We start from the raw sequence: 72,089 nt of genomic DNA, 5'->3' as shown, positions 1-72,089 counted from the left end.
GCACGAGCTATAGGCGCTGCTCCGGGAGCTAGCTCGATTTGGAATTCGACCTGACGGTGGGGAGGGAGTCCAGGTAGTTCCTCAGGAAATACCTCGGGGTAGTCACGTACTACTGGAAAATCTTCAATCCTCTTTTCCTTTTCGTGGGTGTCGGTGACGAGTGCTAAGATAGCAGTGTGCCCTTTTTGTAAACACTTCTGGGCTTTTAGAAGCGAGATAATGCCGGTGACTTCTCCGACTTTGTTACCTTGAACAATGAGGGGTTGGCCAGAACAGCGAGGAATACGAACCGCTTTCTCTTGACAGAGGATCTCAGCGCGATGTTTGGATAACCAATCCATGCCGATGACGACGTCGAAGCTTCCAAGTTTGACAGGGAAAAGGTCGATACTAAACGTTTGACCAGACAATTCTAGCTTGCAGCCGTGGATTACGTGAGAGGCCTCGATGTTTCTACCATTAGCTATCTCGACGATGTGCTTAGAACTTAATAATGCGGGCGGGTGCTTAAGTTTCTTACTAATACGTAGGGATACATAACTAGGATCGGCTCCGGAATCAAATAACACAGAAACATAATGATCGTCAAGTAGGAACTTACCCGCCACAACGTTGGGGTCGTTCCTTGCTTCTCCAGCTCCAATCACAAAAGCTCTTCCCCTAGCACCATTCCCAGCATTGTTGTTTTGTTCATTGTTCCCAGCTCCCTGGTTGTTGTTACGATTCTGATTCAGTTCAGGGCAATCCTTTCGCATGTGCCCTGTTGCCCCACATTTAAAACATCCGCGGTTGTTTCCCTGCTGTTGTTGCTGTTGGGGTTGTTGCTGATTCTGCCTTGCTGGAAACTGACTTCTACAATCTTGGCTTCGTGCCCCATCTTGTTGCATCGCTGACACTGACCTTTGTTACATGCCCCATTGTGGTGCCTGTTACACTTGTTGCACTTAGGGTAGCTTCCCCGGTAGCCACCCTGTTGCTGAGTGCCTTTGTTGTTTTCAGTTTTCCTTTGCTGGGCTGGGGCCTGAGTTGAGTTAGCATCCTTGCCCTGATTTCCATCCCACTTTTGTTTGCCATCACTAGAAGTTCCTTCTGCAGCACTGATCCTTTTGGGCAACCTGCCCTCCTCCACAGCCTGGTTGGTGAGTTTGTGGGCAAGACGAACCACGGGCTGTATGGTAGTGAGGTTGGCCGAGGTCACATGGCTCCTGATCTCTGGGACTAAGCCTTTGATGTACAATTCGATCCTTCGATACATGGGTCGGGACATGTTTGGGCAAAGTGCAGCATAGTCGTTGGACAGCTTGGTGTAGGTCTCAATCTCTGACCCAACCATCTTGAGACCATAGTACTCGTCCTCGAGTTTGTGGATGTCATCCCGGTGACAGTACTCTTCCTTGATCATATCCTTGAAATCTTCCCATGCAGTAGCATTAGCAGTCTCCAAACCAAGCATTTGAATTTGCGCCTTCCACCACGAAAGCGCGCTTCCCTCAAGAGTACCAGTAGCAAACTTCACCCAATTAGCAGGGGGACACTCACAGACAGCAAAGACAGCTTCGACCTTCTCGATCCAGTGCAGAAGACCTATGGCACCCTCAGTGCCATTGAATGGAAGAGGCTTGCAATCCATGAAGGTCTTGAAAGTACAGACACGTGGTTGCACAGGCGCATGCTGACCTGTTGTGGGAGCGATACGAATAGGTTTAGCGGTGAAAAGACGATGTGGCGGTAGGGTCGAAACATCCTAAAACAACGAGCTTACCTCCTGGGTGAGCTGCGAAAGCTGCAGCCACCGTGTTGATCAGGTTAGTGAACTGAGCCTGAGTCATGTTGACGTTTCCCCGTCCGCGTCCACTCATTGTCTTCATAACCAGAAAACATAGTATGAGTGTGATGTCGTAACATAGCGAGAATGAGATAGAAGAGGGTAGGTGTATCTATCTAATTAGGCAAACTAGTACGTATAGTAGAGCAGAAAGCATAAGACAAACAAGCAAGTAAATATGGGTCCAAGCTATGAGGTCAGATAAGTCGAGCCTTGCACTTGGAGTGTAGTGTCGTCACGAGTCACGGGTTATAGTCTGGTTTTTCTCAAAAAGATTTTTCCCCCTTTTTTTTTTAAACCAAGTTCACTATAACCAATGGCTCTGATACCAATCTGTCACACCCCCAAATTCCACCTGCGGAGTAACATCCGCTTGAGGGCGTGACTGACCAGGATCCAGCCACCAATTATACTAAGCATTGGTTAATAGTAAAATAATTGCTATCCAAAGTAGTTAGCAACATCGTAGTTTAAGTTCGATAATTAGTTTAAACAAAAACAGCGGAAGCATAAACCAAAAGGATAGTTCAAAGTTCAAGATAATTAAAACCCAACACACGGGTTTTGACGAACACTACACATTCCCAAGCAGCAGCTCCTCAGTCACTGGTTACCTGCAAAGCATGCAGTAAGGTGTCAACAATAATGCTGAGTGAGTTCACTAGTTGTCCAGTTTTAATTACCAAAAACTTGTTTCACCAGTTAATTTACTCGTTTATACATGCCATGGGGAGCTACCCCAAAAGTTAGCGACTAAACTGTTTTTCCAATACCGAACACTAGGTAACCGTTTGCGTTTCGGCAGGATGCCCCGATGTCAATGTTCTATCATCATTGACGGATGCCTGAGTACATTAGTTCACGACCGATCCCAAACCATGGCACGGTGTGAGGTTGGTAAAACCTAAATAGCGCTATCAACTAATAACCCGTTCGCCTGGCCCCGGCGACTAATCGGTATTATGTAGTAGGGACTTGAGTGATAGAGTTTCGTTTAGTGCCGTTTGTTGCAATCCGTATAAACAGTAATTAACTAAAGGTTCCCAATAACAAGGGAAGAAAGTAAGTTGTATCCCTCATAAGGGGACAGGGTTGTTTGTAGTTCCGTTTCCCAAACCACCGGGAACGCATGCTTTAGGTTGTGAACTCACCTTGGGTTGCTCGGTAGATTATTTACTTGGTCAAACACGTTGGTCACCACGTCCTAGCATGTTACCAAATATAGGTCAAGTTGGGGTACAAGTAATCACGTATAGTAAACACGTAGAGACACACTTAGCATGCATACATTCAACAGTTGGGTTATTGGACCTGCCCTAACATCTTCGCAAACACACAGTAACAGAAACACATGCAGTCCAGTCAACAGATAGTCCAACAAGTCTTGGCCCAATAACACTTAGGCGGCCCAGTCGAGACAAGGGTGGTCTCGACTCGAGAATACTCGATCTCGAGTCGCAACCGGGAGATTTCGAAGAATCATGTTTTGGTCTCGAGTGTGCTGCTTGCGAGTCGCAATCTCAGAAGTCTCGAGCCCAGTCTCGAGTCCCTGAAGCCCGTCTCGGTTCATCATGGTTTGGTCTCGAGTCGCAACCAAGGGTTCCGACTCGCAACCTCAGTTACGTGCACCTGGTTTGGTCTCGAGTCGCAACCAAGGGTTCCGACTCGCAACCTCAGTTACGTGCACCTGAATCCTTCTAGAACCTGTCCTATTGTACTAACCAATAGAATTATGTTTTCATGAAATTTTGTACTAACCAATAAGATGCCATAAACATGTTTTCTTGTCCAAATTACAATCAAAACAGATCAAAACAAGCATATTCAAATAATTTCATGACATTCATGTTGTTCTTCATATGTTCATACCACTTTAAACACAAAATCATAAAGTTCCTCATATGAATTATTAGGACCAAAGAACACACGTTTATCACAATCATCTTAACGTAAACGGACATAATCGGTATCATCATTCTCGGTTCCTAAGTCTAGCATGTTTCATTAGCAACCAAGAACCCATAAGTTCAAACAATCTTGCATATCATTCGGTCAAAACCATCTAACCAAACCTCTAACATTAATCGGATAACAAAGCCATTTAACAACTCATCTTAACAAAACCGGATAACACACCCATTTTCTCATTCAAGACACTCAATCATCATGCTATTCATTCACTCTAGTGACATTAATAAACACTTAAACATCTAGCAAGGTGCTTAAAACACTAACCGGTTGTTGTGTAGCTCAAAAGGTATGCAAGAAAGTGATGAGGTGGAGTCCCCGAGTGACGATTCCAAGCCGATCCGAAGATGTTCTTGTTGCCGGTTGGATCCGAGAAGGAGAGGAGGAGAGGGTGATCTTGATTTGTTAGGGTTTAGGGTTTTAGTGAGAGGTAGAGAGTGTGAGAGTGTGGGAGTGAAATGAATGAGAGTGTAAAGGAGAAAGTGTGAGGGTTTTGGGTTTTTATACCCTTTTACAAGCCGACACACCCCTAGTGGGTTTGGTTCCGAGTGGTTTTGCCCATCCGGCCTAAATGTTCATTGTTCACTCGAGACCGGGAGTGGTCTCGAGTCGGATCATTGGGGTCTCGGTTCACTTGTAACTCACACATATATATATAATATACATACATGCAACACGTAAGAACAGATAATTCATAGATTTCATTTAATAATATACGTACACGAAATGTTACATCAAGAAGGTTGTCCGGGAAAACCCGAAGTGTCACATTATCCCCAAGTTTTAAGAACTTTCGTCCCGAAAGTTAAGGCAGTCACTGTCAAGCTAGTATGAGTGAGAATGTTTCAACGGGGTGTCACAAAACCAATTTTCATAAACATTTTCAAATGAGCTAGTTAATTGTATTTACCAGTGTAAACTGACGTATTTTCAAAAGACTAAGTGACAGGTACTATACGCAAATAGGCTGGGAGCTGCTTGGTGTCAATAAAGGATCTTGCAAATCCTTAGGATGCCCTAAAGTGTAACACCCTGAAAATATAAGTATCATATTGAAAACTAAATATCGGTTATAGTTAAGATAATATAACTAGGAATAAATAAGCTAGTTAGTTTGTGTCTTGACACAATAGAACAAACATGGTTAAAACACCCTTTAAATAACTTGCGTAAAGTGGATGTAACACCCGAAAATACAAATTCTTATAATACAATTATGTGGTGAATAAATAAGAAAAATAAACTAACTATGAATGACATTAACCTAGTTAGATAATGACTTGTGAGTAGTTAAAGAGTTAAAACAAATAAAAACGAAAGTTGAGGGGCCAAAAGTGTTTAAATGGAAACTAATATTAATAAAACAAAAAAATTAAACTCAAAACACACTTGTGTTTTGTTGCTGGAAATCGATCAGAAGCAGGGGGCGATCCCAAGCTCCCCAAAACCCTAGTTCTTCTCAAAACCTCCAATTTGAAGGTTCAAATCAAGTCCAAAATGAAAACCGAGCATAGATTAGTGATCCCCATTGCAAGGAGATCATAAGGTATGTAAAATTTGACAAAAATTCTCTACTTGAAATTCTCATGAATTTAGAGAATTCGAAATCTGATGATGCATGTGTGATTTGTAGATGAAATAGGAACATTAAAATGTCTAGGAGTAAACCCTAGACAAGTACATGTTGAAATCATGTTAAATTCTAGTGAAATCCATGGCCACCATTGTAGGTGATTAGTGGGTTATATAGAACTTGATGAACACTAGGGTTTTGAATGTTATTCTAGTGTAATTTGATTCATAGAAACTGATTTCTGAAAAATTTGATGTTTGATTCTATATATGATAGCTCGATTGATGTTAATTTTGGCTAAGCGATAAGCCATGAACTTGAATATAAAAGATATAAAATCCTGCTCTTTAAGTGTTTGTAGAAATGCCTCAAAGAAAGCTCGAAACTGAAATTTTAAAGTTAAAACGCATAATTGTGATGTTTTGACAAATTATGCGATATGTGATTGAAAAGAGTTCTAAACGCGTCATGATTGAACTCTATAGGAAAAGATACCGGAGCGTCGAGTGGACAAGTCTGTGGCGATTTGCGTTTGAATGGCGTGCACTAAAGGTATGTAACTTTTAGTTTCGTTACATTATGCATAAACATTGTTCTTAGAAATGTTAATGGAAATGTAGTGTAATACACAAGTTTGATATGTCATAGAAGTGACAAAGTTCGCTCGACAACCAAATGGGTAAAAATGAATAATTGGACTATGTTTGGTAAGTCAATGAAGTGACGAAGTTCACTCGAAAATCAAACGGCTCAAACGATGTCGCATAAGCGGTTATCGAAGTGGCTTGAATGTCACATAAAGGTTGAGTATTTTGTAAAGCGTATGCCGTGAAATGGACACGCTAAACTGGTCGTAAACGAGCCCTTGCATATGGGTCAAAACTTAAGTATAATGAAATCGTAAAATTGGTTTAAATGTGTATGCTTGGAAAATTGACAAACCAGCATGATGCTAATGCACGCGCAAACCATGACATGGGAGCGAAACGCTAGTGTTTGAAAAACCTGGGAAAGGGGTAAAATCGTTGGAAACATGTGATGATAATAAAACAAGTTGTATGACTTACAAACAAACGGGTCGAATAATTGAAAAATGGATTTAATATACAAATTGCTTATAAACCAGGTTTTAACGTGAATAATGATGGTAAACAGGTCCGTAATTAAATTTCGGACGTGTAGGAAAAAGAATTGCTTAAAACGGACTTACGAGTCAAAAGTTATGTTGTTTTAAAGTTTAAAACGTTAAAAATTTGGTGCTGAACTGATATACAGCAATCAGCAACAACCTTCTGTCGAAATCAGGCCCTGGCGCTACACCACGGGTGAGAACAAAACCCGTCACGCGACGCGACGGGTGGTGGCGCTACGCGACCACCTTGGGTGGTCCTCGTCGCGCGGCGCGACTGTCCAGGGTGGTTGGATTTTGTTGATTTTGCATATTTTTGAGTTTGGAACATAACCGGACTTATATTTAAGGCGTCAAAACTAATCTTTTGTGTGGTTTTGACCATAGGTGACGATGGACCTAATCCGGATGGCGATCAAGCATCTTTTCAAGAACCGTACACGATATTTTGAAGCTTCCACGATTACTTAATATGTTCAAATCAATGACTATGTAATTAACACTTAAACACTTGTCCTTTTGTCTTGGGATTCTTAAACTAGTAGTACTTATCCTAGATGTTAACTTGGTTAAATTTTCCTTATGTTGATATAAAAACCAAGGTTTTTGGTATATTAAGGCCTTGTTTATAATAAAATATTATGAAAACGAGTAGAGTGTTACAAGTTGGTAATCAGAGCTTAAGGTTGTCAACAAAGTGTTCGGTTCAAGCTTGATTGATTATCCGGTAAGAATTAATTAATTATTTTAGTAGATCTTATCTTATGTAAGAAACAAGATGTGAATTAACGTGCATGGGAAGAGTGTGTTAACACACTCAAACCCGGAAAGTGCACTAAATGTGAACGTTTAAAGCAAGTTACGAACTTGGCTAAACCGAAGCAAATAAAGCTATGTTATAAATGAAATGTTTAATAATTGATGTAAACATTTCAGTTTCAAGATGACAGAGAGAAACGATGATGATCCGGTACCGACAAGCACTGAACAAATGAAAGAGTTAATTGCCAAAGAAGTGGGGAAGGCAATTGAGGGTAGTCTATCCGGTTTCATAGACAAAATTCAAAACACAGTGTTATCATTAGTTGAAGAACGAGTTAAAAGGTTGGAAGATAATGTCAACCTTATGAGAGAAAAATCCGGAGAACGCAAAGGGTGTTCGTATAAGGAGTTTATGGCATGTAAGCCGCCAATTTGCAACGGGGAGGTCGACCCGATAATATGTCAAAGATGGCTAAGTGATGTAGAAGGGGTATTTGAAAGGATCCACTGTGACGTAAGCGATTATGTGGCTTACGGAATGGGTCAATTAAGGGGTCAAGCCAAGGATTGGTGGGATAACAAAAAGAAGGAGATTGGAGCCGAAGCGGCAAGGGTTATAACGTGGGACGAGTTTAAGGTACCATTCCATAAACACCACAGTCCCAAGGCGATCATCAACAAAATCAAGGAAGAATTCATCCAGTTAAGGCAAAAGGGTGAAACGATTGATAAAATCATGAGTATTTTCATGGATAAGCTGAGATTCTGCGATGAGCTAGTAACTACCGAGGAGCAGAAAATATATTACTATTATCATTATTATAATATGTTAAGTGCAGAATATCGGGAGTTTATGACTCCTTCCAAGTATGAGACGCTCACCGAGATCATAAATACGGCTCGGGAAAGAGAAATTGAACTCAAGAAGCAAATTGAACGAGGCGAACGAAGGGCGATGGATGTCAACTCGAGCCCTATAAAGAAGGCTCGAACAACTGAGACGGTAAAGGAGACAGATGCGAAGGGTGGAACACCGAGTTGCAAAGTTTGTGGAAAGGGGCACAAGGGCGAATGTCGCTTTAAAGACAAACCATGCCCCATATGCGGAAAGACAGGGCATACGGCCGCGCTATGTCCCGGGAAAGTTTCGGTGTGCTATAAGTGCTATCAGCCGGGCCACAAAAAGTCGGAGTGCCCGGAATTAGACGGGAAAAGGAATGAGAAGGATGTGCAGATGGAGGCACAAAAGGTAAGGGCCAGATCCTTCCAATTAACCGCAACCGAAGTAAAGATAGAACCTGATGACGTTTCGGGTATGTTTCTTGTGAATTCAATTTTAACACAAATTTTATTCGATACGAGTGCGAAATATTACTAAATCTATGCGATAGGTCGTAAAAGTATATGGGAAGGAAAATGTAAAACCAATGAAACCGAAGTGTTAAAAATATTAAGATAAGGAACGCGGGTAACAAGTTGAAAGGAATTAGGGGCATAAACCAAATAAAGGAACGAGTGGGATAAACCGACGCAAAAACGAAGTAAGAAGTCATAGACTCGGAAAGATAAGCCAAAAGAAAATGAGTGTAGCCTTAGACTACGGTTAAGGTCAAATGAATTTCAAAAGCCAAAAATAAATTATTCTAAACATTAAAGGGTGTGCCTTGACGCTATATGTATATATATATATACACATTTAAATAAAGACACGAGTAGAAGGTGATCTACGGGATCACTATAACCTTCAGGTTATAATCAATATAAAGGTCTACGGGACCAAAATGACCCTCGGGTCACAAATACAAAGAAACAAATTATAGGGCCTCACCTTAGAAAGGTAAAGATCTAATAGAATAGCTTACGAGGCAAAGTGAAGGAATCTACGGGTCATTTGGGGTTAAGCATGGGGACTAGTTACGATTCCCCGTGCAATAATAACGGAAAAGAATAAATCCTTGTTGTCAATTTCCGGATATGAGTAATTGACACAAGTTAAAGAGATAGACGTTAAACTAAAATTTAGTTTTAGTACGAAGTGGCGTTTAACGAATATGAATATTATAGAGAGATTAGAAAATAGTTAATGTTAAAGAATATAGGTCTCAACACCGATAAGTGTGAGACGCTATGTTCGAGAGAAGATTCGTGATAATGAAAAGTTTATAAAAAAAACTTAAACATAATGTGATGTGATGTAATCATAGTCACAAGAGTGATATAGAAATGCAGAAAATAATCATGTCGTAACGTGAGTTACGGGATAAGAGATCATAAACTCACGTAAGTCCGAATATAGCAAAGGGTTAGACCCAAATTAACAGGGCATGAGGTGACGGTGACTAGTCAGTCTGGCTGATAGGATCACCCAAAGTCAAAATAGTGTTGTGAATTATATAAAACACTTGTCAATACAGGGTAGTATGGAATAAACACATTGACGAACTCATACTATTGGGTAGTCAAGTGGCAATCGGGACAAATAGGCGGCAAGATAAGAAATGCAAGATACAAGTTACGGTCCGTGGGGACTTACTAGTGAAAGACGTATGTGTCAAGGCAAAAGATAACTTTTGACTAAAAGAAAGAATGCCTTAAAAACAAAACTAACTTAGTTTGGTCTAAACCAAATAACTATTTAAAGAAGGTTTCGGGAACGAAACCTCTTTAAGGGGGTAGACTTGTAACACCCCGAAAATATAAGTATCATATTGAAAACTAAATATCGGTTATAGTCAAGATAATATAACTAGGAATAAATAACCTAGTTAGTTTGTGTCTTGACACAATAGAACAAACATGATTAAAACACCCTTTAAATAACTTGCGTAAAGTGGATGTAACACCCCGAAAATACAAATTCTTATAATACAATTATGTGGTGAATATATAAGAAAAATTAACTAACTAGGAATGACATTAACCTAGTTAGATAATGACTTGTGAGTAGTTAAAGAGTTAAAACAAATAAAAACGAAAGTTGAGGGGCCAAAAGTGTTTAAATGGAAACTAATATTAATAAAACAAAAAAATTAAACTCAAAACACACTTGTGTCTTGTTGCTGGAAATCGATCAGAAGCAGGGGGCGATCCCAAGCTCCCCAAAACCCTAGTTCTTCTCAAAACCTCCAATTTGAAGGTTCAAATCAAGTCCAAAACAAAAATCGAGCATAGATTAGTGATCCCCATTGCAAGGAGATCATAAGGTATGTAAATTTGACAAAAATTCTCTACTTGAAATTCTCATGAATTTAGAGAATTCGGAATGTGATGATGCATGTGTGATTTGTAGATGAAATAGGAACATTAAAATGTCTAGGAGTAAACCCTAGACAAGTACATGTTGAAATCATGTTAAATTCTAGTGAATCCATGGCCACCATTGTAGGTGATTAGTGGGTTATATAGAACTTGATGAACACTAGGGTTTTGAATGTTATTCTAGTGTAATTTGATTCATAGAAACTGATTTCTGAAAAATTTGATGTTTGATTCTATATGTGATAGCTCGATTGATGTTAATTTTGGATATGCGATAAGCCATGAACTTGAATATAAAAGATATAAAATCCTGCTCTTTAAGTGTTTGTAGAAATGCCTCAAAGAAGGCTCGAAACTGAAATTTTAAAGTTAAAATGCATAATTGTGATGTTTTGGCAAATTATGCGATATGTGATTGAAAAGAGTTCTAAACGCGTCATGATTGAACTCTTTAAGAAAAGATACCGGAGCATCGAGTGGACAAGTCGGTGGCGATTTGCGTTTGAAGGGCGTGCACTAAAGGTATGTAACTTTTAGTTTTGTTACATTATGCATAAACATTGTTCTTAGAAATGTTAATGCAAATGTAGTGTAATACACAAGTTTGATATGTCATAGAAGTGACAAAGTTCGCTCGACAAGAAAATGGGTAAAAATGAATAATTGGACTATGTTTGGTAAGTCAATGAAGTGACGAAGTTCACTCGAAAATCAAACGGGTCAAACGATGTCGCATAAGCGGTTGAAATCGAAGTGGCTTGAATGTCACATAAAGGTTGAGTATTTTGTAATGCGTATGCCGTGAAACGGACACGCTAAACCGGTCGTAAACGAGCCCTTGCATATGGGTCAAAACTTAAGTATAATGAAATCGTAAAATTGGTTTAAATGTGTATGCTTGGAAAATTGACAAACCAGCATGATGCTAATGCACGCGCAAACCATGACATGGGAGCGAAACGCTAGTGTTTGATAAACCCGGGAAATGGGTAAAATCGTTGGAAACATGTGATGATAATAAAACAAGTTGTATGACTTACAAACAAATGGGTCGAATAATTGAAAAATGGATTTAATATCAAATTGCTTATAAACCAGGTTTTAACGCGAATAATGATGGTGAACAAGTCCGTAATTAAATTTCGGACGTGTAGGAAAAAGAATCGCTTAAAACGGACTTACGAGTCAAAAGTTATGTTGTTTTAAAGTTTAAAACGTTAAAAATTTGGTGCTGAACTGATATACAGTAATCAGCAACAACCTTCTGTCGAAATCAGGCCCTGGCGCTACGCCACGTGTGAGAACAAAACCCGTCGCGCGACGCGACGCGAAGGGTGGTGGCGCTATGCGACCACCTTGGGTGGTCCTCGTCGCGCGGCGCGACCGTCCAGGGTGGTTGGATTTTGTTGATTTTGCATATTTTTTAGTTTGGAACATAACCGGACTTATATTTAAGGCGTCAAAACTAATCTTTTGTGTGGTTTTGACCATAGGTGACGATGGACCTAATCCGGATGGCGATCAAGCATCTTTTCAAGAACCGAACACGATATTTTGAAGCTTCCGCGATTACTTAATATGTTCAAATCAATGACTATGTAATTAACACTTAAACACTTGTCCTTTTGTCTTGGGATTCTTAAACTAGTAGTACTTATCCTAGATGTTAACTTGGTTAAATTTTCCTTATGTTGATATAAAAACCAAGGTTTTTGGTATATTAAGGCCTTGTTTATAATAAAATGTTATGAAAACGAGTAGAGTGTTACATAAAGTTTGCTAAACTTCATTTTGTATCTTTTATAATGATCCGCCTGTGGATTTAATATTACAAGCTCGTATGTAATTATCATTTCGGTATTTTCAGACAATTCGGTTTGTAATAATATTTTATATTCCAAGACTTCCGCTGTGCTATTCTGTGTATGTTTGACCATGACGATACCAATCTTACGTCACGTTACTCCCCACCGGCCTAACCGGCTGAGCTGTAAATATCGGGGTGTGACACACCAACAGGCAGCAACAATGATGCCTTGTAAAGCATCCCTCTCCTCGGCTTTAAGGTTACCAGAGCTGTGGATCTCTAACAAGTCTTTGATCGAAAACGCGAAAATGGGCGGAATACGACACCATTGACTGATTTTCTGCCACAAGACGACAGCCGTGACACATGAAGTGAGAAGATGATCAGCTGACTCCTCCTCGGATCTGCACAAGGGACATAGCCCATCACCGACATCTATACCCCTCCTCCGCAACGCGTCCGATGTTGGGATACAACACATTTCCGCTCTCTAGACAAATACATTGCATTTAATAGGGACCCACTTACACCATTACAACAAGAATCTACTTTTGTTTAAAAAAAAGTTAGTTGTTTTTAAAAAATACGTATTTACTCATTCGCTTTTAGACTATTGTATAAGTGAGGGCAGACCCAAGCTATTTTTTCACCAGGGTCACTTTTGTTTGCTCGAGTGTTTATCAAGTCGATTAAAACTCGTCGGACCCGGTCATATTTTTTGGATGCTCAAATGTCTTTCAGCTAAACTTAAGCCAGTATGAGCTGAATCATAAAGTTTAATTTGAGTTTTTCTCTACAATAAATGGCATTTTCCCTAAACTTGTGCAGCAAACTTTAAATTTGTATATTCATACATAGGTTAGACATTTTGCACGTGTAAAGATTTTAACTCAAGTAATAGGGTATAAATTTATAACATCAGCGGTCTTTGACATTGATAGAGTGCAGATCCAGTACAAGAGAATACATGTGTGCGAAAGATAGGAGACACTCAGAACCATTGATCTCCCAAGATCAATGGCTACAAATAAAGTAGTGGTATTTTTGTAAATATGAGGTTCAAACAATTGAAGAAACAAACAGAGAAAGGTATTCTGGTCTTTTCTCACTTGAACTTCTTCCCCCTGATTTTCAAATGACTATAACTTTTTCATACATTAATTTTTTTTTAAATTTATACCATATTAGCGAGTATTTCATTCTCTTTAATTCGAAAGCCTATTCCTATAGTTTTCTTAAAAGATAACAAGACTTTGAATACTCATACGTGATTACGTGATTTTGAATACCCACTACGTGACTACGTGATTTTGAATACCCATTACGTGATTACATGATTTCATTATAGTATTTTATGTGAAACCCAACTAAGTGATTACGTAATTACGTAACAATAGTTGATTATGTATTGTTACGTGACTACGTGATTTTAAATATCCATTTCGTGATTACGTGATTTCTTTATAATATTTATGTGAAACCCTATTGAGTGATTACGTAATTACGCAAAACAAAACACGTAATACATAATATTTCATATGAAATACCTAATATTTCATGTCTAATCACGTATTAAGAATAAATTATATACAGAACATTAGCCAAATCAACCTATAATAACCACATAATGTCATATATTAGATATTTAATCATGTAATAAAGCATAAAACAATCAAGTTCTTATTACTAACATGTAATCACGTAATAAGCATAATCGTAATAACATTAGTTATAACAAATCATATTGAATGTATAATCACATATTGAATTTATATTGAATGTGTAATTATGTAATAATTTTTGTTGAATGTCGAATGGGTATTCAAATTACGTAGTCATGTACTGGTTATTCAAAAACGCGTAATCACGTAATGTGTATTCAAAATCCTGTAATATTTTAAAGAAAACTATAGCGAAATCCTGTAATTGTTTTTTTAATAATATATATCAATAGATTGCTCGAATACGGCGTAATTTAAAAAAAATATTAACGTATTAAAAAGTTATAGCCATTTGAAAATCAAGGGGGAAACTAATTCATTAAGAAAAGACTAAATTACGTTTCCTACTAATGACACTTGTCAATAACTCCTTCTCACGTATGCTTCGTATGTGAATTGTGTCTTGTACATGATCCAAGCATTAAATTTATAACTTTGAGTTTCATTTTAAATGAGTTTAGGTCTGTCTCAAGTGAAACTTGCATTCACATTTAGCTAACTAGTAAAATTTTTAACAATTATGTTAAGGTTGCATATTAATGTCAATATATTGATAATTCTTGTGTGTTTACAATACAAAGAATGTGTACAATATATAGGGAGATGTGCACAGCTAGACTTCCTATAATTTGGCCTAGATTGAATCAATTATAATCACTTCCTAATATACAGAATGTCGGTTACTAATACTCCCCCTTAGTTTGGACGGGAGCTAGAGCAGACGGTCAAACTAGAGCGGAAGCTGTCAAATAATTGTCTCGAAAGACCCTTTGTGAAGATATCTGCATATTGATAGGAGGAAGGCACATGGAGAACTCGAACCTGTCCCAAGCGGACCTTTTCACGAACAAAATGAATGTCTAATTCAACATGTTTTGTGCGTTGATGTTGCACGGGATTTCCGGATAAGTAGACTGCCGAAACATTGTCGCAATAAACAATGGTAGCATGGTTGACTGGTACATGAAGTTCTAATAGTAAATTGCGAAGCCAACTTGTTTCTGCCACTGCGTTTGCGACGCCGCGATACTCAGCTTCGGCGCTTGAACGTGAAACTGTCGCTTGTCGTTTGGAGGACCAGGAAATCAAATTATTACCCATGTAAACACAATAGCCCGACGTGGATCGTCTTGAATCCGGACAACCGGCCCAATCGGCATCAGAGTACGCTGTGAGAGTACAACCGGTTGTCGTAGTGAGTCGTAGCCCGTAATCGAGTGTGCCTTTGATATACCGTAGGATCCGTTTCATAAAAGCAAAGTGTGGTTCCCGAGGAGCGTGCATGAACAAACAAACTTGTTGTACGGCATATGAAATATCGGGCCTTGTAAATGTGAGATATTGGAGTGCACCTGCCAAGCTACGGTAAAGAGATTCGTCAGCAAGAGGAGTGCCATGGTTGGCACTAAGTTTTGCTGCAGTGTCGACGGGTGTAGCACACGGTTTACATGTCGCCATGTTTGCTCTATGTAGGATGTCTTTGGCATATTGTGACTGTGATAAAAACACACCATGATTGTCCCTCTTAACCGAAATGCCCAAAAAATGATGTAATTCCCCAAGATCGGTCATGGCAAACTCACGAGAAAGAAGCTGTATGATGTGAGTAAGCAAAGATGGTGAGGAGGCGGTCAAGATGATGTCGTCGACGTATAAAAGTAAGTATGCCATTTGCTCTCCTTTGCAAAAAACAAAGAGTGAACTGTCCGAAATACTTGCTTTGAACCCGTGTGTAGTTATAAAGGAGGAGAAGCAATGGAACCATGCTCGTGGAGCCTGCTTTAGGCCGTATAAAGATTTCCGAAGGCGGCATACATGATTTGGTTTTGAGACGTCGACAAAACCGGGTGGTTGATGCATAAAGACGGTTTCTTTAAGATCCCCGTGTAAGAATGCGTTTTTGACGTCCAATTGATGAATGGGCCATTTCTTGGAGATAGCAATGGACAACACGGTTCGAATAGTAGCCGGCTTTACGACCGGACTAAAAGTGTCGGCACAGTCAATACCAACGGTTTGAGACTTCCCGTTTACTACAAGGCGAGCCTTGTATCGATCAAGGGTACCATCCGGCTTGAACTTATGGCGAAAGAGCCACATACACCGGATAATCGGATGAGCCGGTGGTCGAGGTACCAATTCCCAAGTTCCATTATCAAGTAATGCTTTAAACTCGCTAAGCATAGCCCTTTGCCAATTTTGATCGGTTAAAGCCTTAAGGTGAGAGGTGGGTAGTGGTGAAATGGTATCGGTGTACAAGTTGTATTTCGGGTTTGGTTTTGTGATGCCTTGTTTCCCTCTTGTTGTCATGGGGTGTGTGTTAAGGTTGGTATTGGTAGGTTGTGGGATCGGTTCAGGAGGGGGGGAAGGGGAAGGTTCTGTAGGGGGTGGTGTTGTATGGTGTGTAGGTTGAGGGGATGTAGGGGGAAGTTCATGGTTAGCGATTGGTTGTTGTTGTGTGGGTGTGGAGGATGGGAATTGGTAGGGTGTATGTGAAGGTGGGTCATCATCAAGGAATTGATAAGTTGAGTGTGGTAAAGGTGTGGAGAAAGGGAAGGAGGTCTCATCAAATTCTACGTTGCGGGAAATATGTACTTTACCTGTAGAAGGATCAAGGCACCGGTAACCCCGAAAATTTGGCGGATAGCCAAGGAAGATGCACCGAGTAGACCTTATGTTTAATTTGTTGGATTCGGTGGCGGAGAAGTTTGGGTAACATGCGGATCCAAAAACCCGAAGATGTTCATAAGTGGGGTGGCAGAGGTATAAAGCAAAGGTGGGAGTGTTGTAGTTTAGCCTTGTGGTGGGAAGAATATTATGTAAATATGCGGCGGTGTGAAGGGCCTCGACCCAATATGTGGGAGGGATATGTGCATGAGCAAGAAGGGCGCGAATGATGTCATTGAGATGCCTAATCATTCGCTCGGACCGGCCGTTTTGAGGTGAGGACTGAGGGCACGAGAAGCGAAAGACAAGGCCGTGGGAGGTGGCGAAGTTGTGAAAAGCATGGTTATCAAATTCTCCCCCTAAGTCGCATTGGAAGGCTTTGATATGTTTGTGAAATTGAGTTTGAATGTATTTATGAAATTTTACAAAAGTGGGAAAAACTTCGGATTTGAATTTTAACGGGTATACCCAAACATAATGAGAATAATTATCAACCAGAACCATATAATACTTATACGAAGAATTACTAAGAACCGGTGAGGTCCAAATATCACAGTGAATAATATCGAAAGGTGCATAAGTAAACGAAACAGAATTAATAAAAGGATGTCTTTTGCTATTTGATAAATGACACGAATGGCAAAAATCAAATGAATCCGCATTACATAAAAGGTTAAAACGACTAGAAAGAAATTTTAAAACTTGTGGTCCGGGATGTCCAAGACGATCATGCCACTTATTAGATGAAGATGCAACAAAAACTTGACTTGGTGGAGTGAATGGATAAAGGTCACCGGTGCTGTCATGGCGCGAAAGATGTTGCCCAGTCTTGAGATCCTTCAAGGTAAAGCCATATGGGTCAAATTCAACAGAGACAAGGTTATCACGGGTAAATTTACGTACAGAAATAAGGTCTTTAACAACAGTGGGTGCATAAAGGATATTGTTAAGGTGAAAGGTGTTATTTGGTGTTTTGTGTAGACCATTACCCGAGCCCAAAATTGGCAAAGATTGACCATTACCCACGAGTATATTAGCATTATTTGTATTGGAATTTAGAGATTGTATTTTACCTTGATCCGCAGTGATGTGAGATGAGGCGCCGGTGTCCATGTTCCATTGGATGTCTGGCGGATTCATAGTTAAAGTGGAAAGTGCAGCACCAAGTTCTGTGGGTTGCAATGGGTCAACAGGAGTTTGAGGAGGTGTGGGATATTGGTAACCGGGTGGTGGTGGGGCAGATAGGCCGTAGCCGTGTGGGTTGGGTGGGTTAGATGGAGGCTGTTGGGCGGGTGCAGGGTGGTTGGGCCGGTTCCAGGTGGGCTGCCATGGGGACTGGGCCGGATGTGGACAAGGCGGTGGTGAGGCCCACCATGGATATGGATTGTATGATGGATTATGATAAGTGTTTGGTTGAGGAGAGTTGTAGGAAGGGTAGTGTTGTTGCTGGGAATTGTAGTTTGAGTAACGACCACGGCCACGACCACCTCTGTAAGTGTTGCGGCCGCGACCACGTCCCCGGGGTTGAGAACGAGGTTGATAGTTGTCAAACTGTTGGGCTGGATTATAAGAGGGTGGGGTGCAGGATGATGAGGGACGGTGTTGGGGTTCGGGTTTGTATCGGGTGTAGTGTTGTTTGTGTTACGTGGTGCGGTAAGAGCGGTATGAGATACTTGTTGACGAGCGGCCTGCCTGCGTTGTTCCCGATCAATCATTTCACGAGCATCATCCCACGACTTGTCAGCTTGAGTAATAAACGATGCGACGGTATCGTACTCTTGCGGGAGTCCCGTAAGCATCTGTAAAACAAGACGCGATTCAGAAACCGAGTGACCCACATCTTTCAACTGTTCGGCCAGATCCTTCATTCGCTGAAAATAATCATTCATGGAAGAACACGAAGCCATTGTTGTGGTTGTGAAGGCGTGTTCTAGGGTGGCTGCACGGGAGTTTTTATTGTTCAGAAAGATATCACGGAGCCGATCCCAAGCCTGTTGAGCAGTGGAATCGGACTCCAGAATACGACCCAGATAGTTGTCGGAAATCGTTCCATATATCCACTGAAGGACGATGGAATCGATTTTGGACCACGTCTCGTAAGACGGATCGGATTTGGGCGGAGGTTCAGTACCGTTGATGTGATTCAAGACATCAAACCCGTGGGCATGAAGCTTGAAGAGTTTCACCCAGCAGGAATAGGTGACTTTGTCACCGTCGAGTGTTCGGATCTTATTCTGGATGTTAGTAACAGAATAAACAGGGTGAAGAGGCTTGGTTTCGGTGGTTTGTGGGGGGTTTTGAGGTTGGTTATTGTCAGCCATGGAGGATGATCGAAATCAACAGGAAGGGAAAAAAAAGGAATATGGCAATGGTAGGTTTTAAAAGATAATGGCTCTGATTACCATGTCAATATATTGATAATTCTTGTGTGTTTACAATACAAAGAATGTGTACAATATATAGGGAGATGTGCACAGCTAGACTTCCTATAATTTGGCCTAGATTGAATCAATTATAATCACTTCCTAATATACAGAATGTCGGTTACTAATAATTAAACCCCTTCAACAATTTAGTTCATAGAGCTTTCTATTCACTTTGTAATCCATTGACCTAATCTAAACACATATATCATTTGGTTTATAGACAAATTTTTATTAAACAGAATTAAAGCAGTATATAAAGCTTTATTAAACAGAATTATATCAATATATAAAGCTAGCCAAGAGTTAGAATTGTCGTTTAGGTACATCTACATCAACACTTAAATTAAATTAATAATAATAAGAAGAATTATGAAAGTGCAAAAGTAAATTAAATTAATAATAATAAGAAGAATTATGAAAGTGCAAAACAACATATGATGACCAAGGGATGATAATGGTTGGGTACAAGTTGTGTATGGCTAATTCCATAATCATATTTTGAAAAAAAATATATACCCAGTCTATTACTCATCAGGTAGGTATCTGACATATCTGCAGGTATCAAATTTCCCCACTAAGATTTTCATGTGCGTGTATATATACATTACTGTCTTTTATAATTTTATGTGTTAAAAACATATACAACAAATAAATTAATATAAAAAATAATCTATAATTTATAGCATATAAATATAAATATAAATAATGTCATCAGAATATATATTCCAAAATAATAGATTATTTTTTTAATAATAAAGCTACTAGAATGAAACATTACTAAACAACAGTTAAAGGAAAATAATTGAAAAACTTAAAAATTTTTGGGTATATTTTTCAGGTAACTATGTCGGGTATCACCTAGTCCCATACCCTGATACCCGTCCCATACCCGTAAAATATTCTTTTTCCAATCCGTAGTCGGTCCCATACCCGTTGATACGGGTATACCCATGCCAAGTGCTTTGGGTTTCAGGTATACTCGTCGGGCTCGGGTTTTTTTTTTTTTTTTTTTTTTTTGCCATCCCTACCTTCTGATGCATAGGCAGCCTTATGATCTTCCAAAGTGGAGGTAATGGGTTCGAGTTTCGCGAAGAGCAAAAGTGTTTTGAGTTGAGCCAGGGGTTTTATCACAGTGGGCCTCCCTCCGTTTCCTCTGAAACCGTGGCAAACCGAGTTACTAGCACCGTCTGCGTTCACGGGCGTGAATAGATTATTTTTTTAATAATAAAGCTACTAGAATGAAACATTACTAAACAACAGTTAAAGGAAAATAATTGAAAAACTTAAAAATTTTTGGGTATATTTTTCAGGTAACTATGTCGGGTATCACCTAGTCCCATACCCTGATACCCGTCCCATACCCGTAAAATATTCTTTTTCCAATCCGTAGTCGGTCCCATACCCGTTGATACGGGTATACCCATGCCAAGTGCTTTGGGTTTCAGGTATACTCGTCGGGCTCGGGTTTTTTTTTTTTTTTTTTTTTTTTTTTTTTGCCATCCCTACCTTCTGATGCATAGGCAGCCTTATGATCTTCCAAAGTGGAGGTAATGGGTTCGAGTTTCGCGAAGAGCAAAAGTGTTTTGAGTTGAGCCAGGGGTTTTATCACAGTGGGCGTCCCTCCGTTTCCTCTGAAACCGTGGCAAACCGAGTTACTAGCACCGTCTGCGTTCACAGGCGTGAATAGCCTTTTGTCATTAGGTTTATCCAGGTAATCAGTCTTTTGTTAATCGTTAAAGGTTCACAGCTTATATTAATCTTTTTTTCCTGGGAAAGTGGGTCTAAAAGGGTAAAAGAAAATAGGATTTAAACATGCCTTTGTCCCCCTAGCGTTTGATACGTTTGGCTCTTTGGCGCTAGAGGCGGTTCGTTTCTTGTCCAGGGTTCAGCGTGTGGTCCACAGCAACTTTTCGACCCCTCAGGGGCGAGGCTTTGTTTTTAGTAGATTAGGGTTTTCTATACAGAAAGGGATGGCGGCGCAGTTAGTTGCTCGTCTACCTGCTATCCTTATGTAATTTGCCCTGATGATTGGAATGAAAATTTAAGTCTTAAAAAAAAAAAAAAAACATGAACCGTTGATAAATACAATATTCTTTCATGTTGGTAATATTGGGACATGGATTAAAGCGGTAATTATTTAGTTAAAGTGGACCTCTTTTTATTTGATAGTTACACATGCTTTTATCGTGTTAAATCCGCTAATAATAGACGTGGACATGTGAATCCACTTATTTTAAAAGGGAGCCACTTTAACTTTTATTTTGGCTTCAATGATTAGATATGTAAGTTTTAAAATGTTAAAATTATTTAAAAAGTATCTAAATATTTAAATCATGTAACTGTGTCATTAACAAAGTATAACTTGTTTTTATCATATATATATATATATATATATATATATATAGGGGAAGGTTCATTGGGGAACACTAAAAAAGTGAGGAACAGCGGGGAACTGACTCAAACGAACTCCGATTGGACTCATTCCAGCGGCGTTGGAACCGGCTCGTCGAACCCTAACTAAGATCTCTTAACCCTAAACCCTAAATCATAACTCCTAAACTCTAAACCCTAAAGCTAAAAAATAAGGCTAAAACCTAAGCTAAACCGTAAAATATAAACTATAAACCCTAAAAGCTAAACCCTAAAGACTAAACCTAAAGCTTAACCCTAAACCCTAAATCTAAACCTTAAAGCTAAACCCTAATGCTAAACCCTAAAAGCCAAACCCTAATATATTTAGGGTTTAGGGGTTATGATTTAGGGTTCAGGGTTAAAAGATCCTAGTTAGGGTTCGACGAGCCGGTTCCAACGCCGCTGGAATGAGTCCAATCGGAGTTCGTTTGAGTCGGTTCCCCATTGTTCCCCACTTTTTTAGTGTTCCCCAATGAACCTCACAATATATATATATATATATATATATATATATATATATATATATATATATATATATATATAGGATACGGATCATGAGTGAACAACATCATTGGTTGTGAACTGAGTGAACTAATCTCAACCATCCATTTGTTTTTTGATGAAAAGGATAGGATGGTAATTTTACATTTATTTTTTTATTAATTCATTATTCTTTTACTCTTAAATAATCAGTTGCACTTCCTATATTTACGAAATTATGAGATTTTCGTTTACTTTATCCCTTGATTCCTTCCTATCTTGAACAATATTTGCGAAATTCTTCATCTCATCTGTTCAATTCTTAGTTATGAACATCTGATGGAAAACTCAAATACTAATGAATCCCTGAATCAAATATCCAAGACGCAAGACGTAATCCAAGACGCAAAATCTGCTCCCACCAAAGAACAAAAATTGACCCTGCTTTGCTGTTCTCTTAAGTAATCAAGGTACACAATAATGCACGTAATGGTTTCATGTTTCTCTGATTTATGTCCGATTGTGTTTAGGTTTCTTGGTTTATCCCTTTTTTTATTCAAGTTGAATCTAGGGTTTGAAGTTTATATTTGGTACAAAGAAACTTGAATTGTTGAATTTTTTTTGTGTATTAGTTGCTGGATATAAGTTAATCATGTCATTTTTGTGTATAATTTTTTTCCGATTAAGTCGATTTCCAGTGTGTCTCTTCTTTCTTCAACCAATAGATGATGTTCTATTTGGTTCCAAAAAATCTTACAGTTGGGGCTTATTTTTGTGTTTAATTTTATGGGATTATGATAGATGATGTTCTGTTTTTTGGTATAAAATGTTTATGTACTGAGTATAGGCGTATTCAAAACAATTTAATACACTTTGTCGACGCACATGAACATTTGTTGCAATATATCTTGTTGCTTTGTTACTGAAAAAAACATTTTTGGTATGGGATTTGCAAACAAAGGTTGCAGCTGTACACATATGCATACAGTTGATGTACACATATGTAAGTTTGTTGTGCACAATTATATTTCGGTGATATTAAAAAATTATGCTGCATATAATGTTGAACACTATTATCATATTTAGGGTTAATAAGGTTGTTACTCAACTGTGTACATATGCTTTTGTAATATATATGCATATGGTTTTGAAGTATATATGCATATGGTTTTTAAGGTTACATTGCTGATGGAGTGAAAATGTAAGTTGATCTTGATAGTAACCGGAAAAGTGTAGAAGACATAAATTTAAAGAAAGGTACAGTATAGTAGCTTTTTTGATATAATAATGATATGTTTTTAAGAACTCTATAACGATTTTGTTATTGTGTATAGGCTTTGGTGGCGATAATAAGAATGATGTAAAAATTGAGAGTCAAACGAAAAAGAATCCAAATGGTAAACCTCAAAGTAAAAAAGGCAAATTAGTGAAATCAGCTATACAAGAATCAGCATGTGCGGTGCGTGTGCTGTTTTCGGATAACTTGGAAGGTAAAAATATCAGTAGCCACTAGGTTTTATATTTTGAAAAATATACATGAAGTTTGTGCAATGTATAAGAGGTTTATATTATTCTATAATGATAGGATATGTCTATCATATGGAGAATGAATATAAAAGCACGAAGAAAAGTACGTCTAAACAGAAAACTGTTGGTAAAGAAAACAAAAGACTCGGTATGAACGTATTTTGGATTTGTACACAATTGAAAAGTTGAGAAAACTAAGGATGATTCATCTACCGAGCAAGAGGATGAGGAAGAAATAGAGTCAGAATCTGAAGAATCGGAAAGCGAAGACAACGGAAGTGAAATATAGAATATCTGCTGAAAACATTCATTATTATACATCAACATTCTTTTTTTTTTTGTTTTTAAAACTCTTACGGTAATTACATAGATTACATCTTTCATTTACTATCAATACATGTACGTCTAACTAATACACCATTATTACCCGGTTATATGATGCATTCATTTAAACTAAGAAAGTATAATCAAGGTTTCATTAATATACGGAAAGTACATAACAATAACGCATGCGTTCATTTAAAATAAGAAATTATAATAAAGGTTTCAATAATATACGGAAAGTACACTTGTGTATACTCATACACATATTTTTGTCTACCACAAAATCTACTATTCAAAAGTTCTATTCGCCTTGTCGTATGCAAGCGCTTCTTTCAGGATTTGATCACGGTGCTTGTTTTCATCTAAACCAAGTCTACTATCCCATATTTTTGTTGTTACCCCGAACCAAGTCTCCATTTGTCGCATAGCAAAAACGCCACAATCAACCGAATTTCAAACAATGACATAGCAATGCTCCATCAAAGTCTCGGCACTTCGGATGATTAAGTGATTTCAAGTACTTTGCGACAATGTATTTCTGCAGAAAAATAAAAAATATAAAGTACGTTACACTGTATGGTGCTTGTATTAGCCTTTGTATGGAACACAATACACAAGTGTACAACTTGAAGATACACATGTCTACACTGGTAATTCTAATGTACACATGTGTATTCTGAACTAGTTCACATAAAAAAACAAATAAAAACAGAGCAAGAAGAACTAATTTGTAAAAACAAAGCAAGAAGAACACATGTGTATTCCGAACCAGTTCAGTATAATTCACAATGGTAAAATCAACTGAGCAAGAAGAACTAATGTACACATGTGTATTCCAAACTAGTTCACATGAAAAACAAATAAAAACAGAGCAAGAAGAACTAATTTGTAAAAACAGAGCAAGAAGAACACATGTGTATTCCGAACCAGTTCAGCATAATTCACAATTGTAAAATCAACTGAGCAAGAAGAACTAATGTATACATGTGTATTCCGAACCAGTTCACATAAAAAACAAATAAAAACAGAGCAAGAAGAACTAATTTGTAAAAACAGAGCAAGAAGAACACATGTGTATTCCGAACCAGTGCATTAACTAAAAAAAAACCCTGTGCATTAACTAAAAAACACCCTGTACATATGTAAAATCAACTGAGCAAGCAGAACTAATGTACACATGTGTATTCCGAACCAGTTCACATAAAAAAACAAATAAAAACAGAGCAACAAGAACTAATTTGTAAAAACAAAGCAAGAAGAACACATGTGTATTCTGAATCAGTGCATTAACTAAAAAAACTCTGTGCATTAACTAAAAAAAAAGTTAAATCGGAACCTTAATACTCCAATAGATCAATAAAACAAAAAAAGTTACGAATCTTGGAGTTTAATCCCTATATTAAAGAATCTAAAATCGACGACAGAAAATCAAATAAAAACGGGGATAACATCGGTGTACCTTGGTCGCTTCTTAATCCTTTCCAGCTTCCGACGAAGATGATGATGACGGCAATACACATGTTCTTTGTCGTCGCTATTTAATCTTCTTTGTCGCCCATAACTTCTCTCTGCCTTCTTATCTTTGATAATAACAAAAAAATGGAAAGATATTGATAGATAATATTTCGGTTACCAGATTCCATAATTGTTAATTGTAAATGTACAATAATACCCTTTTATATTGTACTAATTAATAAATTAAATTAAAATCTAATCTCAAGATCTAACAAATCCAATGGCTAGGATTTGTTCACTTTGTTCACAACTTAACTCTTGTTCACTCTAGAACCCTACCCTCTACATATATATATATATATATATATATATATATATATATATATATATAGAGAGAGAGAGAGAGAGAGAGTAAGGTTAACATACAAAAAGCCTTATCATACATCACGTAGGAGACAATGGTAACCGTTGGATCATGGGTATAATCACGCATGGGACCACATAATCACGCATGGGACTATAATCACGCATGTTCTATGATAATAACGCACGTTATATTTTTTGTCATGTATGTTAATGTAGGTTAAGCCTTGAAGTACATTATAGTTTCTCTCTCTCTCTCTCTCTCTATATATATATATATATATATATATATATATATATATATATATTTAGGGGAAGGTTCATTTGAGAAGAAAATTTAATTGAGAAGAAAAAGAACAAAGGGTAATTTTGTAAAACATTAAATAGTTTTTTCACTTATCTCATTCATTATCATTTTTTACTAATTAATTAGTCATAAAGACTATTATCCTCCACACTAACATTTTTTGCCTACACACATCAAAAGTTATCCTACATATTTCGAAATTCATCCTACACGTTGAAATTTATCCTACACAACTCTTAATTTATCCTACACAACTCGTAATTTATCCTACACTTTAAATTATTCTATTTTATTTTTTTGAAGAAATATATATATTGAAGATAAGTTACAAAAAAATTAATATAGTTAGCTATTAAAGAGGAAGACTACAAATTAATGACCTATGTAGAATTTACCAATGTACCCTTATAGCAACATTAAATATTTATATTAAATGAAGTAAAATAAAACATTCTTATTGGTTGAAATTTCTTCTTTTTTCTTCTTACAAAAAATTTCTTCTCATTTGTAACAGAAACCGTGAGAACGAATTTAAGATCAAGGTTTGTAATCCTTGATTTGAATCCCATATATGGTGAGGTTTCAACATCAGTTTTCCCAAGCAAACTCGTGAAAATCATCCATGAGATATATTCAAACAAGAGGATTTGTAAAATAAGTTAAATAAATGGAAAAAAAGTGCAAGAAAAGGTAAGGAAAATGAAAGGAAAAGATAGAAATATTACTGAAATGGCTTCTGATTGCAAGAGAGGATTTTAGAGCTTGAGAGTGTCTAGGCGACTGGGGGAGTGAAGTGAGTGAGGTTAGACGCTTATTTATAGGTTGGGGAAGTGTGTTGGAACGAGAGGGCTTTGGGCAAAAAGGGCCATTCGCACGAAGGGGAGTCCTTTCATGCGAAGGGCATTGGCCATCCTCTTGAAGGTTCAAGTTTGATTAGTTCGCGAAATGTTGTTTTTGTATATATACTCTATGCGAAATTACAATAGTATGTGAAATGTTGTTTTTGTTTTTACAGGAAAACTATCCACTATTCTACATGCGATTTAACTATAATTAGCATGCAAAATCATTGAATATGCATTTTCTGTTTTAATTTCAAATGCCAAAATGTTTAGAAAAACGTACCATCATTGTGCTAAATAAGAAGAGCCTGTATGGTGATGATTTTCTATCCCTCTTCTTCTCTTCAAGGTTGAGAACATCCACAAATGCATCTATTCTGTTTGATGCTACGTACTGACCCCTGTAGAAGCTTTCAAAGATACCTTTGTATGTGGAAACCCCAGTTTTTTATCGGTAAAATACATCCCTGCCAGGCAAAAATTAAATATCTTGAGTGTATATATTTTAGATGTTTGTTAGTTGATATAATTGTTTTACTTACTCTATATTTGCAAACGTAGAAAATGTGTATCAGATCACACTCAATTCTTGATTCAAGAGTGTTTCGTGCATGTTTACCACTCTGTTGCAGAAAGGGGAACAAAATGCTTCTCCAAGCTCTGCACATCTTTTCTCATTTCGAATTTTGGTGGCTTCTATTTTCTTATAAAGCAGTTCATTTAACCCCTTTGGTATAACTTGTTTTGGCTTTGAGTTTTTTCTCCCCCTAGCTGGTTTTTTTCCCTTATTTTCTTCCAGGCTGGGTCCCAGGCTCAAAAGCGACTCAACTGATTGCAATTCCTCAGCCGTCACCTGAGGGCATTCAACTTCTGGTTCCTTCTCAACTTCAATACCTAAATCAGTTTGTTGAGGGTCCTTTTGTGTAGTTTCTCCTAAAGAAACTGCTTCCACTTCTGGCTCTTTTTCTTGAATGTTTTGTGTAGATTCTGCCAAGTTCACTGTTTCTTCGATAACAGTTTCGTTTTCACCACTTTCTGCAGGCCAGAGTAAGTTAAAAAATATAATACTTTGTTTTTTTTTTTTTGTTTTTTTCTTAATATAAAGAGTTTTTTTTTACCTTTGACAGGTGGTTTGTAAGCGTATACACCCGTTTCGACAGTTTGAATGTTTGCAATAAGGGTGTCTGTCACTCCTCCATCATCTTTATTTGTCAATTCTTCATCATCTGGCTGAAGTACCCCTATAGATAGAAATTTTTGAATTTTAATACATCAGAATCAAAATCGCATGGCATACATGACATTGAGTGCGAAATCAAATGTGAAGTGTATGCATGAAATCACATGTGTTTTTCAAGGTATCGCATGTGTATAGGAAATGGTGATTTTTACATAAAATCGCATGTGTTAATTTGAAATCGCATGTTTTACCTTCTGATGCCAGTTTTTCCAAAACATTGGATATTACTTGTTGAGCTTCTTCATTCTGTCTACTTTCTTCGTTTGTAGTATCTTCATGGTGAACTTCAGAAGCTGCAATTTCAGGCTGTTGATGAACATCAGAGGGTGCAGTTTCAGGCTCTTGAACCGAATCAGGCGGCACACAAATGGGATTATTCCTAAGTGTCTCATCCCACTGCTTACAGGCCTCCATAATCTCAGGATCCCAAAAACACTTGGTTCTTGCTTCTGAAACTAAGTTGTTCATCCCTTGAACATCTTGAACCATTTTAATGTATTTTTTTACATTGGCTTTCATTTTTTTCAACATGTTCTGTAATATTTTTCGAGTTAAGATACTATCAATCCAGATGTTAAAAATAAATGGATTAAGCGAAATTAATATTTTTTGCGCTTAACTTTTTGTTGATTTTCGAAGCCTCTCGATCTCGTTCATAGGCTGAATCGTAGACTACCGATGGTGAAAGTGGAACAGGAGTGTTGCAATAGTCTATCATTTTCTGTGTCTGTGTTCCAACTCCCATCACAAGGTTCAACTGAGACATTTCATGGATTTCAAAACTGAAATCCATCATATCATCAATGTTCTCGTTATCGTTAGGGTCTTCCTCCGTTTCTATGTTTTGTACTACACGTGCAGTCCTTCTTCTGTAGCTTATTGTGGTGTCAACGAGTGGTGGTAGTGTATACTCCTCCATTGAACGACCCTTTTCTTTTTCATTTTCACTCTCATTTGCTGACCACACAAGTCCGTTATCCGAAATATGCTCTTCGACTTTATCAATCTCCGAAGATGTGATATAACGAATAACTGGTATTTCCACGACTTTCTCAAACAGTTTAAGCCTCTTGTTGTACTCATGCGTGTATAGAAGCTGTATAAATCGCAAGATCAAACAAAATTATTTTTTAAAATCGCATGTATCATTTAATTATATAACAAAACAAACTAGTCTTTTAAATATGTTATCAAATGTAGTAATGCATACCGTAAGAAAGGCAACGGGTCCCACGAACTGTATTTTATAGTTCTTCCAGCCCGCTCGTGTACGACGCAAAGTGTCAAGTAGATATGAGCACCAATCTAGATGCGGTATGTCCTCAACTGTCTCTACACGAAGCAAACATCTATCATTTGCAGTTGTTGCCTTTGTAATCTCCGCAAAAAACATCATCCAGTACACCAGGAAATTTAATCTAAAGAGGCTCCCCCCCATCTCTTTGATTATCTATTGCAGTTGCAATCAAGCCATGGGTAATTCTCGCATTTTCCCCCCATTGACTGGTGAATGTATCCATGACAATATTTCCTTGTTCTTTACCCTTTTCAATTTTCTCCACCTTTTTAACTTTTCTCTTATCGACTATTATTTCAATTGGCTTTGGCCCCTTTGGTATTCCAAATACCTCATAAACTGTGTCCGATGTAATTTTTATTTGGTGTCTACCTACGTTTACTGTATCGAACATCTCGTCAAAGTTTCTTGCTAGCCAATATGCCAAACGTGTTGAAATATGGTTGATATTCATATCTAGAATAGCTCCAAATCCCATATTCTTCACCTCATCAACCTGTTTTTTTGAATTTTTTTCACAGTATCCATATACGAGTTAGGTTGACATCTCAATCAGTGGCGGACCCAGGAATTTTTCCATGGGGGTGCGAAACATTTTTAAAAATTTTAGGCTCCTAGGTATATAAGTAAAAAAATCGGTTCGTATCGGTCGGTTCGGGTCGGGTCATGTAAAACAAAAGAAATTGCGCTATAAGATCCCTACTCATGGTTTCTATCACAAACAAATTGATGCATAAGTTTATCGCTCCATAACCTAATGTTTTAATTTTAATTTTCAACCCTAGAAATCGTGTGTAATCACCCTAAAAATCATCTAAACAACATAATCACCTTAAAAATCATCTAAACAACCATAAACAACATCAAAACACCTGAAATTTCAAACCTATTTAAGAATTTTGTTACCCTTTGGTGTCGGACGGTGGTGGTTCGCGGCTGCTGATGACGTGCTGTTGTGTTCGATGATCGCTGGTAGGAGACGACCCAAGAGAGGGAGGGCGGGAGGAATTCTAAGGGACTATTGAGCTTATTTTAATTATTATAGTTTTAACTTAGGTTGAGTTTGGTTAATGGGCTAGTAATTAGTGGCTAATTATGTTTAATGAAATAGTAGGTTAACGTATTGGGTATTTGGGTTAAGTTGGGTAGTATAAGTTTATATAATTTAGGTAGTTTTTTTAATTAGAGTTTACTAAAAAAAAATTAAAATATAAATCGAAAACATTTTTTACCTAAGGTGTGTGGACGAAAAATTCCAAGGGGTGCGGACGAAAAAATTCAAGGGGTGCGGACGAAAAAATCCAAGGGGTGCAGACGGGATTTTCAACGGAAAATAGCACTAAATTTTTTTTTCCCGGGGGTGCGCCCGCCCACCTTGGCCTACATGTAAGTCCGCCCCTGATCTCAATAGTATTGCTTCGTTGTTGTATTCGAAGAAATCTCTATGTTCTGTTCTAGGTCGTTCCACCTTTTTTGAAGGTTTTTTTGTTTGTATCTTAGATTTCCTGTCATCTTTCTTCTTTTTCGGCAGTGGCTTAACAAAGTCATCCTCCTTAGAACTTTCTTCAACAATCATTCTTTTTCTATTTTTGTTAACTTTTTTCAATGTTGATATTGGGTCTTCAAAGTCATCATCAGAATCTATTCTACAAAATCGCATGCTATCAGTCAAAAACATTACGAAATCGCATGTATCAGTTAATTATGTACAAAAACTCATTAAGTTGATAAAATCGCATGTATTAGTTAAGCATTACCAAAACTAGCTAATCTTATAAATCACATGCTTTAGATAAAAAACATTTATAAAATCGCATGTATAATTTAAGCATATACCAAAACTAATCATATAAAATCGCATGGAGTATTTATAAATTCGCATGCACAAGCTAACCTAAGACAAAAACCTTCAACAAACAAAACTTAACATATAAAATCGCATTTGTAATACAAAACCCTCACAAAACCCTCTATAATATCGCACATATATCAGCTAACCATTAACAAAACTGCATAATCATACAAAACCTAATAAAAAACCATACCAGACATAAACCCTAACCAAATCGTAGTTATGAACAATAAGTAATCTTATAAAACTATAGGTTTCAGTCAAATACCTTAATAAACAAACAAAATCGCATATGTCATTAAGTCCCTGTATATCCCATTATAAAATCGCAAATGTCAATCGATACTTGGATTCATCTTCTTCGCCTGTGGTCTGTCGTTGTTGGCTTTGCTTCGTTTCTCAAAACTCATCTTCTTCGTTGAATAGCAACGGTAAGTAGTAGGGAACTTGGGGGAAGGAGAATGCAATGTTGATTTTGGGTTTACGGTATGATTGTGAGTTATTGTTTACTGATTATCAGGGGTTTTGATTTCGCAATGGACGATTTTAACCTTGGCGGTTTCATTTATTTATTTTAATTTGATTAATTTAATAGGTAAACACGCGGTTTAAATGAGATGATCTGACGGTTGTGGTTATAGTGTACATAATGTACGATTAGGGGATTTGTATGATAACCGGCCTATATATATATATATATATATATATATATATATATATATATATATAGTGGAGGGTTCAAATGAGAAGAAATTCTTTGTAAGAAGAAAAAAGAAGAAACTTCAACCAATAGGAATGCTTCATTAGACTTCATTTAATATTTGTACTTAATGTAACTATAAGGGTATATTAGTAAATTTACATACATCATTAATTGGTAGTTTCATCTTTAATAACTAACTATATTAAATTTGTAACTTATTTTTAAAATATATATTTTTCACAAAAAATAAAAATAAAAAAAACATTTATAGTGTAGGATAAATACGAGGCGTGTAGGATAAATTACGAGTTGTGTAGGATAAATTTCAATATGTGTTGGATAAATTTCGAAATGTGTAGGATAACTTTTGATGTGTGTAGACAAAAATATTTAGTGTGGAGGATTATAGTCTTAATGACTAATTAATTAGTCAAACATAATAATAAATGAGATGAGAAAAAAACTATTTAATGTTTTACAATTGTACCTTTTTATTCTTTTTCTTCTCAATAAAAATTTCTTCTCAAATGAACCTTCCCCTATATATATATATAAAGTGTAATGTACAATTAGGGCTTATCGTACGCTCGTACGATAGTGTGAAATCGTAAGTTATAAAAAAGTATGTTGGAAATCGCATGTTGGTATTTTTGATGAAATCGCATGTTGGTATATAAAGCAATTTCGCATGTTGGTTTTTTAGCACAAATCGCATGTTTAAGAGTGAATTCGCACCAGATCGGACGGCTGAGATGATTGCGTACATATTGTACGATAAGAGCTATTGTACGTTAACTTAACCCTATATATATATATATATATGGCTCGGTTCAAATGAGAAAGTTGTGAGAACCGCGAGAACTCCTTCTTTCCGCGCAAGTTGGGCCAATATTTTTTTTTTTTTTTGCAAAAACGTAGATAAAAATATTATAAACACATCTGTAAAAAAGTAAAAAAATGTTGAGTCGGTAGTTTTGACTGATGCAAGTGTTTTTTACGCGCTTGTGTAAATTTTGTACGAAGATAAATATTTTTTTAAGCCTCATGTAAATGTGTGTATACGGCATTTTTTTAACCTTTTTTTTGCTGAAACAAGTGATTTTTTTATGACTTTTGAGAAAAAAAAATTGAAAAAATCTTTTGGATGGCCTAGTTCTCACAACTCAAGGTGGTTCTCATTTTAACCCATCCCTATATATATAGATATATATTTAAGGGTGGGGTTAGTGTAAAAAGGGGTGGTTTTGTGAGAAGTGTAAGAAGTGTTTTAAGCCCTTAGATCTTGTAGTTAATGGTTGAGATCAAAAAGGGCTTAAAATGTAAATTATGTTTTATTTTTTTTAACTAATTTGGCTAGATTAGGGGTAATAGTGTGTTTTTGTATTGTATTTTTAAATAAAAAACTGCCATCAACTTTAATGCGCATGCAAGTTGCACCCATCTTTTTTGAACGTCAATAACTTTTTATACGTAACGTTTTTTTAAAAATAAATTACACCATAATAACGAGCTTTTGTAATGTTTAATATGAGTACCATATTGTTATATTTATGTAGATAAAAAATTACCTATAGCATGATATGAAGCCTACTGGAATGCAGGTTTAAAACACCATACGAAGAACATACACTGGAGTGCAGGTGTAAAACACCATGAATACAGGTGTAAACGAAGGTTTAAAACACCATGCGAAGAACATAAGAAGAACACATACTGGACTGTAGGTTTAAAGAACCATGAATGCAGGTTTAAAACACCATACAAAGAACATACGAAGTGCCACACCCCAACCGATGGCAGAAACATTAGAGTGAGATGAAAACAAGATTGCTCAAGACATCATAATGCTAGATGTAACATATTTAATTAAATTCCATTTGCATAAATTCTAATGAAATACATTATTCCAAACAATTACAATGAAATTGTAGCAAACATAAACATGAAACAAAATATAGTTTATTGTTAAGGTGTGTATCCAAGTCCACCTAAACTTGTTTCTTCAATCGTCATCTATCAACCTGCAACATGTATTAGAATATGATCAACAAAAATGTTGGCGAGTATACAAGTTTGAATATATAACATAATAGTGAAAATGTTTAATGGTGCTCATATCCAACATGATAAAACGTATATCCTGTTACTAACATACTACACAAGTGTAAGCTATATGTCAAACCAAAGTTTAAAGCAATCGTGATTACCCAACCTCGTCAAAACGAAGAGGGTGTAATGGTGTTTACTTAACAATACCACTAGAATACGGGCTGGGCGTTAGTCCTATAGCGCTATAATTGTTAAGGTATGCTTGCAAAGATAATGAGCATATAGACACGTGTAAACATAGCATGCGAGATTAACAAGTATAACAAGTCTCATGTTTAATAGTGGATAGAGTGTGATATTGTAACAAGTTTAATAGTGTTGCGTGTTTTTGTATAGTTGTACATGTTGCACCCAAAGTGTATAAAATGAAAAAGGGATCGAGTATACTCACAGTTTTGCGTAGATTTCCATGAAACTGAGAGCGGATTAGCTGAGGGTTGGTACACCAAGGTCACCCTGAAAGGGGTAAACTGAGGTGTGAGTATTCTGATTTGATACGAGTTCGGATCAGACTTTAAAATACGAAAAAGTACAAGATAAATCAAGTACAGGACCCTTCGTGCGAAGGGGATGCCATTCGTGCGAATGGGTCTGACTGGTTCTGTTGCGTGCGGTTTTGTGAGTTAAAATTTGATTGTAACAGATAAATCATGGTAATAGTTGTCAATAGAAGGTAAAACAGTTGATAAAACATTCAAAAGTCAAATGAGGTGGTGGAACTAGGTTGGAAAGTCAAAGCTTCCACAGTTCACACTTCGGTCACGACTCAGATTCATCCATATTGAAGATGGGGAATCTGATGTGACTTCAATATTTGAAATACTGATGAATTTGGACTGAACAGAAAGGACACATAACGTAAAACATGTAAAGCAGTCCCTTCGTGCGAAGGGGATGCCCATTCGTATGAAGGGTTCTGCCTTTCGTGCGAAAGGTGCAAGCTTGTCAAAAACGTTTGTTTGATCTATACAAAACAAATCATTTCTTGGTGGAAATTAACCCTAACGCAAACCCACAACTATGAACTTGAGTCGTGAGTCTGGTGGGTACCAGATTTCATCAAGTTTGTAACAGAAACCGTGAGAACGAATTTAAGATCAAGGTTTGTAATCCTTGATTTGAATCCCATATGTGGTGAGGTTTCAACATCAGTTTTCCCAAGCAAACTCGTGAAAATCATCCATGAGATATATTCAAACAAGAGGATTTGTAAAATAAGTTAAATAAATGGAAAAAAAGTGCAAGAAAAGGTAAGGAAAATGAAAGGAAAAGATAGAAATATTACTGAAATGGCTTCTGATTGCAAGAGAGGATTTTAGAGCTTGAGAGTGTCTGGGCGACTGGGGGAGTGAAGTGAGTGAGGTTAGACGCTTATTTATAGGTTGGGGAAGTGTGTTGGAACGAGAGGGCTTTGGGCAAAAAGGGCCATTCGCACGAAGGGGAGTCCTTTCATGCGAAGGGCATTGGCCATCCTCTTGAAGGTTCAAGGTTGATTAGTTCGCGTATTTTAGCCGGTTTTAAGTGTAACGAGCATGATTGTGTATTGTACAAGTATAAAACATGCATAATGGTGTTTGAAACATTGATTGTGAGTATGGACATGTAAACAAGTATATAACATAAATGTGGATAAAATGCTTAAATTTCATTATGATCAATAGTCTCGGATTACAAAGTTGAAACGAAATAGAACACAACACAAGTACAAGTTTCCAAAAATAGAATTACAAAAATACTTTCTAAAAAAGGAAGGTACGGAAATGCGAAGCGTTACACGAAGAACACATACTAGACTGCAGGTTTAAAACACCATGAATGCAGGTTTAAAACATCACACAATAGATTTCGCACATAACAGAAAAGAAACCGTATTACAACGATGATTATAACTTCTTGCGATCTTGAAGATTTATACGAGATGACAAATAAATCATAGATTCTTAAAGGATCTTTAAAAAACAAATCGGAATCCTAAAATAATTCGCAGGCGGTTATGAGAATATTTATCATTTAATTGAATTATTGAGTAAATTACCTTTTTACCCTTTTTAATTAATATAACTCAAGGACACATGTCAGCCCCATAATATTTCTCACACTTCTCACACTCAAGCCCTTTTTTACAGGACCCTCAATCATATATATAATACATTATTAAGGAGGAAGGATAGGCACAAAAGTAATTTACACCCATTTTAAGATGGTGTGTGAAAGGTTTCACACAATTCCTCTTTGCCCTAAATTATTTCCTAAAGTGCCCATCCTCACACAAAAGCCAAGAATTGATAAATATAAATATAAACTAATAATTATAGGTATTGTTAAATGCAATTAAATTGATAAATTAATACAATTACATTGATAAAATAAGTGTACACATAATATCATGAGATAATGAGCTCTATATATTTATTAACTAAACATTTTATTAAATATTGAGTAAATTGCCAAAATTGTCCCTGAGGTTTGGGTGTGTTTGTCAGTTTCATCCAAAACAACTTTTTTGTACCATATTGCCCCTCACTTTTGTGATTTTTTATCATTTTCATCCAAACGTCTAAGTTTTTTGCCAAAATTGTGCTTCAGATTTAGGATTTTATGCCATTTTTATCCAAATATTTGACAGAAAATATAAAGCAAATTAGACATTTGGATGAAAATGATAAAAAAAATCCCAAAAGTGAAGGGCAATATTGTAAAAAAAAGTTGTTTTGCATGAAATTGGCAAACACGCACAAACCTCAAGGACGATTTTGGCAATTTACTCTTAAATATTTAAAACACTCTATTTAATTCATAGGAGAGTAAACTGCCATAATGGTCCCTGAGGTTTTATCACTTTTGGCACTTTAGTCCAAAACTCAAACATTTTAAATCTGGGTCCCTGTGGTTTCAATTTTGTTGTCATTTTTATCCAAAATCAAAATCTGGTCAGATTTATTAGTTAACATCCAACTTTTTGATTTTGTAAAAAGTCGCGATTTACAAAATGATCATGAACATGATACGTTTTTTTATACTCAACGTACCTATCCTGTTGTTACATCTGTCATCACCAGTTATTCTATCTCGCGATTAACATTTAGCTTGGGTGGGTGGGGGTGGGACGTTTAGGTTTTTGGTTGGCTATAGTTTTTTTTTTTTTTTTTTTTTTGGGGGGGGGGGGGGGGGTTAGGTTTTTGAATTGTGGTGTGGGTTGATATTTAGGTTTTTTGGTGGTGATGAGGTGGGTTTATTTTGATTGTGTTCACATTAGTTCTCGTGGTTCTTGCGATATGAGTGGTTCTCGCATAAACTCTACCCATTTATGTTATGTGTGCAAACAATGTCGTTTTGGATTTCTTTGGTTTGCGGTTGACCTAACTTTTTTACAATGGAATTCTGAAAATTGCTTTTTACCGATAAAAGAAATTGGCCATCATGTTCCATACCTCAAGTGTAATTGTTACACACTTATAATTTTGAACTATTGTTACACACTTATAATTTTGAACTATTAACATGTAAAAAGGTAAAGAAAGAAATGGGTTAAACAAGCTGTCTGTCTCAGCTCGTGAATAATTGTGTAGCGCTTAGTTTCATGTGTCTTACACGACTTCCAGCTTTGTATCATGTTCATGTTCGTACACAGGTCCGTGTCGGGTTACACCTGCTAACTAGTGAACACAACCCATCTAACACCCGTAATTATAAAACGTGTCTTGAATTATATGATATAGATAAGCTTCTATTGTTAGTTTACTAGCCAAATCTTTTGGCAATTATTCCTTGTACAGAACCAACAAAGACAAACATGGCTACAAACAAGCAAAGAATGATGAAGACACGAAGAAAACACCACTTAACAGTCCAAGGTACAACCTTTTTATGCACAATGTACATCTCAACCGGGAAGTATACAACCAATGGCCAGAAGGTGACTGAACCAGAAAATGCCACTACTTCATTAAAGTAAGGGAATAGCATGGCTAAGGATGTGGTTAAAACAACATATGATGTTCTAAAACATAACCTCAGAGGATTCATCCTAATCTTCCAAATGTGAAAATCTTTTATGAATTCACTTTCCGGGTACCTTTCGGAACATGATCTTTCCACAATCGCGTATAACGTCTGACTGAATACCTGATAACAAAATGTTAAAGCGGTACTAAGTTTCATCATTCGGGACACACACTTTCATGATATGAGATGTCAGTTACGACTCGTTTACGTGATCATGTTATGTTTTGTAGTCAAATGGAGAAAATTTGAAGAAAAAGTTTAGATTATAAGAAAACGGGTCAAAGGGTGAAGGTGACGAGTGTATTTTTAATGCATAAAACATGTAAATTCATTTTACACAAAAAGTTAAAATTATCATTATAATTATGTAAAGACACATTAGTTATTTATACAAAAAAATAAAATTAACTGTAACCCCTTAGGCGAATCCTACATTGTTTTTTCTGTCCATATATGAGATTTTCCACTGTTAAGCATGCTTGAGTGATAGCAATCCATGACGGGTTTTCACTCAAGCAACATAAAACAAATATGTGGGCTTCTCATAATAGACAAAACGGACAATATCGATTGGTAGGGGGGGCTAATGTTACCAAAGTTGTTAATGGCGAATAGTGTCAAGGTATCTATATGCTATATAGCGAATAGCGATACACTAGAAAAAAAAGATTAAATTTTTTTATATGTATATTATATCAAAATACCCTGGTATAAATGCTATTTTACATGTATATTTAACAAAAACCTAAAATCCAGCTATTGTATAGCTGTGTTTAATTGCTATTTATATTTAAAGAAAAAAACTGAAATCCCGCTATTTATGGCTACATACCCTGTAGCGACCTTCGACCTATACGCTACGCTATTCGCTATAGCGACTGCTATCGACAACTATGGATGTTGCATTTAATAATTCTAGACAGAAGTAGTTTGGGTTAGACCCTAACACGCCCTAACCCATTTCGACACATCCAAAATTAGTGTTTGACCCGTTGCTGAAATGGGTTGACCCGCCCGTTTTTCCACCTCCAGATTTTACACATTTAGATTATTGGTTAATGAAGTAGAAGGTTTTACCTGATATCCACCAACTAAGTGGAGAAAAACACATGCATTAGCAAAATCTATGAGGATATATGGTTCATAAAAACCAAACCCGGTCAAGATATTCCCAGGAGTCGAGTTCCCAAAGGCTGCATAGCCAAATCCACCACAACAAAGGTAAAAAACAGTCGTCGTAAACACTGCAATTCTTGATGCTTTCGTCATGGTGACTTCTGCGGATGGAGGTGATTTCAGAGTACTCTACATGTTTATAAAAGTTGCAATATGCATGGTAAAGGAGTGAGAAGAAAAAAACAGAATAACCGAAATAAACTGAAATAACCAAACAGATCAAGAAACCAATGGTTCACTTATGGTTATATGTGTATAAATAACCGAACCAACATTAAATGGCAATTTTTATATTTTTTCTTTTACAAATAATATGTTATACGTCAAAGAAGTTTTGTCATTCTTGTTTATAAATAGCATGTTACTTATCATTTATTCTCCTTTATATATAAAGATAGCTAATGTTTTATTTGACCATAATAAAAAGAGTTTATTAACTGAAATTAGCAATCCTCGCACGTCCAAAGCTGGCAGTAAACAATTGTTAACCGTATTAACCGAACTATTTTTTTTCCAATAACAGAATTAATAATGAAAATGTACAGACCAAAACATTGATATGTTTCTTATCACCTGTGTTTCTAGAAAGATTAATGGAAAAGGGTACGCAAACGCAATGTCTCCAATAGCTTGAGCAACCAACCATACTTTCTGAATCGGTTTATCAGTTGGAACACCTCCTATACTACCTTTGATCTTCCCATTTCCTGCAGTCTCATTTGATACAAATTATAGCAGAAAATGAAACGGGTCAAAAGTAGCCAAACATGTACTCTTTTGCGTGTTTACAAAATCATACTATTTCAAAGAACTAATAACAATACAGTTCTGTAATAATAACTAATCCATTAAATAATAGTTCTGTAAAGATGGGTGTCCTTACCTATTGCTTGTGCTAACCCGAGTCCGGATCCAATGAAAGAGTACGCGAATGACATAACTGCAGCGATAACCGAGAGCCATTTTGTACTTCGGAAATTGGGTATTTGAGAAGCTATAACATGAATGATTCCAAAGAGAAGCATATAAAACTCTATCCCATATTCACAAGCTGCTTCGTGCCCGTGTTCGTGGTAACAATTTGACTGCAGAATCGCTCTACCACCAACAAAAAACAGCAAACAGTTACAAACTAGACCGAAAACCGTCGTTCATTAGAACGAAAATGAAGCGTACCTAATGCTGCTAGCAGATGTGATTGTATAAACAACTCCCAGTTTAAACAAATTGAAGAACACCAACAATGCACAAACTCGTGCATTCAAATCCCCTGTAACGTCACAAAACATCGTTAAAACAAGTAAACGACTTAAAACAGCCATAAATTCAAACAATACCAACTCGGTTACCTAGAATGTTCCGTACAGCTTCCAAGTAGGAACGGTTGGTTACATTCACGCCATTGCGATGGTCGGAGTAATGATGAAATTTGGTGAGCAGGGACGCATTGAGATAGGTCACGAGTGCGAATAAGACTAGAGAAACTGGACCGGCAATCCATCCGAGCTGTGCAACACTCCAAGATAATGATAGAACCCCTGATCCTACAACTGCTGTTATTATATGGGCTAGAGCTGTCCATATATTCCCTTCATCAATAGCATAAGAAATAACTGTCAATCTAGTTATAATCAAGTTTCAGATATTGTAGACTGATCACAGTTGGATGTGGCATTTTCACAAACACCTCGTGGGTGTCATCTACAAAAATCTTGAGAGATAAATGTTTACATACCCTAATCGGTTAAGAACACCAAAATTGAAAAATAAGTGAATGTTGGTTCAGTACCAGTATCATGGAAAATAATGCGTACGAAAAATTACCAAAAACCAAAAACTAGTGAAATATAAACCAAATGCCGTGTCATTAGAATACCAAAATTGAAGGGTACCAAAACCGAAAACATGAAAAGCTGATACTGGTACTGGTACCGGCTATGTTGTCAAAAGCACCCTAGACGCTGAAGCGCAACCCAACGCAACTTTTGGGTCGCGCCAAGAAAGGCTCCCTTTCAGGCAAGCCAGGCGCAGATTCAGGCCAAATTCCGGCAAAAGATGTCTGAAACTGGAACCCTTAAATAAGCCCAGAATCAACCTAAAATAGCCTAAACAAGTCTAAAACATATTGAAATTTGAAAACCCCTAAAAATGGTATTTTATGATGAGCATCAAGCTTTAAAAAAATATTCTTAGCTACCTATGATGTTCAGTTTTGGTACTGTACCAATGCTCACAATCGGAGGCAATCATCAAACTTAAATAAATAATAATAAATAAATAAAAATAGGATCAAATACAGGATTGACAGATTGAAGACGAACAGTTAAAAAAAACCCTAACAGTACAGCTTTTAGCTCATGTTATCACACATATGTTACAACTACCAATTAAAACAGGATCCACACCAAACAAAACTAACCCGTTTGCTTATAAGTAGCAGCCGGCAGCATCAACGGCGTATCAAGTGCCATACAAACAAACCAGATCTTAGATCACTCTACTCCACAACAATTAACATTATTTGAACAAGAAGTAAAGAACAATTAAGACCACAAAAAATAATAATTTCTGACTGACCATAACGAAAACGTTCAACCACAATTGCCAATAAGAAAAAGGTTAAACTAAAAAATTGGTGGGGGCCGCGCGAACGCAGGCCCCCGCTGCCACAAATTATGACGTAGGCTCGACCACTTGGGCCGACCTTAGGCGGGCACCCCTCCTAAGTGCAATGGAGGTCACCAACCTAGGCCATGGGCCTTCTTGATCACCCATTGACCCCGTCCAGGTAAGTGAGTATTCCAGTCCCCTCATTCCCCTTTTATACTCCCACTCTCAGCTAACTCTTTCACCACTCAACCGATGTGGGATCTCATCAAATTTCAGAAAACAAAACCACTCCATTGTTTTTATGCAAATAATTTTCAAAATTTGTAAACTTGTTTAACTTAACATAGTAAACATTTATGCACATTCGTTGGCAAGATACAAGTTATTAGTTAATGTAAACATCAAAAAAGGTACTCATGATATACACAGTTATCTGGTAAAAAATTGTGTTCGTTCAATTCGTTGGAAAGATTAATCAAGATATTCTAAGTTTATCAGTATCATTCTTATGTTTATGTTTATAATTTAGGAGTCGAATATTAACGGGTCAAAAAGGTAGTTATATAGCCTTCTGCATTTAACAATAGTATAGCGTGTTTTAGTGTGTGTTTCTCTTGTTTTGTCCCTGCACAGAATCTGTGCATACTCATTTGTATCATTCTTATGTTTATGTTTAATATATGAGTCAAATATTAACGGTGTGGACTTTGGTTTCGCGGGTTCAATATACTCCATTGTGGCTAGCCTACACGCGGGTTAAAGTACAAAAGAGGAAAAAGAGATGGGGTATGCAATTGCATACGCCATATTCTGGTTTTTGGGTAAGGCGAGGAACGAGTTAACGTACAACAAGACTAAAAGGCGAATTTCGTCATTGTTGGCAGATATTAAAGTACAAGTTTTTTCATGAGATCGCATCGTAATTCGTTCTGTTGGGATACTTGGAGCAGATCACCAAGTTTGTGTTTCGAAATTGTTCCTGGATAGTTGTATGAGACTGATAAGGATCTTTGTTTTTATCTGTTTTCCCTACAGCACCCTGCTGGTTTGTTTGGCCTTTCAAAAAGAAATATGACTGTGAAGTACTCTCTTACAACGTCGATTCTGGAATTAACCGAACATAGGTGAAGTTTAAGGGCTACATTTATTTATTACATAAAAGGAATTACAAATTACATTACAAAGTATATAATAAGCCAAGAATATGAATAGAATGCCCCTGAAGTTGAATGCTACAATGATGATACATTCATTACATATGAAGAAAAGTAAACATGTGTTTAGTTCAATTTAGCGGTTATGAGTCCTTCTAGTGATCCAATAAATCCCATTGTCGATACAAGAAAGCAAGCAGAGCTGAAAGTCTTGAGTGCGACCCATTTTCTTGACCAGGGTGGGATCTTTCTTTGCACAAAGTACATCTCGACGGGGAAATATACGACTAGTGGCCAAAAGTTTAAGGCCCCTAACACTCCCAATACTTGATTGAAATAAGGAAACGACATTGCTATTACAGTTGTGGATACAACATATGTTGTTCTGAAACATAGTCTGAAGGGATTTAGTTGTAATGTTGTTAGTGACGGCAGCTTTAGCTGGTAAAACTCGTTTACAAAATTACTGTTTGGGTATCTCTCAGAAAACCATGTTTCCACAAGCGCGAATACTGGTTGGCTAAAGACCTGTATAACATTCATGAATATGAGAAGTTAGTGGAAGCTTTTGTTTTGACCCGAAAGTCCAAATTAAAATGTGTAGCACCTGATATCCACCGACAAGATGAAGAATAACACAAACATTGGCCAAGTCAACAAGCCAATAAGGCTCATAGAACCCGAACCCGGTCAAGAGATTTCCGGGGGTGTTGTTTCCGAAGGCTGCATACCCGAAGCTTCCGCAACATAGATAGAATAACGTGGTGATAACTATTGCAGACCTCGAAGCTTTCTTCATCGTTTTGGTTTCGTTTGGTGGTGATTTCAATGTGTCCTTGGTTAAGAATGCAATCAAGATTAGTTATTCGTTAAGTTAAAGATTATGCAACTGAGTGAGTCGAGTTTTAAAAAAAAAAAAAAACAAAAAAAGCACCTGAATTTCTAAGAGGATTATTGAGTATGGATAAGCAAAAGCAATGTCTCCAAGACCTTGAAAAACTAGCCATACTTTATCAGTTGCGGTAGCTGCAGGGACTCCTTCAATACTCCCCATAATCTCCCCGTTTGCTGAAAAGTAAAAGGTAGCAATATTAACCCATTTATATGTATGCTAACAGATCAAACGAGTAAAAAGAGTAGCTAGAAGTGACACAAGTGAAATGGGTCGAACAGGTCGTGTATTTGAAGGCTTACAACGTCCTACATCATTTTATTTAAAATAAATTATATTTTAAAAAATGTCTGGTAAGTCAGCCTGGCCCGAACAGACTTTTTGACCCGCACGTGAAACACAGTTTTACCAGCTTTAATAATAGGAACTTTTAAATCATAATACTTAATCTAATCACAAGTTCAATAAGTGTTGTTGGGTCAGGCCAATACAAACCAATTCTTCTTCCAGTTCTTATTAGAATTTAAGTTATGCAAAAATATATTATACATCACATTGATCCTACACTTACGTTGATTTGCATTAACAATCCATTGCAATTATGATAAGGAAATCAATAAGATGTTTAAGGGAAGACGTACCAACAACACTTGCAAAACCGAGCCCCAAACCAATGATCGAGTAAGCAAACGACATGATGGCAGCAACAACAGACAACCATGCCATGTCATGAAAGTTCGGTATCTGAGACATAACAATTTGCACAACTCCAAACAACAGCATATAGATGCTATCCGGATATGTACAAGCCGCATCATGCCCTTGTTCATGGTAACAATTCGATTTCAATATCGCCCTGCATCAACGCCATAAACTAATAAAGAATCCATCATGTTATCAAACACCTTATAATATCCCAAAATCAATGTTAACAAATGCAATATATACAAAAATTAAAAAATTAAAAAAAAAATCTTTCACTATCGAACAATATCTATATAGTAATTCAAAATTTGAAAACGACAACATCAAATGCATCAAACTATGTATGCTTTCTAACAAATAAGTACAAAACCTTTAAACAGATTCACCTCATACTGGTAGCAGTTGCAATGGTGTAAGCAATATCATTCCCATATAAACTCTCATTTAATAACACTGCACATATCCTCTGCTTTTTCTCCCCTGCATTTCAAAAATATCTCCAAATTCAATTTAAAACCATTAATGCAAATATGCAATTAAACTAGGAATAATGGATTTTAATAACACTAACCATTAGTCATTGGCTTGCAACGGTCCCACTTCAAAAATAACCAGTCGTCGTGGTCTCACATTTTCACATATTGTAAAACCTTAATTTCTTTTTGTCCCATTTTCCTTTTCTGTCAGTAAAGGTCCATTGGTTTACAATATGTGAAAAGGTGGGACCACACTGGTTATTTTGAAGTTGGGACAGTTACCGGCCAACAACTAATAGTTATAATTAAAATTCAATATTCCATTAAACTATCATAAACTTTATGCACTGGACTAATTATCCAATAACCTAACAATCAATCTCCTGAGTCCGAACGAGATATAATCAAATCGCGTAAACGATGACAACAAGACTGACCTAAATAATAAGTAACAGCTTGAAGAAAGGAAGCATTCCTATCAGGACCATGCTCAGAGTGAGGCGACCGATAACAATCGCACAAAATAGACGTTGAAAGTCCGGTAACGGCAGCGAAAACAACGATAGCGGGAGGACCAAACAACCAACCGAGTTGTGCTAAGCTCCATCCAAGAGATAAGACACCAGCGCCCATAACTCCGGTTATTATGTGAGCAATCGCAGTCCATAACGTCCCTGTATTTCACATTCAACATCATGATCGTACAAACACGATCAAATTTATTTAAATAAATAAAACAGTGAAAACAATTACCGGTTCTGTGAGAGAGGATGCCTGATTCTTCGTCGGATGAATGTGAATGTGAATGTGAATGTGAATGTGAGCATTGGAGTAATGGAGAGTGGTGATCTTCTGCCATTGAATACTGAATTGAATTGAAGAAGCCCTATGTGAATGTATGTGATTCTGTGCGAGTGTTAAGAGTGTGGTTTTGGGAAGAAAAAAATGGTGAATGAGGCTGATTTATAGTGGAAGGTTGCATACGTGTCACCTTTTTTGTTCTTGCTTTTACGTGTTTTACTTTCTTTTTTTTTTCTATGACATACTTGTTTTTACTTTTTATACTTTGTAAATTAAAGTTCTGGCGATAAAAACTATAAAGTTTTCAAATTTTAAAACGAGAATATTGTGAACGAGATTGCAATTAGTGACGGAACTAGTCCATTAAATCAGAGGTATCTTAAAAAAAAATATTTTCTACCGTGCAATATATAATATTAAAAAAAGACAATAAATAAATAAGGTAAACAAATACCTAATAGATTTAGACTCTTCTTTTTTTCATAGCTCGAAATCGTTCCATCACATCGTCGTCTTTTACTTTATGAAAAAAAATCCTTTTCGACCGCACAAACATGACATTGTTCAAAAATTCCGGGCCCATTCGATTACGTAAATCCGTCTCGATAATCTTCAATTTCGAAAAACATCTTTCAACGGTTACAGTTGCAACCGGTAAAACCAAAGCTAGCTTCACTACCCGATAAACCAAAGGACAAGAACTGTGTGTTCTCATTTCAACCATAGGACGCGCAAGATCACTTATTCTATTATATGGGCTTTATTAGTTATTACAACTTAGGCTTAATTATAATAAAACTAATTATTTGGGCTTTGTTACTAAACAAGTTTTTGGCTTAATGAATAATATCAAGTTTCATAATTTCTCTTAGGAGTATCCTCGTATATGTTTTTAGATATGTTATGTATAAAACCGAAAAAAAATTACACTGCGAATACGAATACGGGGTTGAGCCGTAGCCCGTGCTACTCATTCTATATTGGTTTCGCCCTTGATTGCAATCATAGTTTGTGTGAGATTCATGATTGTTGATGGTAAGTGAATCCAAATCTCAAAACGTGAATGTTTGTGATGAGTATTCGGGTGTGATGATAGTTTTTTAAAATTTTGTAGGTGGCTGGCTTAGTTTTTTTTTTTTTTTGGAGTCATGAAATATATGATAAAATTGGGGCTTTTTTTAAACCATAAAAAAAAAACAAAAACTTTGTTTTGGATCCACTGATTCTTATATCATTTATGTGATGCATATTTAAAAAAAAATTGCGGCCCTGTGGTGGGCAGGGAGTACTATAGGCTACTATCTGATGTTTTGAATGACACATTATTTAAAAAAAAATTAATATGTGTATGCAAAAATGAAATTCAATAGGGTATACCCAATAAAACAACACTTGCAAAACTATTATTATAGTTTAGATGAGTTATTAGCTCATTACCATTAGGTTTAGATCTTTAGTGAGCCTAATACCCAAATTCGTTAACGCCTAAGGGCACATTTTTTTCGAGCTCGAATATAGTACACAAATTCTCAGGGTCAGCCCGGTCAGCCCTGATAATTATAGACCACTATAACAATATCAAAACCCAAACTAATTCTATATGAAGTGGGGGTCCAAGTAGATATGTAAAAAAAAAAACCGGTTTTTCAACCGAAGTCGGGGAAAAAAACCGAAACCGGTTTTCTGTAATTGGTTCGGTTATTATTCGGTTTGATCGGTTACTGGGCGGTTATTAGTTTGGGCGAAAAACGGTTGGAAAACCGGTTATATAAAAAACCGATAAAAAATCGATTATATATAAAAACCGGTTAAAAAATCGGTTAATTGATAACGGTAATAAAAAACCGGTTTAAAAAAAAACGAAAACGTTGCATTCATTATTAACGGTAATATGACCGTTTGGGGGTCAATGTAGTCGTTTTTCGTTTTATTTTGCCTATAATCCATCTCCAAACAAGTATAAAATGGTGGTGGGTTTTAGATTCAATCACACCACTCTCTAATCTCCAAAAACTCTAAAAAACGCTTACTTTCTTGTTCGATAATTCTCAAAAAAGTTTGGCAACCTCTAGCGCTCATGATTCGGTCAATGTTGGCGAGTCTACAACCGACACAGTGGTTCGTGTTATTCCAACAAAGTGCAACCCCGAAGCTTGGTCACATTTCGATTTGTGCGAGTTGGCCAACGGTAAAAAAAACGTGTTGTCATCATTGTCAAACTTTTACGTCGAAATTGTGCGGTACACCTTGAATTAACACATCGAAAAACCGTTTTGCAAGGCGTTGAAACAAAAACCCGCTAGTGGTCAAGCTTTCATGGTAAGTGAAGGCGCTACTTTGTTCGCCTACAATTTCGATATGTCTAGGGAGGAAATGACGAAGTTTGTAATCCAAGAAAGTTTGTCGTTCAACCATTTCGACAACCAACGCTATACAAAGATGGTTCAAAGAACTCTCCAACCACGATACACCCATGTAAGTCGTGCTACTCTTAGGAGGGATTATTTAAGATTGTGGAAAAGATGGTACAAAGAACTCTCCAATTCCCCCTCGTTTTTTGAATGTTAATGACTATTTCATACGACATTATTTTCTTTTATAAAAATTACACCATAAAAACAAAACGAGTGTTTCTTATCTTTAAAACGAGCATACTATTTCTATACTTAAAAAAAGTCGAAAACCCAAATACGTAAAATACAATGGATAGAACAATTCAAAAACGCAACGAACTCCCAATTTTGTTTTAGCATCCCGGTTGAAAAACACAATGAATTGGGTGTGTTTTAAAGTAAAATGACATGTGAGTTAATAAAATGCAATGAAACACAAAATCAGGTTTTTTGCACTCCAAGTTAAAAAACGTAATGGGATTTCACACGGTCATGTTTCTATTTTAACATGGTCATGCTTCTGTTTCAACATGATCATGCTTCTGTTTTAGCATGATTATGAAATCTAACATAAGTTTGTAATAAGGATCACCCGAGTTTAAGAATTGCAACCACCAGGATCACGTATGTAATTATTGAAGTCTCGGGACCAACTCTGCAAAAATTGCAAACCACAAGGACCAACTAGACATTTAACTCAAAATAATAACTTTATAAAATTTCAGGGTTGTATGTAAATCGATTAAGGTAAAATGAAAAAAATTCAACCAACTAAATTGCAAGGAGTTTAAACAAATATTAAATCAAAGTGCAGTGGGGAAATAAACTAACTAAATTAAAAGGGTGTTTTCCGTAAAGTTAAACTAATGTACAGAGAGTAAAACCAATGATCTCTAGATCAAGTGGTGGAAGACTTGCATTTCTCTTAATAGATTCAAATTCAACTCTCACTTGGTGGAGGGTGAGGCATTGGTGGACAATGATAGGAGACCCAGGGAAACCTGGGTTCGATCTTTGAGCCAAACGAGTTTTACCGGTAATTTCACTGTCGTGCCTACGGGCGGGTAAATTACCGGGTTTTCCCCGGAATTGGTGATGGACTCGGGTTACTTTCAGAGTACTCCATTTTGTGTAATGGATGTCCCGAGAATGTTCGAGATTCATTCTGTTGTCCGATAAAAAAAATATGTAAAGAGAGTAAAGTTAAACTAATGTATAATACTAGTTGATGCCCTGCCCGCGTTGCGGGGCGATGGCCAAATAGTTCTCAATCAATTAAAAAAACAGTACTATAATTTTGCTAGGAAAAAAAAAAACTAAAACGATGATAAGATTGTAATTTTGGGCTCAGGGCAAAACTGCAATTTTTCAGGACTAATGAGCGAGTGTTAGGCAGCTCATTTAGACGAAAAAAAATTTAAATCGAGTCAACCAATTAAAAAAAATTTATAGTTTTGCTAGAAAAATTAAAACGATGGGGGAAAACGTAACTTTGAACTGAGGGGGAAATCATAATGTAAATTAAATGGACCAAAGGGGGTTGAGAGCAAAATCGTAACTTGGTTGTGTGAGGAAAAAATCTAATGGCAAAACTGTAAATTTAAACAGGGCAAAATCGTAATTTTGAACCGAGGGCAAAATTGAAATTTTTAGCTGGGAAAAAAGCGTAAATTTATTTTAATATGGGGGTAAAAACATAATTTTGAACAGATGGCAAAATCGTTATTATAAGAAAAAAAACCTAATGGCAAAGCTGTAAATTTAAACGAGGCAAAATCATAATGTTGAACCGAGGGAAAAATTCAAAATTTTTAGCTGGAAACAAAATCGTAAATTTATTTTTAAGTGAGAGTAAAAGCATAATTTTGAACTGATGGTAAAATCGTAATTTTTAAAACGGGATAAAATCATAAATTTATTGGGACAATAGGGAAGTGGCATGCATGACTATAAATAATAACGGGACAAAATCGTAATTTAGCAAAAAAGAAAAAAAAAATCAAATGGTGGCAGGTGGCCGCCCACCTCCACCAATCTAATGCAAAAACTATTGCCGCAACTTTATTTTGTTATAGTAGATAGTAGACCTGGCAAACGGGTCGGATCGGGTCGGTTCGGGTCATGGGTTAAAACGGGTCCGGGTCAAAACGGGTTCGGGTCAAAACGGGTCAATTATAAAAAAGGGTTGTTTTGGTTCGGGTCGAAATGGGTCCGGGTCAGAACGGGTTCGGGTCGGAACGGGTTTCGGGTCGGGTCCGGGTCTGAACGGGTTTCGGGTCGGATCGGGTCAGTTTTTTTTTTTTTTTTTTTTTACAATACAGCAGCACTACATTGGCAGTTATATAGTAAACTTATAATCTAAACCTTCAGACTCAAAGATACTTTGATACTGCTTGTATAGAAACAGATTCCGTTGATTCCTCTAAATTGTTGACAGACCATTAGTCCAACTCCAATCTTCACAATATAAATGCGAAAAAAAAAAAAAAAAAACACTAGAATCATGAAAATGCCAGAATCATCATCTAAAGTTCGCAGAATTGAATAGAATTGAATAAATTGAATAAATAAAAAAAAAACTCCAATCTTCACGATATAAATTGTTGACCCTAAAAATTCGCTATTATGGCGAACGAAATTCAGTGAATTGAAAAAGGAAATTCAATGAATTGATGCAGGAAATTTGCAGAATTGAATAGCATGATGCGCTGAATTGATGGAGCGAATCGCGAATTGGAACCGTATTATACGCATACGTATTACGTACGGTACGCGTCGAAACGGTTTGATTCGAAACGGTACGGGTCGAAACGGTTCGCGTCAAAACGGTTTCATTCGAAACGGTGCGGGTCGAAACGGTTCGATTCGAAACGGTACTGGTCGAAACGGTTCGCGTCGAAACGGTTCGATTCGAAACAGTACTAAACTCGTCCCGACCCGAAACTCGTGTCGGCACAAAACCCGTTGCGATCCGAAACCCGTCTCGTGCGGAAACCCGTGTCGGCCCAAAACCCGACTGAACCGACCCCGTTCCGATCCAAAACCTGCGTCGTGCCGAAACCCGTCTCGGCCCGAAACTCAATTTGAACTGAACCCGTTCCGATCTAAAACCCGTCTCGTGCAAATACTTCTGCCGGCTCGAAACCCATTCCGACCCGAAACCTTCCCCGTTTCTTTAAGACACTAACCCACATCGACCCATTTATTTAATGTTGTCGACCCGCTTTGACCCGAAAATAACAAGGTGGAATTTCAAGTGACCCATTGTGACCCATTTAGTTAAAATATTTTACCCAAACCAACTCATATAATTTTAAAAGCAACCCAAACTGACCCACTTGGAAGGCTTTGGGTCAAGATTGCCCCTCTAGTAGATAATAGATAAAGATAATTTCCACATGATCCAAAATTCCAAATAGCGTCGTGGGTTTCTTAACTTTACGAGGCCCAAATCAGTGCCTAGCATGATAACTGGGCCAGTGGACGTCTGGAATAATGGCCCATCATCAAACCCATAGAAGAAGTATGACAGACGTTTTAGATCTCCCGCTTTCTCTCAAAACTGGACAATTTTTTGGAACCCTAGTTTCTCCTTCTGCCATTAGCGACAATGAAGCTCGTCAGGTTTGCACTTATTCTTTACCAAATTTCTCTCAGTTTTTCAATCTTCCTCATAGTTTCTTGCTTAATTTCGTTTGCAAAGTTGTAGTAGTGACGTTTATCCCCTTTTGCGTACACATTAGGTTTTTGATGAAGTTGAACAACGAAACAGTCTCGATTGAGCTCAAAAATGGCACTGTTGTACATGGAACCATCACAGGTAACTCGTTTTTAGGATTTTGAATTGTTTTTGGTGGTAGTTTGTGACCAACGGTTTAGGGTTTGAGTTGTTAGGGTTTTGCTAAACCCTCTACTGTACTTCAGCACGTCTATACCTGGTTATGCATAAACTGTTTGGTATTGTTTTTGTTTTTTTTTTGTTATTTTTGTGAGTTTTGGAAATTTGAAGCATGTATGAATGTCATTTGCTTGATCACTAGGCATTTAGTTTGATTGTATTTGTTAACACTGAGATTTGGTGTGAAGAATTACACAAGTCAAACAAACCTTGTGAGTTTGTTGTATTTATATTTGTAAAACAATTTGAAGCCCTTTATAGTTTATACTATGAGAGTTCTCCAGTTTCTAGTCTTTGTAAGTGTAAATGTTGTTGATTCATTTGAATATTCGGCCTTTGGTTTTTGTGAAGATGCAAAAGTAACATTAATGCGATCGTTATAGAGCACTACTTAGCGTATAGGTCTAGTGTCGCTATTAGGGTTGTAGCGATGGATAGCGAGAATAGCGACACTTTATTTTTTTGTTTTTTAAATATAAATAGCAACTAAATATAGCTATAAAATAGCTGGATTGTAGGTTTTTGTTCAATATACATGTAAAATAGCATATTTACCAGGGTGTTTTGATATGATATACATTTAAAATTTTAAAAAAATCTAGTGTATCGCTGTTTATAAAATAGTGCCCGCTATTTATCGCCATTCGCTATGTAGCATATAGGTACTTTATCGCTATTTGTCGCTATTCGCCATTAACTACTATGTATCTATGTTGTCAAGGTGCATCGGCGCATAGGTCTAGCCTAGAGCCTAGGCACCAGGCGATAAAAACAAGGGTTTTTTAGCTAGGGCATAGTATAAAATACCATTTTTAGGGGTTTAAGACGTGTTTCTCGTTTTGTTTAAGGCTAGTTTATGTTGATTTTAGGCTTATTTAGGTTGATATAAGGCTTATTCACGGGTTTCAAACATTTTTGGTCAGAGTTGGCATGTAATTGCGGCTGGTTGTCTGGAATGGCGCTTTTCCAGTTGCAGTGGTTTGCCTGCGTTGGGCTACGTTTTTACGTTTAGGCACGCACCTAGTGTGCTTTCGACAACATAGGCAAATATGACTGGTGTTTTTGTTTTCAACTCTTCGTAACTTATCTAAATTCAACTATTGTTGCATTTTGATTTTCGAGATTCTTTATCATTCCTGTAAGAACAGTGGTTGTCCATAAGGAAAAGCCAGTATTTTGGTTCAAGAAGTTTAAATCTGTGGATGTACGTTCACCTTGACTCTAAAACGCGTTATGTGGGTTACTCTGATTTGTGTTAACTTGGGATGATTTTGGAAACAGTGGTCTTGTTGATTCGACACTTTAAATGATCTGCTTGGCAGTTTTTACATGAGTTTATTCTTGATAATTATCGTTGTTTAGTAAAATCTGCAAGTCGTGCTATTAATTTAAAATGTTTTGTTTGTTTTTTTCGATAAGATGATATATTATTTCTCTTTTCGCACTTTATGATGATACCTTAGGGCGTATGCTCGTGTTTCAAAATAGGCACATTATATATAAATCATTGAATGATGTTTAGTTGTTTATGTGTTGCTGGGCAATTTAGGTGTATATTATTACTCATGTTTATTTATGAAGGGATATGTAAAATTCATGCTTGTGAACTCATTCTTACCTGATTGCTTTTGTATGGTGTAGGTGTTGATATCAGCATGAACACACACTTGAAGACGGTGAAGTTGACACTGAAAGGGAAAAATCCTGTAACCCTTGACCATTTGAGCGTGAGAGGCAATAATATTCGTTACTATATACTTCCCGACAGCTTAAATTTGGAGACACTGCTAGTCGAAGAGACCCCCAGAGTCAAGCCCAAGAAGCCAACTGCAGGTAATTCTCATATATTTCAGTGTTTTTTTCTTCGAACCATTTGGGTTTATTTGGATTATTGTATTTAGATATAATTTGGACTGTTTGGATGGGATTATTCACAATAGTAAAACTTAGGGGTGGTGATATTTTATTCGGTTTCATCTGAATTTGAAGAGCCGGATTCAAGCAACCCGAATAACAATTGAATTGGGCGGGTTATTCAGTTGATCTTTTGTGTTCATGGTTTGACTTTTTCTTACCTGTGGCAGGGAAGCCTGTGGGCCGTGGTCGGGGCAGAGGACGAGGCCGTGGACGTGGTCGTGGGCGTTAGTCATGTTGGTGTCTTTTGTTATATGTTATTATTGTTGGGATATTTGGAAGGTGCGCCTGTGGTTTGTGTATGGACCCTTAAGTATAGGACGGTTTTGAATATCTTTTCTAGACATGATTGGCACCAACCGCTTAGTCGTGCATTTTAATTCATGTCGTATAAATATTTAGTTTTTTGCTGTTTTGTTTTTCTTGAAATCGAGTTGTTTAGCATTTTATATTTGAAGATGTATTCTATATTAATTTTAAGACGTACCAACGGTTCCAAAAAAAAATAGTTCAAACCATCAACACCTAAATAATTTTGTCCAACTGGCACGTCCAACTTGCCCGAATTGAATTGTGAGTAGTTTAGTCGTTTGATTCAATATTTTTTTTTTTTTTGTCAAAACTAGTCTCACACCCCAAAGATGTGACAACTTGCAGAATATTGAAATGACCATCATTTACCTTCACAGTTTTACCAAAAACTTGAGGGCTAGACCTAGAGGTCGTCTATAAACAAGACAAGAACCTAGGATGATCTTACAAAACTTTCATAAAAGGGACCAGCTTGATGAAGGAGAAACAGACATCGAAATTAAGAAACGATGTGGATGAACTCCTAAATCAACATGGCTGAGCCTAGAGCTCTAGACCAAACAAATTGTATACGTTTAGCCAACAAGCTCCATATTAGATCTCCATACGGAATGTTAAAATTGGATAAAAACCATCTCAAAAATCCATAGGTTTGTACTTCGATCACTTTTTACCTGAACTTTGTAAGTCGATTACTTTTCAGCCAAACTTATGCAAGATTAGCCTAACACGGAATAGCTCTCAAACATCCGTGCCACATGATTCATGAACTGCCACAAACATAGCACACCCTGGTCCTAACATATGGCACATAGCAAGGGGAGTTGATGGAGTACTTAGTACCTTGAATCAATAGTAGGCCCGGACAAGAAACTCTACATGGGACTATATCCACAACCATATGAAAGGTCATATTGTACAAGAAGGTTTTTGTGGGCAACATGCCATATGTGACAAAAAAAAGGAAAAAAAAAAAAAATCTTAGCATACAAATGCCTCTCCTGAAGATGAGAAGGTTAGTCATTATACATATGAAGAGAGACTCCCCCTGAACGCCGGCCCTGGTAATTCATTTACTCTGTTCGAGCTTGAAAAAACGTGCTCTTAGGCTTTAAGGAAATTGAGTATTGGGCTCACTAAAGGTTTAAACCTAATGCCAATGGACTAATAACTAATCTAAACTACAAAAATAGTTTTCTAAGTGAGCCTATGTTGGTGTTTGTATGGGTATACCCTATTAATTTATTTATTTTTACATATATATATCGGAGTTTTTTTAAAAATAACGTGTCCTTCGAAATATCGGACCCTGGCCGGTGGTCCTCCCCGCCCACCTTCAGGGTTGGCCATGCCATGAACAGTAGAAACTTATTTATGTTTCATTTTTAAATGCTTTAGCGAGTGAGAAATCATGATATGATATAAAGTGACAGTAAGAATGAGGTAGGGGCATTTTATTTTATTTGTTTTGCTGAGCACATATTTCTATTATTTTATGGTTTCGACTTATCTTGGTTTTTTTTGTAAGTTTTTATAATTGTCTTATTTTCTATTTTCTAGATCGGAATAAAATTGTAACTTTAGATAAGAAAATTATGGGTAATAAGTTTCTTAAAGTTAAACTATATCAAGTAGGTAAAACGGATGGATTGGGTTTTCTTTTTGGTTTTCTATAGAGAGTATATCGAAATACATCGAATTCTCACCACACCCTCTTATGACGTGTCTAGTTTGTATAAACGTTTTGTTTCAAATCGAACAAGTCAAATATAATTGATTTTTCCTTGAAGTTATGGTTTTCGGTACAAATTTCGTTGGAGAATAAGTTTTGTTCAAATTCGAATGAATTAAATATATTTGATTTTTTTAATGCCGAAATTTTATGGTTTCCAGCTGATGTAAAACACGTGTTGATTTCTATACCGAATGCATATCTCATACTGGTGCTGCAACAAACCAAATCAATACCCATCGAATGCCCACGATAACATAGCGCCGTAACTAACGCGCGGGCAAATAACCTAGTTCTCATAGCTTACTCCTCATTTTACTCCGGACTTTTCTCTCATCTTGCTAAATCCTGATACGTACTCTCACACTGAAGTTTGGTCACCAGAAGATCTCCCTTTACATGGTGAGGAGCCTTACGATTGTTACTTGTCAACCTATGAAGTGAAACCCAACATGACGTTTATCTTCTCCGACACTGTTACTGAGCTCTTAATCCAAAGGCCTTTTAGTAACAAATTGCTGGTATAGATGGAAGAAGGGAATAGAAGATAGTAGAATCGAAGACTAACAACGGCCACTGGCCACAAAGCTGGATCCAGGATCTTGTGGACGGTGGCGACAAGTATAAGAAAATCAATTGAGACCTACTGTAAAGTGTAAACTGTATGGCAGTGATGAACATGCAACTTTCTTACTCATATGGAATGTGTCCCGAGTTTGATGTTCAACCCAAAACGCTCACATGAGCAGCAGAATAGCAAAAAGTATCAATCAGTTCATCATTCTAATTTTAACAACAATGTTCTTATTTACCTAAAAAGATAACCGAAAACGGATCATCAATTCCAAAGCAGTCATTATATTTTAAGTTTATCAAATATTTGTAAATAGAAAACATCTAAAATATAAAACAATGTGCTGAGTAATCAATTAATCATTATTAGTTAAATTATCTTTGCAACTGCAGGAAGCGATTTTAGAACCATGGATGATGGTCGGCGTAGCGTGTGATTAAGGAGGAGCATAAAGGTTAACAGAGTCAAGGCCCCAGCTTGGTGAGCTGTGCCAAGTGAAACCGGCACATAAGATAGAAGAGTTGAAATGCCTAAAGTAACCTGCAATAATATTGAGTTTAATTAATCACTTAACATATGTAATTAACCGAGGCAGGATGATGTAAAAAAGGTAAACTATTAGTTGTATGTAAATACCTGGAGAGCAGCAATCCCTACAGTGCTTCCAATCAATGATCGAATAGCAGGATGTAGGTCAAATTTTCTTGTTGACCGCCATAAGCCACATATTGATGCTAGGGTTGCAGTTGCAAGTATACGATGATCAAGCTGTAGCAAAGAAAACACTTTAATATCCATTGTTGAGGTTTAATATTATCCAAGTTTTTTTTTTATTATAAATAGAGTAAAATGCCATTTTTGTCCCTGAGGTTTTTTTGACTAAAGCTACCTGCACAGTTGCTGTGTTCTCAAAGAAATTACGGATAAGTGGCTTCATACTCAAAACATCTTCTGGGATCCACGAGTCACCCATCTTTGGAAATGTATTAAACGCATGTCCCTATAAAAGTTTTAACACAAATTAAGCCAAAAAGGGAGGCGAATGTTCAAGTTGTAATTGGTTTTTTTAGAGACGAAAGAATATTTAGTAACATACTGCATCATTTCCTGCCACAAAGGCTCCCGAGACGGCAGTTATACCAACTAAGATGCCAACAGGAAGAGCAAACCGTTTGACTTTTGCAGCCCCTTTGACCCAAGCTATTGACTCAGTTGGAGGTTCGGGCATAACAACAGTAAGAGCAGTCCAAAAGAGACCGCAGTATATAGCGAAAGCTGAAGTCAGGTGAGCAGCTAGACGATATGGGCTTACTCTTGGTTGAGAGTATTCTGAAGGTGGCTCCTTAATAAAGAAAAAAAATGATTCATATTAAATATCGAGTCGATAAATATTTTATAGAGGTAGAAAGATGACACTTACTTCTAAACCACTTTTAACCATCCACCAGCCAATCAACCCTTGCCCACCACCAAGAGCAAACAGACCCGCGAGTCTAACTCCAAGCCGTAGATTAATATAACCTTTTCGAATAAAATACGAAAATGGGACCGCAAACATGACCCCAAGCGCCCTTCCCCACATACGATGCGCGTATTCCATCCAATAAATGAACTTAAAATCGTCAATATTCATTCCCCTGTTCACACTGAACGTGGCCAATATTGTGTAGGATCAGTAAAATCTATCATTAGCTGATTTCAACTGAATATTAACACTTGTTATTTTGTCTAACAAAGAATGTAGCAAAGTAATTGAGTACTCGTTAATTTCACTCTCAATTAGAGCAACATCAAATTTGCAATTTTACTGTAGCATTAATATAGTGATCTTTGTGGAATGACGATCCAAAAAGATGTATCGGCAATGCAATTATATGTGGTAAAAACTCAAAAAGGGATGTTACATCTGCGTCCATGGGTCGGTTTTCACCCAAAACCATAACCACAACCGAGATGTCGGTTAATGGATAACCATTTTATATGTTAATGGATAACTCAAAAGGGGATGTTTCATCTATGTGCATGGACTTGAAATTTTTTATCATGGAATAAACCGTTATTACATTTTTTTTATGTTAGTATATTACATAGCATTAAAAAATACACATAATCTATAATATTAATTCCGATTATTGCCGAATATTTAAACAAAACGATATGTTATAATTCTATAAATTCAAACAAACGTTCAACCAAAACCATATTATATAACCCACAAATTGAAACAAACGTTCAACAAAAAATATCAAATATTTAAAAATGGTGTAAAGTCTATAACCTGACAAAGATTTTACTACATGTCGGTTTTGTTAGGTTATGGCGGGTATGGAAACAATGATAACCACAACCGACCCATTACTTTTGGTTTTCTGAAAAAACAACTAACCGACCCACCGGTTTTTTATTTGGTTCGCTTTTGTCGGTTAATTTGGTTGTGGATCGGTTAATTCGGTTTTTTGCACACCCCTAGTTTACATATATAGTTTTGGTCTATTAAAAATGTACATTGAAATCACAGAAAATCAATGAAAGTCAAGCAACGGCACACGTACTGATTATTAAACTAACCGCTTGAACTCCGGGGATTGTTTGTATTTCTCAAACTCAATCAACCAATCTTCATCCGACAAAGGAGGAAGGCTGCCGGTAAACTTCCAGTCAGTCATCGAAAGACCAGATCGTGTAAGGCGTGTGACACCACCGAGAATAACCATACTGAAGACCCATGCAGCCGATGCAAAAAGCCATATTCCTATTGCTTTCTGAGCATGAGGTCCAGCAGTAACAAGAAGCTTCACCGTCTCCTTGTTTTCCTTGCAAGCACTTGCAGCCATAGTAGTCATATACTTAATAGATGGCTTGTATAAACCCTAATAAAAAATCACTGATGAGCTGCTCAAAAGTAGTTGTAACATTCACACACAAGAGATATTTATATCTGACTGATATCGTTTACGCGTGTAAATTTGTGTCATTAACAAAACTGGAATTGCACACAGCAGAATATTTCAATTCATTAACAAAAGAGCAGATGTACATCATTACTTCAGGGCTTAAAGTAGCATATTGTTAGCTGAGTTATGCAAAATGATAATTACTTATCATATTCAGGAGTAACATGTTACAACAACACAAATTGAAGATGTTCAGCATTTATACAACAAATTCATTGTAAGGTATATCACTCATGTACAGCATTATCCAAACAAGTTTTCATCTGATTGTTGTAGTCTAACTCGATAGATACAAAAAGAGGCGAGTCCTAATCAACTATACAGATCAACCTCACCACAAACCAAAACTAACTGCATCTGATGATCAAAGACAAAACAAAACAAAACAAAACAAAACAAAAAATAAAAATTCAAATCATCATTCATCAGAAACATAATCAAAACAAGCTAGGGCTCGTAATAACATTTCGCAGATCCAGTAAACAAACATATGGCATAATCATCAGAAACACAATAAAAGAGTTAGGGCTCGTAATAGCACACGGTAAACAAACATATGAAGCTTATAATAATCGAACAATACCTTGTTGAAATTGTGTAGAGATCGAAAGCCATTGATGAAGCAGCTTCTGACTGTAGGATCAGTAACATTCCGGTAAGTTGAGTGGCTGTTCAGAGAAGATCGACTGTAAATATCTTTCGAAGATGAAAAGAACGATCTTTGATTGATTGATTTGCTCCTCCTAATGATCGTAATCAATCTGCTCTCCAACATTTTCTTTCTGTTGTTAGGGTTTAGAGATTCAATTTCTGTTGTTAGGGTTTAGAGATTCAAATGAGCGGTTTAAGAGTGAGGAGTGAACCGGCCGGTTCACTTATAGCATTAACGTGGATGGAAGGTCACCATGAAACCGGCCACTTTTTTTTGGTGTAAAACATGCCGAGTCGATAACGCGGACAATTATAAAAAAAATTATAAAAACCAGTCGAATTTCACGTACAAATGGGTTTGGAACACAAATATTTTTCATTTTCTTTTCACTTACTTTTGTTAGTATTTGGTAACACAAGGTACAAACTCACTACATTATATTCGATCATGTATACGATTATTATTCCGATTTCAACGTATTAGTGTATTTGATAAAGTGGTTTTGTCTCTGCTTTAACACCTCATTTACATATCTCTCTCTCTCTCTCTTACGCCTGTTTCTCTTTCTTAGTCGTTACGTCTCTTTTGTTTCAATTGAGAGAAATAGATGGCTTCATCTGAGAGCTACAGATTGTCCAAGAAATCGCCCTAATATACCAATCAATCACTATTCATTTCACTTCCTTTATTAATAGATATTAATTAATATTAATTTCCTTTAATTAACTTGTGCTCATTAATTATACTGATTGTTGGTATCGGATTTTTAGATTTTTTTTTCTTTCGGTTGCTATACCGAGTATTGGTATTGTATCAATACTGTCACGAACTGAACCAATACCAGCTGAATTCCCGCTGCACCGCGCGAGGAAATGGGAAATTTACTAGTTTTTGACAAAATATGGTTTGATCCACTAAATATATCATGAGCACCGCCAAACCGAATCGCAAGTCCTTTCCACCTGTTCCCGTTACGTAACATTGGAATCGATAGTGCTTGAGGTCAGAGGTCACTACATTAACAACACCTATCCACATAGGTAGAGTGACAAATAGTAAAAAAAAAGTGTGAGGATGGAGTAATTAATTATGAGGTAACGTTTGGTACGAAGGAATAGAAGGCGGAATGGAATGCATCATTCTATTGGAATGAAAAGAAACATGTTTGGTTGTCAAGTGGTAATGGAATGAAGCATTCCACAAGGAATGTAAACCTTCCAAATATAATAATTTTCATTCCTTGATAAGATAGTGTTTTTTTTTTCATTCCTTCAAGGAATAGAAAGATATATTATTATTATTATTATTATTATTATTATTATTATTATTATTATTATTATTATTATTATTATTATTATTATTATTATTATGTTTTTTTACCATTATTATTATTATTATTCTTATTGGTTTGAATAACTCACTCACGGGCGACACCACTACTGGTCTACTGCCATAGCTGCCGCCGTGACTACCGTCGCCGTCGTCACCCACTTCCGCCGCCGCCACCACCACCACCCTAGCTGTTTACCGCCACCACCCACCTCAACCGCAATCATCACCCACCTCTGCCGCTACCAACCATCACCCACCATCCACACCTCCGCCCCCGCCGTCACTCGCCACCACCCACTGCCACCACCTCCGACCATCGCTACCATTGCCACCTATCACCACCCATCAACACCGACTACCGTCACTCATCACCGATTTTATTACTTCGTCTATTCTTTCCTATCAAACAACACAAAGTAATGATTTATTTCATTCTCACATGGTAACCAAACAAGACATGGAATGGTAATGATCAATTCCATTACATCGTCCATTCCATTACCTCGTACATTCCATTCACCCGTCTATTCCATTACGTCATACCAAACAGACCCTTAGTGTTAAATAAAAAGATAGAGTGACAAATAGTCAAAAAAGATTGTTGTTCATTTGAGTCAACTCAGCAGATTATTAAGGACCTATGGAGCCCCGACTCGTTATCCTTCCACTGTTGTGAGCGAGGGGTTTTCGCAAAAACTGATCGAATTTCATGTAATGGGTTTAGAATATATATATTTTTCATTTCTTTCGTTATTCGATCAGTTCGCTATGGAATGAGTTTTTGAAGATAGCGAACTGACGTGAACTACTGGGTTTTTGTGTAGGATTTTTTCAATATTTGTGTAGGGATTTTTTATTTTAGTATGGAAAATGATCAAGATACCCATCACATGACAAACACATGGGTTAGACTTAACAAAAGAGGTGGATGTTGTTAGAGGCTTGGATAAAAATGTAACAATTGATAAAACTTTTGGAGGTAAATCGATATTTTAAATCTTTTGGAGGAAAATACATGTTTTTGTCAAACCTCAAGGAGCAAAATTGAATTTAACTCTACCTAATATTAACATTAGTAAAGAAAATGAGGAGCTACATCATTCACGTATGATTCATATAGATAGCTTAACAAACTTACGTACAAAACTTTATATGTTACTTTACTTTGAATTAAAGGATAATAATGGAAGTCAAAATCAGAAAGTTGCCATCTTACTTGTTGAAATGTAGAGTAGCAACAAAATTTGGCACGAAAGACCCTTTTAATCAAGCAACTACGTTTTCTTTAAATTACAACATTAGAAGAAATTAAATAAATATTCACGTAGAAGTGCACAAACCAGGTTTTCCTTTTTCTTTTTTTTCAAAACGGCTTCCATGTATGGTCAAAAGGGTCAGAATAAGGTAATGCAATTTGCAAATGAATCAAAGTTGGGGGTTCTTTTTATGTTTAAATCAAAGATGTTTAAATTTTAAACATGAAAAAAATAGGTTATTACCGATTACGTACTATAAGGGCTGGAGGCGGCAATCAGTTTTGATTTTTCGACTTCACAAAATCACAGGCCACAAAAAAAAAAAAAAAAAAAAAAAAAAAAAAAAACCTTCTTTTATGATAAGGGCTGGAGGCGGAATCAAGAAACCGATTTGGTAATGTCATTTAATCTTCTTGCTAGTTGTTTACTGTTTAGCTATTGGTCATGTAGGAAAAAAAAATGTTCTCATTCACATTCACTCATTCTATATTTCTATTCAATATTTCAATAGATGTTGACCCGACCCGAATTGAATAGCCAACCCGAAACATAACGATAGGATTTTTTTTGGTCCCATAACTTTGCGTCCCCTCAAAACTTTTTGTGAAGCTCCACCACTGCTGCCTAAAGGGTAGGATTGGGTATAGAATCGGTACGAATTAATAACCGATTTTTTTAATATCTGGTTTTGGTTTTTTACCAATAGCATTTAATGCCCCGATTGTTTTCCACACCTCTGTATTGGTGTATATCACTTGTTTTCCAAAGCATATCATCAGTTGCAATTTCTAAAGCCATTTTAATTAATATAAATAACTTTACTTAATAAGGAGAAATTATAATATTATTGTTTTAATAAGGATAACTTATAATAATATTATTGTTAGTTGAAAGATATAAAATCGGTTAGCTTGAATCCTTGAATAGCAAAGTTTGATAGTTTTAAAACAACAAATAACACGAAATAGTTAATAATTGGGTTCTAACTGTTACTTTATTTATTTATAATTATAATTAAAGTATATATGATTTTAACAAACGTTTAATTTACTCTTTATAGAAACAATTAATTTATAAATATTGTATTGGAAGAAAACAAAAATATCACAATTCTAATTTGTCCCAGAAATAAGAAATAAGAAACAAGAAATTAGGTTCAACTTAACATATATAATAACTTATATGATTATATGATGTGTCAAATCCATCTAAGACATGTCAAGTCATGAGTTTTAGAAAAGAAGAGTACTCGAATTATAGCTGCAATAAAAAACGTCTGTTTGGGCATTGGCACATCCTGAAATCTATCCGTATATTTTACTTTTTCAGTACGCCCTATACAATCCGTATAATAAGACATGTCAAGTCATGAGTTTTAGAAAAAGAAGAACACTCGAATTATAGCTGCAATAAAAAACGTTCTGTCTATTGGGCATTGGCACGTCCTGAAATCTATACGTATACTTTACTTTTTCAATACGCCCTATACGATCTGTATAAAGTTAACTTTAGATATGGCAGACTGACAGTGTCAGCTATTTTCTGACGATTGGTCTTATACGGAGCGTATAGGGCTATACAATCCGTATAAGGACCACGTTTTTTGAGATTAAAGTTTGGTGTTTTAAGTGTGGTTGTTGGTGTTATTGTTGATTATTTTTGTGTTTTATGTGTTTTATAATTTGTATTATATTATATTTTTATTGTGACGTATCGTATTATATAGTATCGTTTTGTATTATATTGTATCGTATCGTGATACATCGTATTATGTCGTATCGTATCATATTTGTATTTTGTATTATATTCTATGTTGATATGTCATATCATATCATGACGTATCATACTGTATCGTGATGTGTCATATCGTATTAAACATTATACGTAACCAACCAACAATTCTAAACATTGTAAATAAACATTACAAATATAAATAAACTGAAACTCCACATTTAACTATATAATAAGTTTGTTTATACATGACATAATACAAAATACATTAAAATTCAAAATACAAAAAAGTACAACAAACTATCCTAAACCGTCCAATTCGGATCCTAAGGATCCCGAGTGGTGCCCGGATCCTGAGTGGTGCTAGACGGCTGGGGATCCTGCTCGGGCGTGGTGGCAACGGCGACATCGGTTGGGGGGTCCAACCATGAGCGATAACCGTCTGGATATCGCCTTGGATTGCCCGCATGAAAAAGGCCTCAATGTGGGTGTGGTGGGCGTCGATTCACGCATGTAGCCGGACCTCCATCTGCTGTAACACGAGCACGACAGCCGGTGGCATCTGCTCGCACAGGATGTGTTGGGGTTACTAAGGCACCCCATGCGGTTGCAGGTGCGGTGGCGGTGGTTGGAGTTCTCGATCGAGCTGAGCGGCAGGCTCTTCCTCCTGGGGATAGCATCACCAACTGCCGCGACAGGCTCCTCCTCGGGTAACTCGTCCGACAGGTCGATGAAGGGGTATGGTCCCAGATCTCGCGTCAGCATGACCGCGAGTGACCATTACCCTTATCAAAAACCCCCACCAGCAAGAACTTATATGTGTCCGTGCGGGCACGCGCGAACACAGCAGTCGAATCCAATCGGCCAAATGATATGAAGATAAGAGGCATAAGCGATGCGGCCTGGCACCGCATCCTATGTGTGTCTCCTTACCTGGTGTATGAAAATGGGTGCACAACGATACGACCTCGCACCGTATCTGTGAACGTTTTCATCAATTCAAGGGATCTGGACAAGAGCAACAGTCACCACAAGTGGCGATGCGGCCTGGCACCGCATCCCGCAAACTTAGCCGGAGTGAGAACGCGGAAACAACGGTAGTTACCGCAGGCAGCGATGCGGCTCAGCACCGCATCCTGCTCACGAGGCAAGTGGGACTGACACCACGGAGCAAGTGGCACCAATGACAGTCGCCTGTCAGGTCGTACGTAAGCGACAGACTGACACTGCAGTAGGACGTAGCTTCACCTCCACAACCGACAAGCCTGACACACCTGCATAAGGGCTGCACGTCGTCAGTCCGTCCATTCAACTCCTCCTTCACTCCTCGGCTATAAATACCAACCCCAAACCAGGTTTGAGGTATCTTTTCACAACTCTCTCACTACTACTACGATCACACTTTGCTTCCCAAGCAAACTACTGATTCTCACGCCGGAGAGTGGTAACAAGGAGCACCCCCACCCCATCTTCCTTGTTACGAGTCACGGCTTATTTCCTTGTGCAAGAGATCAACCGGCGGACGATCCAGCCAACGATCCCCGAGAGGAAGGGATTAACCCTTCTTGACGAGACTAGTGAGTTAACCTCGCCCGGTTAACCATTGTTTCATCATCGGCGTCCACCGCTACTTTTAGCACTTTTTTCACCATCCCTCTCTCTCTCTCAAAAGATCATGTCTGATCGTCTAAACAACACTACCGGAGATAACCTGAACCCCGCAAACCCAGGGCCCACTAGGAACACTCCCCCAGCCCAAATCCTGGCCACATTGGCACATCAACGCAAGGGGGCGCATCCCTTACGTTTGGACACGATCTTTCACAGTACGCATCTGTGATCCCTCCAGACATGAACCCTCATGCCTGGTACGACCAGCAAACAGCTCTGCTGGCCGCAACATATAACAGAGCTTGCGCAGAAGCGCAGGTACCGGTCGGTCCTACCCCGGCACCACATACCCCTGCGGGTAGTGTTTTACAATACGATGGCAGGGCCCCCACACGCCCAGCCTCCCGAAGTAGGCGTGAAGATCGCGGATCCTCTTACTATGAGGCCCGCACAATTGATGATGATGATTCCTCATATGGGTCTCGTGCTAGAGGCCTAGTACATAGCCGCCTGGGCCCTCACGGCGAAAACAGGCGACAATCCACAGCCCACCGCGGCTCCGGCATTCAAAGCCGGCTGGGACCGCAGTCCCACCATGAAGGGTATGGCCGTACCGATCCGGACGACCATACATATGGCGGGGAATCCCACGCTACTAGCAGTAAACCGGGAGGACGCAATTATGTTCTTCCCACTCAACCCCGCAACACATACCTCCGCGCTGCAAAGCACCACCAGAGCCAACCCTACAGGCCAAAATCTGCGGCCGAAAACTCCAAGTTCACCCCGGAGATCGCCCACGCCAAAGTCACCACCACTAAATTCCCATTGAACATTGGGAAATACAACGGTTCGTCCGATCTGGACGACCACATGAATATCTTCGTCGGCGCCGGGTGCAACGGCAGGTGGGACGAGCCTACCTGGTGTCATTTTTCCCCCAGACCCTTACGGGTCTGGCGAGGGCTTGGTTCGATTCTTTGCGAGTGGGATCACTAGCATCATTCGAGGACTTGCAAGCAAAGTTCGTCGCACATTTTTGCCAGCAGCGACGTCACGAGCGTGACTCGATGGACGTCATGAACATCTGGCGCGGAGACAACGAATCTCTTGAGTCGTTTGTCGTCCGCTACAACAAAGAATGCCTGGAGATAGGTAGTGTGGCAGACCAAATGGTACGCAACCATTTCATTGTAGCCGTTGAGGACGAACAAATGGTTATGACCATCTCCGGCAAGGAAGGCTTGCCAAAGAAATGGGAAGATGTCATGGCTGCGGTCAAGACATACGCCCAGACTCAGTGGTCCCTTAAACTGCACGTCGCGAAGGCACAACCCCAAGCGGAAGACCAGTCCTCCCGCCAAGAGCCCAAGCGCAATAACAAGCGCAACCGGGACACATGGAATCGCGGCAGCCAACCGGGACACATGGAATCGCGGCAGCGATCCCAGGCCATATGTCCCGCGTAACAACCAGCCCGACGCATGGGCAACAATCAACGCCCAGCGTGAAAACCGGGCGTCGAAGAAGGAATCTCGGGACCGCAACTGGACCGAGATCACCCAGTCGCCAAGCGACGTCCTCCTTACGGACGCGCAATTCCTGCGACCGGCCCAACCGATGAAGTCCAAGAAAAATCAGGATCTCACACTCTATTGTGAGTATCACAAGGACTCGGGCCACACAACAAACAACTGCATCAGTCTCCGACTGGAGAGTGAGCGAGCCCTAAAGGAGGGGAAGCTGCAATGGAGGCGAAGGAAGGCCGCGTAAGGCAGCAAGAAGACCGGACAATGATTGGAAAGATGAGCAAGTTGTCTTTCCAAGAGTCCGAGGCGGCCCGCGCGACAGGCGCGCCGTCGTTCTTACAGGCCACCTGGCTCACTACTGCACCGAGCGATTATTCATCGACCCGGGTAGTACTTCTGATGTCACACCCCTATTTTTCCACGTGTCACCGGTGGGCCCGGTGGGGGATTCCATGACGTAGTTGATATCGTCATAGTCAAACATACAAAATATAAATGCACAGCGGAAGCAAAGAAAGATTTATTTCAACTTAAAATATTGTAATATCCAAGTATCACAAAATAGTCGAAATAGATCCACAGGCGGATCCAAACAAAAAGGAAACTTTATTTCAACAGACTTCATGCATCCTAAGCTTGCGAGACTTCTACGGATGCCAAGGAGTGGCCAGCCTATTACGCGTAGTACCTGCACTTAGCCTTTTTGGAAAATACGTCAGTTTACACTGGTTAATACAATTTAACTGACTCATTTTGAAAAATGTTTAAAAATTGATTTAAATGCCCGTGGCACAAAACTTTTTATAACTTGGGATAATTCTTTGCTTAATAATCTTGTAAAAGAATTACATGTCTGTTATGCGTTCAGTTGCCCGGGTCGTGCCAGGTTAAAGATTAATAGACACACCACTTAATATAATTCCGCCGCAAGACTTCTCTCGACCGACGATTATACTTTATTGAAATGCACTACGGGTGTACGCCTACACCCATGTGCTAAGGTCGTGGCCATTCTTTGAATGATGCCAAGGATATCCGGGACATGGTCATTAAACCCCCAAAGGCGTTAAACAAACAAAACAACATTTTTAAACGGGTTAATTTGACATCACTTAACCACCAACTGATTAAGGTCAATTCTCCGACCAAGCGGTATTTTATATACTGTACCCTAAGGCCGTATAGGGAAAATAAGTTAAACGTATTTACCTGAGCAAAGTATAATTCAAATACAGCGAGTGCACGTAGCTTTTACTGGGCTCCTAGATCTGGAAATTAAGGTTTTAATAACCTATTAGAATCCTAACGGGTCTTAAGCTTAGACCGGTTAGTTTTATATATAGATCACGGTTTTAAACGCATGCTAAAGCGAAAGCCGTTTTAGAATGTGGTTTTGACCCAACAAGCTTGCATGCTTGTTTAATATGGATAACATAATCACATTCTGGATTTTGAGACCGAAAAGATATGGTTTAACCCGTTTCGGCTAAAATGGGTAAACTATTTACATAAGCCGATCCGAACGCGTAAAGTACGTAACGAGTAACCATAAGAGTTATATACATGTTTCTGAAGTTAATATGCCTAAAATATGTTGTGATATCAGAATGATACCTTCCATTATGCCCCAAATGGTTTAAACCAAAACTATGCCTCATAAGGGCATTTTGGTCATTTTAAATGGTGTAAAAGAGTTTAGATATTAATCTGAGTTACAGGTCTGAATAAATCAGTAAGTATACTCATTTTATCATGTTATATCAGTAGGATATCAATCATATGTGAAATTTATAACTTATAACCATTTTATGCTCCGTAGGGGCATTTTGGTAATTTCACATAGGCCTAAAGGGTCAAAACTTGAAATCTGAATTAATTTATTTCCCTACTATTTAAAATATAAAGTTTTGCTAATTACATTAGTAAGTTCAACCCCTTATGCTTAACAAGGTTCTAGTGCATACTTATATGCTAAAAACGCTTAAAAAGACGATTTGGAGCCATTTCCGGGTTTTCTGTAAAAAGTTGATATTTTTAATATTCCAGCAGGCTCAAAATAATTTATATAACATAAAAAATCAGTAGAAAAAGGTTTGGGGTCAAAAGGATTTGTAAAACTCATTTTATGGCTTAAAAGGGCAAAACCGGCATAAACCGAATTAATCTTAGAACACTAAGTTATGCTCAGCCTAAAAATAAATAAAAATCTCCAAAAATCCCAAAATATTATTTTATAACAGTAGGTATAAGGTTTTGTATAAAAATTTGGGTTAGATAGGCTATATGCAATTTACGCCATTTAATTACTAAAGAAGCTTTAATTTACGCTAATGAGCATAACTCTTATTCTACACCTCAAACTGATCTCAAATTTTAGGTGTAAGTTTATAGATCAGTAGCTATGGTGTCTACTCTTTTACATTTTCAAAAATCACATTTTAAGGTCAAATGGGCATAATGGTCAACATATAAGCGATTAACGGAAACATGCATGCGAATAGGATATCTAATGAACCAAGTTGTATAATCTCAGAGAGTTATACTAACATGCAAATAGGTCCAAAAGAAGCTCTAAGGCAATCCTAAACTTGGCTTAAACGGGCCAGAACTGATAGTCAAAGCAATAGTCAAACTTTGCGACTTTCGGTTCCAAACCGAGCCTAAATTGAAAAATGTCGAGTTGAACATGTTGGAACATGTTCTTACATTAATTACCAAGTTATTTTAATGATCAAACAGGTTGCATGTATCCTACATTGCTAATTATGCATTAATTTGCAAATAACCTTTCTGTTGACTTTTTATAATAAGCTTTGACTCGACAATTAACATAGTTAGAGTGGGAATCTGGAAATACCCTTTTAAGGGTTTGTTACCCACATAATTACCTACTTAAAGGTACTTTTAATTCGTGATTTGACTGAGCACATTTTAATTAATCACGAAGTCAAACCTTAATTACGATGGTTTGACTTTTAGCTAATTAACTAAGCTAAAACGAATTTGGAAGGGTTAAGGACACTTACAAGAGTCCTAATTATGCTTAGGAATCACAAGGAAGGGTGCTTGCTGTCCAGAGAGCTCCAGAGGGTGAACTTGTGAACTTTGTAAATGAATGAACAATTTGTTCACAACTTGGAAGCTCTTATATATGGGTTTTAATTGCATAAGATGGTGCCAAACAACTCTACATATGTTGTAAGATCATCACACCTGTCCCTAGTGCATGAAAACCAATTTGCACAGCACCTTGTATCATTTTACAGGCCCTAAAGTCGGTTAACAGACATGAACTGGCATCTGTCCAAGAATTCTGTCGCTGGCACCCTGACGCGGCCCGCATAAGCCTGTAAGGGGGGCTTACGCGGGTCGCCTGACCTGTCAGAACCAGCCAAACAAGTTTCATTCTTTGCATTTTTGGTCCCTGGTCCTTTGTAACGTGGTTTTAAGCTTCTAAATTGCTATTTCAGCCCTCTAACTTGATTTTTAAGGGCCTTGGGACTTTTACTAACTTGGTTAAGTCCTTGACTAACCTTGTAACCACTCATAAGGCCTTAGAATTCAATGTTGACGCTTTTAACCCCTCGTACACGAATTTGATCATAACTTTCTCATACGATAACGAAACTTTATGAAATTTTAACCACATATTCTAGTGAGTATATTTTATCGTTACAAAGGTTCGGGTCTGCCAAAAGGTCACTCAGAGGTATACTTTGCACATGTTGACACATTTAGCCCCTGTAGTTTGTAATTCCTCACTTTCTTTCATATTTAGCTTCGTATGATCCATGATTTATTCGTTTGAAGGTATAAACATTATGTAGGACTATGTTTGAATATATTTATCCATTGTTGACACTTTGGACCCTTATATTCACATAGTTTCCCCGTTTGTCAACTTTAGTCCCTTTAAAGTATTCTTTCTCACGTTCAGAGCCTATGACACGTGTTCATACATTATTGGACATGAATTTTCAAGGTGTTACATCCTCACCCCCTTAAAAGAAATCTCGTCCTCGAGATTTTAAGGAAACAAATGAGGGTATTTCTCTTGCATTGTGGACTCTAGCTCCCACGTATATTCAGGACCTCTACGGGCATCCCATTTCACCTTGACGATAGGCACAAGCTTTCTTCGAAGCTTCTTTACCTGTCGATCCTCAATCGACACAGGTTTTTCCACAAATTTTAAGCTCTCGTCTATATGCACATCTGTGTGTGGTATGACTAGCGATTCATCAGCTAGACATTTCTTCAGATTGCAGACGTGAAATACATTATGAATACCATCGAGCTCTTCGGGTAAGTTTAACTGATAAGCCACTGATCCTA

General features: G+C 37.3%; 5 protein-coding genes, 1 long non-coding RNA gene and 1 other non-coding gene across 7 annotated transcripts; 2 read left to right on the top strand and 5 right to left on the bottom strand.

Moving 5' to 3' along the window:
• Positions 1-17,303: 17,303 nt before the first annotated feature.
• On the bottom strand, positions 17,304-19,154 carry LOC110888101 (max-binding protein MNT-like). Its single transcript, XM_022135640.2, has 2 exons — positions 17,784-19,154; positions 17,304-17,547 (listed from the first exon to the last, which is right to left on the bottom strand). The coding sequence occupies exon 1, from the start codon at positions 19,029-19,031 to the stop codon at positions 17,853-17,855; it is 1,179 nt and encodes a 392-aa protein (XP_021991332.1). The 5' UTR covers positions 19,032-19,154; the 3' UTR covers positions 17,304-17,547; positions 17,784-17,852.
• Positions 19,155-22,282: 3,128 nt separating this feature from the next.
• LOC118483789 lies at positions 22,283-23,974 on the top strand. The gene is made up of 4 exons (XR_004871501.1): positions 22,283-22,498; positions 23,205-23,285; positions 23,363-23,518; positions 23,614-23,974. It is a non-coding gene; the product is annotated as an uncharacterized LOC118483789 (long non-coding RNA).
• A 13,760-nt stretch (positions 23,975-37,734) lies between these two features.
• Positions 37,735-41,819, bottom strand: LOC110890083 (probable amino acid permease 7). Its single transcript, XM_022137651.2, has 7 exons — positions 41,648-41,819; positions 40,578-40,817; positions 40,405-40,498; positions 40,112-40,326; positions 39,802-39,935; positions 39,130-39,357; positions 37,735-38,172 (listed from the first exon to the last, which is right to left on the bottom strand). Exons 1-7 carry the CDS (start codon positions 41,697-41,699, stop codon positions 37,789-37,791), a joined length of 1,347 nt encoding a protein of 448 aa, XP_021993343.1. The 5' UTR covers positions 41,700-41,819; the 3' UTR covers positions 37,735-37,788.
• A 44-nt stretch (positions 41,820-41,863) lies between these two features.
• LOC118484546 lies at positions 41,864-42,024 on the bottom strand. Its single transcript, XR_004873655.1, has one exon. It is a non-coding gene; the product is annotated as a U1 spliceosomal RNA (small nuclear RNA).
• A 968-nt stretch (positions 42,025-42,992) lies between these two features.
• On the bottom strand, positions 42,993-45,985 carry LOC110890084 (probable amino acid permease 7). Its single transcript, XM_022137652.2, has 7 exons — positions 45,819-45,985; positions 45,503-45,739; positions 44,976-45,069; positions 44,526-44,740; positions 43,927-44,060; positions 43,600-43,827; positions 42,993-43,520 (listed from the first exon to the last, which is right to left on the bottom strand). The coding sequence occupies exons 1-7, from the start codon at positions 45,922-45,924 to the stop codon at positions 43,119-43,121; spliced, it is 1,416 nt and encodes a 471-aa protein (XP_021993344.1). The 5' UTR covers positions 45,925-45,985; the 3' UTR covers positions 42,993-43,118.
• A 5,775-nt stretch (positions 45,986-51,760) lies between these two features.
• On the top strand, positions 51,761-54,522 carry LOC110890085 (small nuclear ribonucleoprotein SmD1a). Its single transcript, XM_022137653.2, has 4 exons — positions 51,761-51,883; positions 52,003-52,079; positions 53,799-53,990; positions 54,242-54,522. The coding sequence occupies exons 1-4, from the start codon at positions 51,870-51,872 to the stop codon at positions 54,301-54,303; spliced, it is 345 nt and encodes a 114-aa protein (XP_021993345.1). The 5' UTR covers positions 51,761-51,869; the 3' UTR covers positions 54,304-54,522.
• Positions 54,523-56,875: 2,353 nt separating this feature from the next.
• On the bottom strand, positions 56,876-60,526 carry LOC110890086 (cytochrome c oxidase assembly protein COX15). Its single transcript, XM_022137654.2, has 7 exons — positions 60,227-60,526; positions 59,258-59,559; positions 58,110-58,335; positions 57,786-58,031; positions 57,579-57,689; positions 57,326-57,457; positions 56,876-57,229 (listed from the first exon to the last, which is right to left on the bottom strand). Exons 1-7 carry the CDS (start codon positions 60,416-60,418, stop codon positions 57,059-57,061), a joined length of 1,380 nt encoding a protein of 459 aa, XP_021993346.1. The 5' UTR covers positions 60,419-60,526; the 3' UTR covers positions 56,876-57,058.
• Between the last annotated feature and the right edge of the window lie 11,563 nt (positions 60,527-72,089).

Source organism: Helianthus annuus, chromosome 11 (genome assembly GCF_002127325.2).
Source record: "Helianthus annuus cultivar XRQ/B chromosome 11, HanXRQr2.0-SUNRISE, whole genome shotgun sequence".
Classification (NCBI taxonomy): domain Eukaryota; kingdom Viridiplantae; phylum Streptophyta; class Magnoliopsida; order Asterales; family Asteraceae; genus Helianthus; species Helianthus annuus.
This window is presented reverse-complemented; position numbering and strand designations above follow the sequence as displayed.

Coding starts and splice junctions, on each gene's coding strand:
- LOC110890083 (XM_022137651.2), bottom strand. CDS start 41,699: ATGGCACTTGATACGCCGTTGATGCTGCCGGCTGCTACTTATAAGCAA. Junction 40,818..41,647: donor TGCTACTTATAAGCAAACGG/GTTAGTTTTGTT, acceptor CTATTGATGAAG/GGAATATATGGACAGCTCTA. Junction 39,358..39,801: donor TAATCTTTCTAGAAACACAG/GTGATAAGAAAC, acceptor ATAAACATGTAG/AGTACTCTGAAATCACCTCC.
- LOC110888101 (XM_022135640.2), bottom strand. CDS start 19,031: ATGGCTGACAATAACCAACCTCAAAACCCCCCACAAACCACCGAAACC.
- LOC110890086 (XM_022137654.2), bottom strand. CDS start 60,418: ATGTTGGAGAGCAGATTGATTACGATCATTAGGAGGAGCAAATCAATC. Junction 58,032..58,109: donor TGGTTAAAAGTGGTTTAGAA/GTAAGTGTCATC, acceptor TTCTTTATTAAG/GAGCCACCTTCAGAATACTC. Junction 57,690..57,785: donor TTGTGGCAGGAAATGATGCA/GTATGTTACTAA, acceptor AAACTTTTATAG/GGACATGCGTTTAATACATT.
- LOC110890085 (XM_022137653.2), top strand. Junction 52,080..53,798: donor TGTACATGGAACCATCACAG/GTAACTCGTTTT, acceptor TGTATGGTGTAG/GTGTTGATATCAGCATGAAC. Junction 53,991..54,241: donor GCCCAAGAAGCCAACTGCAG/GTAATTCTCATA, acceptor TACCTGTGGCAG/GGAAGCCTGTGGGCCGTGGT.
- LOC110890084 (XM_022137652.2), bottom strand. CDS start 45,924: ATGGCAGAAGATCACCACTCTCCATTACTCCAATGCTCACATTCACAT. Junction 44,061..44,525: donor CGGTTTTGCAAGTGTTGTTG/GTACGTCTTCCC, acceptor TTTACTTTTCAG/CAAACGGGGAGATTATGGGG. Junction 43,521..43,599: donor ATCTTGTCGGTGGATATCAG/GTGCTACACATT, acceptor AATGTTATACAG/GTCTTTAGCCAACCAGTATT.